The 60,948-nt window shown below is 39.1% G+C and overlaps 9 protein-coding genes and 4 long non-coding RNA genes across 21 annotated transcripts in view; 8 read left to right on the top strand and 5 right to left on the bottom strand.

Annotated features, from left to right (window-relative positions):
• Positions 1-3,783: 3,783 nt before the first annotated feature.
• On the bottom strand, positions 3,784-6,472 carry LOC135800715 (lamin Dm0-like). The gene is made up of 2 exons (XM_065314030.1): positions 4,834-6,472; positions 3,784-4,772 (listed from the first exon to the last, which is right to left on the bottom strand). Exons 1-2 carry the CDS (start codon positions 6,242-6,244, stop codon positions 4,405-4,407), a joined length of 1,779 nt encoding a protein of 592 aa, XP_065170102.1. The 5' UTR covers positions 6,245-6,472; the 3' UTR covers positions 3,784-4,404.
• Positions 6,473-7,347: 875 nt separating this feature from the next.
• AP-1-2beta (adaptor protein complex 1/2, beta subunit) lies at positions 7,348-11,937 on the top strand. The gene is given in 5 exon segments (XM_065313437.1): positions 7,348-7,597; positions 7,666-8,816; positions 10,194-10,543; positions 10,546-10,901; positions 10,957-11,937. Coding segments are annotated over 5 exon segments (2,760 nt in total). The 5' UTR covers positions 7,348-7,489; the 3' UTR covers positions 11,752-11,937.
• A 3,480-nt stretch (positions 11,938-15,417) lies between these two features.
• On the bottom strand, positions 15,418-16,114 carry RpS27 (ribosomal protein S27). The gene is made up of 2 exons (XM_065316786.1): positions 15,989-16,114; positions 15,418-15,774 (listed from the first exon to the last, which is right to left on the bottom strand). The coding sequence occupies exon 2, from the start codon at positions 15,772-15,774 to the stop codon at positions 15,520-15,522; it is 255 nt and encodes an 84-aa protein (XP_065172858.1). The 5' UTR covers positions 15,989-16,114; the 3' UTR covers positions 15,418-15,519.
• A 289-nt stretch (positions 16,115-16,403) lies between these two features.
• On the top strand, positions 16,404-22,178 carry Polr1A (RNA polymerase I subunit RpI1). The gene is given in 5 exon segments (XM_065313448.1): positions 16,404-16,714; positions 17,190-18,438; positions 18,496-19,327; positions 19,386-20,418; positions 20,421-22,178. Coding segments are annotated over 5 exon segments (4,974 nt in total). The 5' UTR covers positions 16,404-16,530; the 3' UTR covers positions 22,097-22,178.
• A 2,454-nt stretch (positions 22,179-24,632) lies between these two features.
• LOC135802496 (uncharacterized) lies at positions 24,633-26,244 on the top strand. Its single transcript, XR_010550566.1, has 4 exons — positions 24,633-24,710; positions 24,826-24,855; positions 25,805-25,909; positions 26,039-26,244. It is a non-coding gene; the product is annotated as an uncharacterized lncRNA (long non-coding RNA).
• Positions 26,245-28,671: 2,427 nt separating this feature from the next.
• On the bottom strand, positions 28,672-29,504 carry LOC135801809 (uncharacterized). Its single transcript, XR_010550449.1, has 3 exons — positions 29,192-29,504; positions 28,807-29,129; positions 28,672-28,738 (listed from the first exon to the last, which is right to left on the bottom strand). It is a non-coding gene; the product is annotated as an uncharacterized lncRNA (long non-coding RNA).
• Positions 29,505-30,250: 746 nt separating this feature from the next.
• On the top strand, positions 30,251-31,725 carry LOC135803251 (ubiquitin carboxyl-terminal hydrolase 32-like). Its single transcript, XM_065316848.1, has 2 exons — positions 30,251-31,016; positions 31,078-31,725. Exons 1-2 carry the CDS (start codon positions 30,315-30,317, stop codon positions 31,240-31,242), a joined length of 867 nt encoding a protein of 288 aa, XP_065172920.1. The 5' UTR covers positions 30,251-30,314; the 3' UTR covers positions 31,243-31,725.
• Positions 31,726-32,518: 793 nt separating this feature from the next.
• LOC135802486 (uncharacterized) lies at positions 32,519-36,310 on the top strand. 2 transcript variants are annotated; one of them, XR_010550562.1, is made up of 4 exons: positions 32,519-32,706; positions 33,586-33,698; positions 33,885-33,989; positions 34,430-36,310. It is a non-coding gene; the product is annotated as an uncharacterized lncRNA (long non-coding RNA). The 2 variants fall into 2 exon arrangements; XR_010550563.1 differs by lacking the exon at positions 32,519-32,706 and adding an exon at positions 32,996-33,339.
• LOC135802478 (uncharacterized) lies at positions 36,311-48,939 on the bottom strand. 2 transcript variants are annotated; one of them, XR_010550561.1, is made up of 6 exons: positions 48,614-48,939; positions 48,444-48,481; positions 45,384-45,424; positions 43,187-43,225; positions 37,445-37,496; positions 36,311-36,633 (listed from the first exon to the last, which is right to left on the bottom strand). It is a non-coding gene; the product is annotated as an uncharacterized lncRNA (long non-coding RNA). The 2 variants fall into 2 exon arrangements; XR_010550560.1 differs by lacking the exons at positions 48,444-48,481; positions 48,614-48,939 and adding an exon at positions 45,553-45,941.
• Positions 48,940-51,788: 2,849 nt separating this feature from the next.
• LOC135803237 (ubiquinone biosynthesis O-methyltransferase, mitochondrial-like) lies at positions 51,789-53,101 on the top strand. Its single transcript, XM_065316832.1, has 3 exons — positions 51,789-52,034; positions 52,087-52,745; positions 52,807-53,101. Exons 1-3 carry the CDS (start codon positions 51,982-51,984, stop codon positions 52,983-52,985), a joined length of 891 nt encoding a protein of 296 aa, XP_065172904.1. The 5' UTR covers positions 51,789-51,981; the 3' UTR covers positions 52,986-53,101.
• Positions 53,102-53,143: 42 nt separating this feature from the next.
• LOC135803239 (ubiquinone biosynthesis O-methyltransferase, mitochondrial-like) lies at positions 53,144-54,387 on the top strand. Its single transcript, XM_065316833.1, has 3 exons — positions 53,144-53,468; positions 53,522-53,941; positions 54,090-54,387. Exons 1-3 carry the CDS (start codon positions 53,207-53,209, stop codon positions 54,200-54,202), a joined length of 795 nt encoding a protein of 264 aa, XP_065172905.1. The 5' UTR covers positions 53,144-53,206; the 3' UTR covers positions 54,203-54,387.
• A 1,409-nt stretch (positions 54,388-55,796) lies between these two features.
• On the top strand, positions 55,797-57,427 carry LOC135799908 (keratin-associated protein 19-2-like). Of its 4 annotated transcripts, none has more exons than XM_065313150.1 (3): positions 55,797-56,080; positions 56,379-56,571; positions 56,827-57,427. In XM_065313150.1, exons 1-3 carry the CDS (start codon positions 56,069-56,071, stop codon positions 57,252-57,254), a joined length of 633 nt encoding a protein of 210 aa, XP_065169222.1. In that variant the 5' UTR covers positions 55,797-56,068; the 3' UTR covers positions 57,255-57,427. The 4 variants fall into 4 exon arrangements, with proteins under 4 accessions (XP_065169222.1, XP_065169227.1, XP_065169225.1 ...); XM_065313155.1 differs by having other exon boundaries at positions 55,799-56,080; positions 56,379-56,502; positions 56,851-57,427; XM_065313153.1 differs by having other exon boundaries at positions 55,801-56,080; positions 56,851-57,427.
• A 2,813-nt stretch (positions 57,428-60,240) lies between these two features.
• E23 (Early gene at 23) overlaps positions 60,241-60,948 on the bottom strand; it is a 12,107-nt gene continuing 11,399 nt past the window's right edge. For all 4 annotated transcript variants that reach the window (XM_065315064.1, XM_065315081.1, XM_065315065.1 and 1 more), the window contains one exon: positions 60,241-60,948. This exon is cut by the window's right edge and continues 1,764 nt beyond it. The gene's annotated coding sequence lies outside the window, so the exon portion shown is untranslated.

Raw genomic sequence — 60,948 nt, 5'->3', positions numbered from 1 at the left:
ATTTGAATAAATACAAAGACAAAACCATGAAAACTGAGAGTAAAATAATGGATTTAATTTCAAATGTGCTCACAACAACTTTATTACTTATCATATATGTTTCCAACAGTCGATGGTTACATTGCAGTTATAAAAAACTGCTATATATTTTGACAGAATTTGACAATTTCTCAGCATACAAACTCGGAAAAACTATAAAATCGCCTAATACTAATTGGGCACTAATACTTTTTCATATATTTTTTATTCCATTTTCAGTTATTGATTTATGCGATTGGTTAATTTTAGAGCAATGGAAGGAGTATGTTTATTTCATCAATGATGCTATTCACATGTATATGATATCAATGTTATTACTTCACATTAACATGCTAATAATAAACATCCAAAAACGTGTCGAGTTCTTAAACAAGTTCATTGTTCAAGATACTGTTTATGTCACCCAATTTAAATCCGTATTACGGTTTAAAATACAGACGATTTCAACACTCCATGAATACCTGGGTGACTCAATAGACAATTTCAATCATAATTATGGTTGGTGCTTAATGCTGGTGTTTGCTATAACTTTGGTAAATGGTTTACAATGGCTAACTGTACTCATTTTGAGGCAATACAAGCAATCCACAATTTCGATGATAATTTTCATTATGTGGATAGTTTATAACTTGGTAAACCCTTGATATATTTTAAAATTGAAATCAAACATTTGTATCTTATATATAATTGTTTTTTCTTTTCTGTTCAAGTTTATTGCAAACATCACCACGATTACAGCTGAAAATCTTCAACGACAAGTAAAAACAACTCAACTTTTAGTATGTAAATCGTTCAAACACCATGAACAAAGTACTGAGTTCGAAAGGTGACTGTTATGGTTACGGGAGCAGGTCAATGCGCGAGATTTAACCATCAGAGCTGGCAGCTTCTTTAATATAAATTACACATTGATTTTTACGTTTATGAACACCTATGTTACTTACCAAATCATGATATTGCAAATGAGTGCGAAAAAGCATGTAGTGATGTAATATGAAACTAAATAACTCATAGTACGAGTAAATATAAATATTTAATATTTTATTGTGCATCAATTAATATTAAATAGTAATAAACCATCTGGGATTGACTATCCATGTTAAATTAATAGAATATCAATTAATGTCAATTTCACGCCAACTAGAATTGTATAGAATGAGGGGTGTTATTTAGAAATGCTTTTATTGGGTAGGAATTTACCGAATGTGTTTTAAAGCGACACTATTTGAAGCAGTCGATAAACGTTGAGACATTAAAATTTTAAACCAGTTGAAACCAGTTTATTTTTGCCAATACAATGAAATATGAATGAAATAATATGAAATTTCCGTTTACCAACTGGTTACGACGAACAAAATCTACCCAGAGAAATGTTCTAGTTTTTAGCTAACTGCCACAATTGTCTTACAAAAAGAATTTATATATCACAATCAATGGGTGCAGCATATATAAGATGTGATTAAGATTAGCCAAAATAAACGTTTTCTGGACGGTACATGAATGGCTGTAGTTTGTATTTTAAAATAGTACAGTGGAATCCCGGTAATCTGACGATCACTTTGCAGGGCAGTGTAGGATGATCGAATTTGTCGGTTTATAGAGGACTGCCTAAGACCCCTTACAGTCCGGAATTTTTTACAAAAGAGTACCATGTAATCAGCGTTCGGATTACCGGGATTTCACTGTATTTAATATTATTCTGTGTTTTATTAATGTGTTATGTGTTAATATTTTATTAATGTGATTTACTTGTGTTCTGTATATTTCTAATAATAAACTTCCATTTCTAAACGTCCATTTATTTACCTACTATTTGTAACATCATTCCTACATATATGAGTAGTACCTACATGATTCATTAAACAAAATCAAATTGGTTGACTTTCCCTCAACGGATTTTAGAGCGAAGCTTGTTTTTTCCTGTTGTACCTATAAATTACTGAAAAAAATATGCCATTTGTTACTAATACAGTAGCACCTCGATAAGGTAAAGTTCAAGTGAAACTGTTCCAAATTTGAGTTATTGAGTTTTTAATTTATCAAGAGTGGCAGTTAGAGAGGTTACTGGAATATAATTTTTATCGTAACATGGTTCATGAATTTCGGGAACGTTAGTGAAAGAGGAATGTTGTTCGATCTGTCTGTTTATTTAAATTAAGGGGTAGTGTTCCTTAAAGCGGGCTGTAAATAATTGTTTACTAGTTCGTAGTGAGATGATGAGAAATTTATTATCAAAGAGGAAACATGGCTGATTGAATAACAAATTCTGCACAAACTGTAAACGGACTTCGCACTTGTATGGTCGATCAATTTGGCAACAGTGATACTTGGAACTTTGTAACATTTAGACGTACTCGTATTGGGAATTTCCAGAAATAAGGAATGGAACATATTTACAACAGCAGTAAAGCAATAATTGAAGATAGATTGGAAATTTTGGATTTGGGAATTTTGGAACATGTGTTTGGTTGGAGATTCCCACAAAATTAAATAAATTTTATCAATTTAAAATTAAATAAATTAAATTAAATTAAATTAAATAAACAGATTTATTTATTTACAAAAAAGTCAGTAATTTTTTTCTGTTTCATAAAAATAATTGAATAAAACTCTCTCAGTAAAAATTCTTTTTTTTATTTTTTTTTATTTTCAGTTTATGAAGTAATATGAAAGTAATAAAATTCATTTATAAGTTAAAAATGTTGCATGATATTATAACCACAACCCAAGTATTCTTATATCCTATGTAAGTCTTTAAATTGCATTGATAACTATTTTATTACAGTGAATATATCAATATGTATGAAACACAGCATTTATTCGAATATTTATATCCGTTTGATAATTTTGTGCATACTTAAGTACAAAAGGCAAAGGCATTGGCGCATTGTATGATCACGCCCGTCCGTGATTAAAATGCTACTTACGTGTCTCGAAACCTTGAAAATAGTTGCGCTTTAAAAGCGGAAGTAGAAAAAGATAGAAACATAGAAAGATTCCAGAAAATGTTTATTTAAATAATTAAATTTGAATCGGAGAGAATACGCGCTGACGTTATGAAGTTAATGAAGTTTATTACTTTCTTTGGCGAATACGTAATCCATTTTTATATTTGAAATATTTATTTATTTATAATTTTTCGTGAATATTGGATTTACAATTTATATTTGGAGTTGACATGTTTCGCCCACATATATAACAAATTCAAATTGTAATTCATATCACATATATATTTTAAATTAAATATTAATAAACACAGATTACGTATCCAACGTGTGTCCAACGAAAAAAGGTAAATAAATATGGTTTATACTTATTGAATCATACTACAGTGTACTACAGTTACTGGCAACTGTAAATGGAAAACTTTAAATTCACAACTAGATGTCGCATGAATGCCTTCTCCTAATTCAAGCAAATAAAAAAAATGGAGTTACTGCATCATCTATGAATATTTCATTGACTGTTCAATTTCAGTCAATATAAGAATAAAATTCTAATCTTGAATAAATAACAACAAATCATGCAAAGCGGGAGTATATATTTACATGTGAAAGTATGATTTCACAAGTCGGCATTCAAACTAATTTATGCGACATCTAGTTGTGAATCGAAAGTACGTCTACTGTAGTATAAGCCAGTATCGCAGGACGACTTAAAATATCGATGATTAATTTTAATCCTAACGCATACAATGAGATCATATACGCATTCCGCTGTGACAACAAACAAACCCAACGCACGTACAAAATATCTCGTCTTTTATTTCGATCCACAAATAAAAAAGAAGGAAAATTTTAATGTAAACATAGTAAACTCTAGGCAATACATAATTTGTATAAGATATATATTAAATCTAAATTCTACGATTAGTTGCTCCGCTCACGTACTTGCTTTCTGCTTTCGAAAAGGCACTTACTTCATTTAACTCGAAATTTCTAGCATTTCGTGCCACGCCCTCACGCCTTAATTACTCATAACCCTATATCGTAAATTCTAATTACGATTAAGTGATTTGAACACAAAAAGTTTCCAGTATAAATCACACAAGTGATCATTCGAGATGCTAATATAAAAGAAAAACAAATGCGGGCTAACCAAGATGGCCTCACGTTTTCGAACGCCGGAAGCAAACAGTTGGTTAAAATTCACGATTTTTTAAGGCGCTGAGCGAACGCGACATTCCATTCGATTACGTTGGAATGTCGCTTCGCTTGCGCAAATGCAAACAAATATCGACTATTAGAAAACATGTGTGAAGACGAGCTGACGACTTCACAATCAGGAGAGAATACTTAATTTTATACGATTATAAATCTATGAAAGGTCCTAAAGCTATGCGTTCGGACGTTGGGTCGAGGCCGTTCACATGATGCGGCATTTCTCGTCTCCTTGGGGATCGCCCAGTTGATGGTGAAGGTCCTCGCCGAGGTAGCCAAACTCGCGATGACGCGACGCCGAGCTAGAAACTTGCCGACGAACACGTTCCGAGGTAGCAACCTCTTCGCCATTCGAGTTGATCACAACAGTGGTCATGTTATCGGCCACCACCCAACGTATCCCCTTCATTACGAGACTGTGTGGCGGATCGTGTTCCTGACCGGCGTCCGCCGACCATACGGTTAACGTGCCACCTGGTTCAGCCTTCACGGATCGATGGAACTTGAAGACTGTTTCGGCGCCTCCAGCTCGTCGGATCAACTGCCAAGCTCCTAGTGATAGTTCTTTCTGTCCTATAAAGATAAAAACAACAATTTTAGTTGAAGAATAATATGAGAGGCTGAAAGTGGTTACCTTTGTTGTGAACCTTAACGAAACGTCCTTCGGGGCACACCTCGGCAACTTCAATATCACCCTTCGAGCTGCTGGTGATACTGAAATCACTTAGAGATGATTCCTGGCTCTCATCGAGTAGGGTACGCTTGCGTTTGCCTCCAGGGGCAAATCGCACCGGCGTACGACGCGAAGTGCTAGATCCACGTGTAGACCTCATACTGGATGAAGATATCTCAGCTGCGCCTCCAGCCGGTGTAATATTCAAACGTGCCTCTTCAGACTCCAATAATTTGCGGTAGGCGGCAATTTCCAAATCCAATGAGACTTTGATGTCCATCAAGTCTTGATACTCCTGCAGTTGCTGGGTCATTTCATCCCTCAATCGAGTCAGTTCATGCTCCAACACGGCCAAGTCTTCTGCATGACGCAGTCGCTCCTGTTCCATCGTTTGCTCCAGGTCTCTTGCGCGGTTGCCCAACGTAGCATTGGTACCCTCGAGTTCATTAACGCGCGTGGTCAGAGTATCAATTCTTGATCGTGCCGATCGCATTTCCTCAATCGCCTTAGCGGCCGCAGACGAGTTGCGCCCGGCCGCTTGTTGCAACGCCTTCATTTTGGTCTCATACAAGACCTCAATTTCCTGCCGGTTGTTGCACATCTGCGACTCGTATTGGTCCCGCAGCTCCTGTAGAGCCTCCTGCATCTTCGCTTCATACTGCTCAGCTAATCTGCCGTCAATCTCGCTGATTTCCACCTGGCGACGCGAACGAGTTTCGGTAAGCTGTTGCTGGAAGACTTGATCCTTGAAGGAGAGCTCCTCGCGAAGGCTTTGATTGTTGTTCTCGACATCGACGCGCGCAAGGGACTCCTCTTCTAGGCGCTTGCGTAACTCTTCGACTTGCTTACGGTATTTGTCGCGTTCCTTCTCGAGTTCACGTGCGTCGGTCTGAGCTTTTTTTGCGTCACCGAGCGCCTGTTGATATTTATGCGTGGCGTCATTCGCACGAGTTTCCAACGCGCGCACGGTGGCATCCGAAAGACTTAAATCCTTGGTCTTTTTTGCCAGATTGGTGCGAAGGTCTTCGTTCTCGTCCCATAAGCGCTTGGTGTCGATTTCGAGCTTAGCCTTTTCACGATGCGTCTCGTCAAGTAACTTACGCGCATCCGCTAGTTCATGATCATAGATGGATTGGATGTTGGAGACCTCCCGTGTGACAATCTCCTGAGAAGTCTGCACCTCGCGTGTTAGGCGTTGGTTCTCCTGTTCCAGGTAGCGCACCTTGTCGATATAACACGCCAGGCGGTCGTTCAGGTTGGCCAAGTCGGCCTTTTCCTGCATACGCGAGTGGCGTGTTGGGCTGAGCGGCGACTCAGGTCGCGGGACGCTTTGCGTCGCCGGCGTGCTCGATTTTTTGCTTCGCGTTGCCATAGTTCGTTCGGGGCGCACTCGCGCTTGTTTCACTCACGTTTCTCGGGCGACTGTCGGATGGCTCGCAATGTTCTCGTGGTGCTCGTCGTCCACAACGTGGGTCGTTTCTGTGCGCTGCGCACGCTTTGCGGGGGAACGCAGGCCAAAACACAACGAGGTGCGGGCTATTTTTGGACGGTGATGCAAGGCGCGACGCTGCGAGTCGCGTACCACGGTCGTACCGGCGACGAGGCGGATAACCGTTAACGCCGGCATCGCGTATACTCTAAGTGGGGCGTTGGGCACCTCCCAACGCTTCTACAGTTTTCTATCCATTCATTACTGCATCAAACTGCATTAGCATACATGGTGTATAACAAAATGTAAACAATTTTTGAACGAAATGTATGGAAATATTGTTATCAACTGACTTATTTATAATACTCGAGCATTAAAATTGTATTAACTGACTTAAATATAGCCATAATAATTTTCTGGTAATTTGTGTTAGATAAAAACAGAGAAATGTTGAACTCATGATATAAGAGTACACAAGTGTTGAATGTTTACTTGGTTTGAACATTACTCAACAGATGGTGGCGCTAGAAATTGGAACCAACTTTTGGTGCGAGTTAATGATTCTAAAAATTGTTTTTACTTTAAAATTAAAAGTCTTATCCTTAATATCATTTGGTTTATATTAAGAATAACAGTAATTCATTTTAGAGTTCTGTAAATTATGCATGAACGAATTATGTACATATGTATTTAACAAGAATTAAATCAATAACAAAGTTTTCAATACATGCACACTTATTAAATGTTTTTCTAATAAACATGGATATACGGTTATTTGCTTTGTGATAAGATAGAAATTTCTTTCTAATGAGTAGTTTATGACATGTAAACATTTTAAGGTGTAGGTGTGTTGCCATTCAGTATTTTCTTTTGAATAGAATTGTACTTTAAATGGAACATTAAATTAAACTATAAACATTTTACAAAGCTACTTGATTAAGTTAAGTCTTTTTAAGTTTCTAAAATTTATTAAAATCAATATAATTTCATCAATGTAAATATATAAAGAAATGTGAAATTAGTAGTTGATTTTGAACACTATGTAGATGTCAGCTGGAAATGTCATCTTGCAACCAGCCGTGTCAGCGGCTTGTCAGTGGGAGTTTTTGTCGATCAACGATTAAAACATTACAAGAAATTCGTTGATTTAAAATCAGTGCATAACTAGTGATTTAAGCGACGAGCACCATGACGGACTCGAAGTACTTCACAACCACGAAGAAGGGCGAAATCTTCGAGCTGAAATCCGAACTCAACAATGATAAGAAAGAAAAGAAGAAAGAGGCAGTTAAGAAGGTACTATCAACTTATATTTTAATACTATGGGAAAAATGGGATAATATCATGTATATTTTACATTGCAGGTAATTGCCAGCATGACAGTTGGCAAGGATGTCTCAGCACTATTTCCTGATGTAGTCAACTGCATGCAAACTGACAACTTGGAACTAAAGAAGTTGGTTTATCTATATCTGATGAATTATGCAAAATCCCAACCTGATATGGCCATCATGGCTGTGAATACTTTCGTGAAAGATTGTGAAGATCCCAATCCGTTGATCAGGGCACTTGCTGTTAGAACAATGGGATGCATCAGAGTTGATAAGATCACTGAATATCTCTGTGAGCCACTTCGCAAATGTCTTAAGGATGAAGACCCTTATGTTCGAAAAACTGCAGCTGTTTGTGTGGCAAAGCTGTATGACATATCATCTGGCTTGGTTGAGGATCAAGGATTCCTGGAGCAATTGAAAGACTTACTCAGTGATTCCAACCCAATGGTGGTAGCTAATGCTGTGGCAGCACTAAGTGAGATCAATGAGAACAGCCCAACAGGAGCACCTCTAGTTGAACTCAATACCAACACCATCAACAAGCTGCTGACTGCACTTAATGAATGCACTGAATGGGGCCAGGTGTTTATCCTTGACTCATTGAGCAATTACTCCCCGAAGGATGAGCGTGAAGCGCAGAGCATTTGCGAGCGTATTACTCCTAGACTTGCGCACGCCAATGCTGCTGTCGTACTTTCTGCCGTGAAGGTATTAATGAAAATGATGGAGATGCTTGCCGGCGATGCAGACTTCTGCGCCACGTTGGCAAAGAAACTCGCACCACCATTGGTGACATTGCTCAGCAGTGAACCAGAGGTACAATACGTCGCGCTGCGCAACATCAACCTCATCGTCCAGAAGCGTCCGGACATTCTCAAGCATGAGATGAAAGTATTCTTTGTCAAATACAACGATCCCATCTATGTGAAACTCGAGAAGCTAGACATTATGATTCGTCTGGCATCTCAAGCAAACATCGCGCAAGTACTCAGTGAGTTGAAGGAGTACGCCACCGAAGTCGACGTTGACTTTGTGCGCAAAGCAGTGCGTGCCATTGGTCGATGCGCCATCAAGGTGGAACCGTCAGCGGAGAGGTGCGTCTCCACGCTACTGGATCTCATCCAGACGAAGGTCAACTACGTCGTGCAGGAGGCTATCGTTGTCATCAAGGATATATTCAGGTAATATATTTGTTATTAATTTAAGTAGGCATGTGACAACGTCCCTGTCAGGTCAGTGCAATGGAAGTACCCGATGTACCGCCCGTTGTTTACTGGATTCTTTCCACGGTCGCGGCCGCGTGGGTATTTGTGCTCTACTCGATAGTACGCCGAATCCATTCTGACTGGAAAGAAATGCGCGAAGAACGTGCTGAGGAACTAGAAACGCGTCGTCTTAGACATTTCAGCCCTGAACCTTTAGCACCCGAATGGCCGCGACATCGCATTGATCGCCATCAACTTGATCCTAACACCTGCGCTGATTTAATCAAAGCTGATTTTCTAAGCCTGAGTCGTCATCCGGAAGTTACTCGTGCAGCCATTTCAGCTGTAAATCTCTACGGTGTTGGGTCATGCAGTCCGCCAGCATTTTTTGGTTCAAGCACCCCTCACCTCGAGGCCATAGATCTTCTTAAAAATGCATTCAATACCACGGCTGGGTTGCTCTATGCCTGGGGGACGTGTACAGTGAGTAGTGTCGTGGCCGCTTACGTGGACCAAGGCGATACCGTTTTTTTGCACGTGGACTCTTCTAAAGATCTACAGAGTCATCTTATGACATGTACACAATGTAAAGTATTGATTTATGAAGATATCCCCACTTTGAGTAACATGCTGGAAGAAGGAAATTATTCACGAGCGCTTTTTGTAATCGAAGGAATTTGTTCAACAACCGGTAAAATCGCTGATCTTGCTAAAATGCTGAAAATTGCGGCTGAACACAAAGCGCGGATAATACTCGATGAAACTCTTTCATTCGGTGTGCTTGGTGATAAGGGCGGAGGCGTCTTAGAATACGCTGGTTACTCGGTTGACGATGTAGATGTTATTACCGGAAATCTGGAACCCGTTTGGGGAGTAGTTGGCGGATTTAGCGTTGGCATTCCATCCGTAATCGACGCCCAACAGTTGCTAAGCAAAGCCTACATTTACACGGCAGCGCTTCCAGCATTCCTTGCTCGTGCTTTTATCACCGCTCACAATGTACGAGGTGATCGCCATCTCAAGCTGGAGATGCTGTCACTGGATTTCGATGTGTTGCTAAAGGGGTTGCCGGAGTTATGCAATATTAGTTCATCTCGATCTCCGCGTAAAGTCTTGGCGATTAGGGGTGGAGGGCGCATGCAAGTTTTTAAACACTGCCGTGACATACATCGGGTTTATTTAGATCAAAATGATCACGGGCTGGTTATTAACCTCTATTACAATCTGGAAGAGGATGAGCCAATGCGGAAACGTCTTGAAGAAGCTCTAATATCATCCGCGAAATTGTTACGCGACTAACGCTATGAAAGTCATGAAAAAGTAGTAAATTTCTGTGTATTTTTTTGGCTTTAGGAAGTACCCGAACAAGTACGAGAGTATTATTAGCACGCTGTGTGAGAACCTTGATACTTTGGATGAACCGGAAGCGAAGGCTTCCATGGTGTGGATTATTGGTGAATACGCCGAGCGTATTGATAATGCTGATGAGCTGTTGGACTCGTTCCTGGAGGGATTCACCGACGAGAATGCTCAAGTGCAGCTGCAGCTGCTCACCGCTGTGGTGAAACTTTTCCTCAAGAGGCCGACGCACACGCAGTCGCTTGTCCAACACGTGCTTAGTCTCGCAACGCAGGACTCTGATAATCCTGACCTACGTGATCGTGGTTTCATCTACTGGCGTCTCTTGAGTACAGATCCGGCTGCAGCAAAGAGGTGGTGCTTGCTGACAAACCTCTGATTTCGGAGGAGACTGATCTATTAGAACCGACGTTGTTGGATGAGCTCATTTGTCACATTGCTTCGTTGGCGAGTGTTTACCATAAGCCACCGACCGCGTTTGTAGAGGGACGCAGTGCCGGCATTCGCAAAACATTACCGGTACGTCAGGGTTCCGCGGATGATAGCAGTGCTCAAGCGGAGGCGACTGTTATTCCCAATCAAGACAGTCTTATTGGTGATTTGCTTTCGATGGATATTGGTGGTACTCCTGCCGCACCCTCTTCAGCTGCAGCACCTGCGCCCAGTAATGTAGACCTACTTGGAGGAGGGCTTGATATTTTGGTAAGGAAATTATATGAGGTTTATACGAACTTGTTTCTAATATTTTATTGTCTAGTTGGGTGGAGGTGACTTGACAGGTTCTGCCCCTGCACCAGCACCAACCAATTCCGGTCTACTTGGTGACATTTTCGGCATAACCACCGCGCCTACTATGTATACCCCACCGAAATCCTGCTGGTTGCCTGCTGAGAAGGGCAAAGGTCTTGAGATCTGGGGAACCTTTACAAGACGAGGCGGCGCACTGTATATGGATATGACACTCACCAACAAGGCGATGCAAGCTATGAGCGGCTTCGCAGTGCAATTCAACAAGAACAGCTTTGGTCTGGCACCTGCTTCGCCCATTACCGCTGGGCCACTCCCACCAGGCCAGAGTCTCGAACATGCTCTACCGTTGAATACTTCTGGACCGGTGCAGCGCATGGAACCACTCACTAATCTTCAAGTGGCGGTGAAGAACAACGTCGACGTATTCTACTATGCATGTGCCGTTCCTATTCAGATTCTTTTTGCCGACGATGGACAGCTGGATAAACGCTTTTTCCTAACCACATGGAAGGATATTCCTGCCGCCAATGAAGTGCAGTACACCTTGAACGACGTCCGCGGCACCGCTGATGTAGTTGCGGCGCGCATGACCGCCAACAATGTGTTTACCATCGCAAAACGTAACGTCGAAGGTCAAGACATGTTATATCAAAGTCTCAAGCTCACAAACAACATTTGGGTCCTACTGGAGCTCAAATTGCAGCCGGGAGTGCAGCATGCTACGCTCAGTCTCAAGACAAAGAGCACTGAGGTGTCGGCGGCCATCTTCCAGGCATACGACCAGATTATTCGCAACGCTTAGAAAGTGTAAGTCAGTGTAGGTGTCTCACATTCCCCTCGTATTGTATTTCTCTATTATCCAAGTGTATCAAAAGTTAGGTTATGCTCGTACTTGTATATGAGGAAATTATTTAAAGTGATCGTTTTGTGTATCGACACTTTCAATGTTATCGCTATATAGCTACAAATTATAAACGTATCATAATAATTTCATTGATTTTATTTATGTGCTTTCTCGTTATAATTAATATTTAAGATTATGTTGGGTTGCCTAAATTAACTATAATTCTAAAGCTTAAAATTTCATATATATAAGCTACACTTGCCACAAAATATCCTACAAGTAACAAAATAAAGCCCCCTTGAACCTTCCTTATCGACACAGGATCAAAAATGTATTTGTTTATAGACCAACGATTCATCACGAACATTTCGGACGTATACAATGTTTTATCACGGTGTCTCAATAATAAATTCTCCACAATTCCAGATTCGAATAAAGCACGCAATCCTTTTCGAATGGGCTCGAAATAGAGCGATCGAGGTACGAAAACAAACACATTATTGGTCGTTTGATACGGTTCCTTCAATAACTTAAAATCAATAAAATCGTCTTCTATCAACTCAAATCCCATAAAGTAATAATCATCATCTAAGATATCTGCATTCACACAGAGACCATTTAATGGTTTACCACTACGATTGATAATAAGGTTCCTGCCAACTTCACGCTTGTATTCATTCTCAGACGTCATAAGGAACACTTTCGTGAAGTCCGTTTCAATATGGCATGCAATTTTATTTTCGGCCATATCTTTTAGTTTCCGAATAGGTTTTGATGTCCTGGGGACGTTCTCCAGTGATGTATAACCAGCGCTGTAGTAAGTGGTGAGAAGCAAGCAGGAAATTGACCACATTAATAAAACACCACGCAGGAGATATCCATTGACACCATGTGCAGTTGAATTGATGGCCAAGAAACTCACCGATATCAAAAAATAATTGTTTAGCATCTTTCGTTCATGATACCTGGATACCGCTTTGATTAGAACCCCTATCAAGATGCAAGAAATTATGATCATGATCCAGGTAAGGTTTGACAATGCTTGAAAGACGTATGTTTCTTGGGGTAACAAATGGGCATCTGGAACCAGGTAGGTTGATCTCACCTCCATATAAGGAACAAAATCCAGCGGGTATGTAATGACTTGTGATTGCCAATGTGCTGTGATGCTCATGTCGCCGGTGCCATTATTTAAGTCTGCAAGCATTTTAGCCCATGACATTGGTGGATACTTTATATAGTCAATTGGCCAATCCTTCATTATTGATTTAATAATCTCCATCTCAATTCCGACTTGAGTAGCATTTGAAATTTCCAGAAAAGGGAGACGATCAAACATTAACACTTCTACCGATCGATGAAAGATTAACTTATAATTGATATTGTCTGTTAATTTGTTTGAATTTTCTTCATCAATTGTAATATTTTCGTTGTACCATAGGATGTCATCAATTTGTTGGTTTGCACTGATTGAAATTAATATTATATCCATACAGCGCAACAGTCCCTCGTGCATTACACCAAGTAAGTTTGTCTTTATTTGGTTGGAATAGATGAATACTATTCGTCTCTGTGGTAGAAATTTTTCGAAATTTATGTGGGCAACATCGTTTGCATCGTTCATTAAAGCGATGTATCCAGTTTCGGTGCAATTGTATTCGGTTTTATTCGTTTGGGGATTAAATGTTGAATTAGACACGATAAATAGTGGAAAACTTTGGAATAAATTGCTGAATATATTAATATTATTATCTTTGTATGTTACCACATAAATACATTGCTGGTAGTTAAATAAATCATTCAATAATTTCGTCCATTCTAATTGAATTGTTACAGCATTATTAACCATTATTAATACTAATGAAATGATGCAGTAATTCATGATTTTGGAAAAGCAAAAACAGACCTACTAAGACGATAAATCTATGCAGTTGTATAAAAAATATATATTGTTTTGAAAATAATTTACGTCAAAAGATCAATCAAATCACACAATCATAAGGGCAATTCATTGTTTTTATGTTTATAAATAAAATGTGTTTTATTTGTGTCACGCAGGTACTCGTAAGTACGTCAAATATAATAACAACGTGTAACGAACCATGTCATGTTTTTTAGTCGCAAACAACATTTGATATAAGTACATAATTTGTTATTGTTTTTATTGCTACTGATAATAATGTTGCCATATGTTCTTTATTCCTTCTTCTAAAATCAAAATGTTGGTAGGTTTTAGATATGTTACATCGTATCTGTATCTACTTTCGTTTGTATATTTTTTGTTTTGTTTCAAATTTAGGGTGCTAGGCACTTAACTCAATTGGCGTACGATGTGCATCGACGCAAAAGCGGACTCATTTTCAAACGCAGAGACGATTGGGGAAGGCTAAGGCTGATTGTTAGGGTAGGGCGTTTATTCTATTCGGCAAAGGTGGTACGAGGCCCCGGAATCTGATCCTGAGCTAAAAATATAGGCAATCTGATTGTCCTCAGATAGAAAATCGGGTCTGAATCATATACAAAATCGGGAAAATAGTCACAATGGCGACCGCTGAGCATTACTGAGCAAGACACCCCGTGGAAATATAGCATTCACGCATTCAATATTTCTGACGAGATTATCGTCACTGTCAGTAAAATTTAATTATCTCTCATCCAAGTGTGTACAAAGTTTTCATTTAAAATATAGAATTTTGAATAGAGTATATTAAATTAACGTGGTATGATTAAAATACTATTGAATCCAAATACTTTCTTGCACTTTCACCTGCATTTTTTCGTCGTCAAATTCATCTTATTATAGGGCACATTTTGACCTTGTTCCGTAGCGGTATACAAAAATAGTTGTTTTTAGCATGCATTCCATAAGATGGTGAATTAATTTCCCCTTGGTACAACATTCTTGCGACAATGTGTTTTGAATACTGTCCCATTCTAATAAAAAAAATTATAAAAATGATTATATCGCATATATTATTTTAAACATATAAGCTACAAAATAGTCCTTTTTGGTGAAACAAAACTCACAAAAAGAATTTACCGCAAAATTAATATCTTATCAGTGCTGGCCAAAAACATCCTAATTTGTATTTTAAGTATTTGTTAAATCAATTTGAACCAACAACTTAACAGTATATAATGAATCAAAGTATTTGTTTTGAGACAACATCTCATATTACTTGAAAATATTAAATAAAACTAAATATTTTATAAATGTAATATGATATCATATTTCATAATACATATTGCCAAAAATTGTAAAAATCAATTGGCTAGACAATGAGGTGAAATTAAGAAGAACATAATACAAACCAGTAGTGGTAAATTCAGGAATGGTATTTAGAATTTTCAGAATCAAAAATCGTCTATGAAATGGGTTTTACCGCGGCTTATGCCAATACATAAAAAAAATTATGCATAGTTGGGTGCTTGCAACACTTAATCATTTTAAGCCTTTTTGGGAAAAACTATAAATAATGAATAATTCGAATTAATTTCAGTATACAATCAATGCATGAAGAAATGGTAAACTATTATTGTAAAACTGCTATAGCTAAATTTTATCAACATTTCACAACATTGTGAAAGTGTGCCCTTCTTAAGAAACCAATCAATATCATAATCTTGCACATTCACATTGATGTTTTATTTAGAAAACGACGTGGATCGTACAGTTTAATTCATAATTACATTATAATAATAAACATCAGCACACATTCTTGCTTCTTAATGTTGCTTGCGCCTGAAACTGCATCCTTCAGTAAGTCGCGCCTTGCCGCCGGTGGCCGTGCACAGGATGGTTGAGCATCCCTTGCAGGGTACCGCCGACTGAGCGTGCGAGAAGATTGTAGAGATAGCGTAGCAACCGGGGCACTTCACGTCCATGAAAAAGCTGTTGGGGTGCTGCACGAGACGCTTCTTCTTGTGAGAGCGGCGTTGTTTCTCAGCACTCGGATGCAGCAGGTCGACAGCCAAAGGCATCTACAAACAAAAACAAGTGCATTTGTTTGAGAAAAAATAAGTATACAAGATGTTGTTAGGAAGTCATCGAGGATCTGTATGAGAGTTTCGGGGTTATGTTTATGCCAGCGATATGAATTTCATTGAATTTACACTTTAGGAGCGAACCAACAACGAAAAAAAGTTAGTAGGTACTTTTTAAGGGTGCACTTTAAGTCGGAGCAATCGTATTTACCTTGAATTTCGTTTAGTTAACACGTTACGTTGAATTATAACAACTACCGCACGTGGTTACAGCTCGACAGCGACCATGTAAAAGAGTGAGTTGCGGGCACAGTGCGCCGGAGTGTCACTAACGTCGCGCTAAATTCCCCTAGAATTATTAAATTACATATAAAGCCTGATTCACACACCTTTCTAATTTTGTTACCACAAAACAACAACTAGTTTACGTTCACAACAAAAATATATAAAACAAATAAAGAACAAATTGAAAATGTAAAATATAAATATCATTTATTTTACAATTTTATGTTACAAATATTTGTAATCTGTATTCAGTCTGTCATATTCCCTTAGCCTGTGACAACCTTACGATTGTAACTAAAAGCATGGTAAGTTACTAGCACGAAGCCAGCAGTGTGCACTGGTAGTGTGCGAAACATATCGGCAACCCAATTCTCATACTTTTAAAACGTCTGTTGATAAACATGTGCTTTCCCTACACGTGCTGCAACCTCAAATTAAACTTGAAATTGATTTAAAATTATAATAAACATGTCTTTTGGAGGCATGCAGCGTGTCAGCGAGAGTGTGCTTCGCACTCGACCTAAAGCAGTGCAGTTTACGCTTTTTACTAATGAAGATATCAGAAAGTTAGCGGTGTGTAAGATTATTTCATCAACCAGTTTTGATCAACTTGGACATCCACTTCCTGGAGGACTCTATGATAAACGACTGGGTATGTTATATATTGATTTAATTACAGTGCAAATGAATTATGCAATACATTCCCGTTTTTGATTTACTAGAAATTCGTGTTGACCTAGCACAGGAATAATTGAATGTTGAGGGAAATTTTAAATCAGGATCAGGCCAGTGTTTTACCATAATTCATGTTTGTTCTTTACCACATATTTGTAAATTGTTTTCGTAAATATTTTCGTGAAGTAAATAAATGCGGCTTACCGCAGTTTCTATTCAAATTATTAAAGTATATTTACCATGATCGAAACTTCAATTCAATTTTTATCCTTTATTGCATCTTTTCTTGTGATATTTTACATGATGATCTGCTGCGATAATTTGAAGATTCTCTGAAAATTTATTCAAAATCGGTTCTAGTTTTTATCTTTATTTAAATGTGTATACAGGTTGATAATGATTTATTTTTTATGATTAAAAGTTTAAAGTTAATATTAATTAATTATTTTCAGGACCTGTAACGGACCGAGCGGAACCATGCCAGACATGCCAACAACCTTATTTCTCCTGTCCCGGACATTTTGGCTATATCAGCCTTCCGCTGCCAGTGGTCCATCCACTATTTCACAAGGTCATAGCCCAGTTATTAAAATATTCTTGCTTGCAATGCTTTCACATTCAAATACCTGGTTCGGTAAAGCATGTGCTTGACGTGCACTCCAAACTTCTTGCTAGAGGTCTACTTGTCGAAGCCGAAGAACTCGGAGAGTTGATGCGTGATCTAATGGGTCGCTATGATAGCGTTATGGAATTGCCAGAACCAGACATGCTTAAAGTCAGCGTTTACGAAGCTCTCATGGAACGCCCGATTATCGACGCGGACGCCGAAACCAACAAAAATATCGAAAGTATGCGGAATAAAACTCAGTATGATGTATGGAGAGGTATCCGGGGCGGCAAGCGTTGTTTGTATTGCCAGGCGCAACCTGGAAAGATAACAGCTATCAGGCGGAAACTTATTGCCGTTGAGCGGCAAAAGCTTGACGAGACTGATGTTTTGGAGCAAACCATGATTCGCGCCATGGTTTCCAAGCCCATAACACCAGAACAATCCAGGGAGTACATTCGTAAAATATGGACGGAGGATTCGCCCACTTTGAAGAACTTATTTCCGGTTTTACAGGGGATCAAGGCAGAATATCCCACCGATGTGTTTTATATGGATGTCGTAGCGGTTCCACCGTGTAACATAAGACCATTGAGTGTGGTGAATGGAAGAGTATCCGAACACTCGCAAACTGCGATCTACAAAAGGGTGTTTCAGGATTCTTTGATGTTGAAGGCGGTTATGCTTGCGATGCGTGATGGAGAAGGTGGTGTGGAATCTCTGCCGCCGGAAACAAGAGCGGCTTACGCGGCTACGCGTGGCGCAACTCCAGTCGAGAAGTTGTCTCATGCTTGGGATCAACTCCAAGCTGACGTAGATGCGTTAGTCGACAATGACAATGGGAAGTTGAGTGGAGAGCAAGGATTGAAGCAGATCATTGAAAAGAAAGCAGGAATTATTCGCCAGCATATGATGGGCAAGAGGGTGAACTTTGCAGCGCGGTCGGTTATTACACCTGATCCGAATCTCAGCATCAGCGAAATTGGAATTCCGGAAGTGTTTGCGAAGCATTTGACTTATCCAGTGCCTGTTACTTCCTGGAATGTCGAAGAGATGCGAAAATTGATTATGAATGGACCAAAAAAGCATCCAGGGTATGTATAAATGCAAAGTTAGTAGTTTTGCTTTAATTTTTATTTTTATTATTGAAGGGCAGTGTCAGTTGAGTTTGAAAATGGTCGTGTACAACGTATCCCAGACGGTTCGACCGGAAAGGAGTCTATTTTGAAGCGACTTCTTACTCCTGACGGTCCGGAGAAAGGTTTCCGTGGATTGAAGACGGTACATCGACATTTGTGCAATGGCGATATGTTGCTTCTCAATCGTCAGCCAACTCTTCACCGGCCTTCCATTATGGCGCACACCGCACGTGTGCTTAAAGACGAGAAGACGCTTCGTCTTCATTATGCCAATTGCAAGGCTTACAATGCCGATTTTGACGGTGACGAAATGAACGCGCATTTTCCTCAAAACGAGATTGCTCGCGCTGAAGGATATCACATTGCTAACGTGGCCAATCAGTACCTGGGACCTAAAGATGGCGCACCGCTTAGTGGTCTTATTCAGGATCACATGATTGCCGGCGTGAAAATGTCCCTGCGCGGTAGATTCTTTGACCGCATGGACTATCAAGAGCTGTGTTATCAGGCGCTTGCATCCAAATTGGATAATATTATATTATTACCGCCTGCTATACGAAAACCGCGTATTCTTTGGAGTGGCAAGCAAGTATTAAGTACAGTGATAATAAATGTTATTCCACGTGGTCGCGCTGCTATAAATTTGACGGCAAGTGCGAAGATTCCAGCGAAAGCATGGCTGAATCATACACCGAGGGAATGGAAGTGTGGCACGCCATTTAAGGATGAGCGGACCATGAGCGAGGCAGAGGTGGTTATTAGAAGTGGCGAGTTGCTGGTAGGAGTCTTGGATAAAACTCACTATGGTGCTACCCCGTATGGATTGGTACATTGCATGTATGAGGTATGTATTTATAAACCACACTTCACAAGTTGTTTCTTTATTTGTTTTAATTTCCTAGTTATACGGTGGCGCATGCGCAATCAAGCTGCTCAGCGCGTTTGCGAAACTCTTCACTTGTTTCCTGCAAATGGAGGGCTTTACTCTTGGTGTTGAAGATATTCTGGTACGATCGGAGGCAGATGCAAAGCGCAGCAAGACAATCAAACAGTCGCGTAATATTGGTATGGAGACGATGCGTAAAGCTTTAAACGTCGGTGAGGATTTAACTCCTGAAGAACTTGTGGCTGAATTGGAACGCCAAGCTGTTGACAATCCAAAATTGCGAGCCTTGGTAGATCGCACTTATAAGAGTGAGCTGGATTCTTTTACCAATGACGTAAACAAAGCATGCTTACCTGCGGGCTTGGTTGCGCGCTTTCCGGCGAATAATCTCCAACTAATGGTGCAGTCGGGTGCGAAGGGTTCGACAGTCAATACCATGCAGATTTCCTGTATGTTGGGACAGATTGAATTGGAGGGTAAACGTCCACCAGTCATGATTTCCGGTAGATCTTTACCCAGTTTCCCGGCAACTGAGTTTTCACCTCGAGCTGGTGGGTATATAGATGGACGATTTATGACGGGTATCCAACCGCAAGAGTTCTTCTTCCATTGTATGGCCGGTCGTGAAGGATTGATCGATACGGCCGTCAAAACTTCGCGTAGTGGTTATCTCCAAAGATGTCTTATAAAGCACTTGGAGGGAGTTCGTGTCGGGTATGACATGACTGTTCGCGATAGTGATCAAAGCGTAATTCAGTTCTGCTATGGCGAGGATGGCATGGACATCTCCAAAGCGCAGTTTTTGAACAAAGAACAGATGCGTTTCTTAGCTGATAATGCAAAGACCATTTCTGATGGAACCGTGCTTGTGAAAATGAAGAATGATAGCGATGAATGTGAAATGAACGCGCATAGGAAGGATATTAATGAGTGGATTACCCGCAGTGGTGGTAAAGATCCACTTGAAACGAATCGTTCGCCTTTCACGTTATTCTCTGCCGCGGTAAAAGGTAAAGTAGAAAAGAATTTGCCGGACGCACATAAGGTTAGCTCAAAACTGGCCGCACTAAATTGGATCAGTTCATTGTTGATTTATGGCGGCAGGCTGGACCAGATGTCTGGTCAAAATTCACCACAATTGAACGTCACGCTCCTCCGCCAATTACAAGTCGATTTCAACCAGATGCTCATTTTGGAGCGCTGAATGAACGGTTGCAGAGCCTAGTTGATGATGGTGGATTTAGCGAGGATGTACGGGATGCACTTCGAGTGAAAGCTATGCAATCATTTGCACCTCCCGGAGATCCTGTTGGTCTTCTTGCAGCGCAGTCGATTGGAGAACCGTCGACGCAGATGACGCTCAACACCTTTCATTTTGCTGGTCGTGGTGAGATGAACGTCACTTTGGGTATACCTAGGCTAAGAGAAATTCTAATGATGGCGTCCAAGACGCCGAAAACTCCCAGCATGGAAGTACCTTTTCTTGAAGACGCTGTTGATTTTGAAGATCGTGCAGAAAAGTTATTAAGGATACTTACGCGCGTCACATTGTCTGATGTACTTGAGAAAATTATTGTCACACAGAAGTTGGTCCACGTGCCCGATAGGAAGTACAGCTACACGCTGAAGTTCCGCTTTTTACCAAGGAGGTTATATCGTCACAAGTTCAACGTCACACCGAAAAAGTGTCTGAAGTTTATGGAAAAAACATTCTTTAAGATGATGTTCCACGAGATCAAGCGGAGATCTAAAATGAAGAATGATATGGCGACTTTAACGGAAGAAACTAGAGCGAAGGCAAAGAAACGTGGTGAAGATGATGATGAAGAGGGAGCCGAAGATGAGGTTGAACGGGATGCAGATGAAATGAACGATATTTCCTCAGAAGATGAACCAGAGGATCAAGAGGATGCCAAAACAATGTCCAAGTTTCAACAGATAAATGATGATCAAGAGAATGATTCCTCTACGGAGGATCAAGCAATTAAAGAAGAAGTGCCACCTAGTGAAGATGACGATGGCTCAGAGGCGGTACGCAGTCATACTGTGCACATGCATCAGCTCGCGGAAAACTACGTTTTTGATACATCTTCTCACGAATGGTGCGAAATTGTCTTTAGTCTTCCATTGGGACAAAAGCAATTCGATCTTACTGCCTTGCTACGTGATGTGGCCGCCCGTGCCGTCATCTGGGAAACGCCAGGTGTTAAACGCGCCATTGCCTATAACGAAGGTGGACGCCGGATGTTGCGTACGGATGGAGTTAACTTCACCGCACTCAGTAAATACGCGGATTTACTGGATCTTCGTAGATTGTACTCGAATGACGTTCACCGAGTTGCGTGTACGTATGGGGTCGAGGCCGCGGCTAGGGTAGTGGTACGCGAGGTAAAAGACGTGTTTCGCGTGTATGGAATTGGAGTTGACGCTCGACATTTATCACTGATTGCGGATTACATGACATTTGGTGGTAGTTTTGAGCCGTTGAATAGGAAGGGAATGGAGTCGAGCGCGAGCCCGTTGCAGCAGATGTCATTTGAATCGTCGCTGACATTCTTGAGGGCGGCGGTATTGAGTGGAAAACGCGATGCTCTACGCAATCCTTCGGCGTGTCTCATGTTGGGCAAACCTTGTGCGATGGGTACCGGTGCTTTTGGACTTTTGCACGATATGAATGTGCATGAACGCTCAGACGCTTTGAAGTCTGAACTGAAGGTGGAGGGCTGATGAATGTTATCAACACAAATTTGCGTTGACCTATTGATATTCAGTTAATGCGAAATAAATTATTTGTTAAATTATATACCTGTTGTGTTCTTTGGTCTAAGTGTATGGCTATGTTCAAGCGTCAATGTTTAAATATGCAATGGTTGTGCAGTGAAACGAAAGGAGGTGAACCACTTTTGACAATTTTTGGTGAATACTAATTTTTGGTATACTTTTCATTAAAAATTTTATTATGGTAGAGGTCCGGTTATAATATGTGAGCATCGAAGAGGAATTGACAAACACGTCATAATAAGCGGACGTCGCTGCAAAACATTTGTGGAAATGAAAACCCTTTTGTGTAAGTATGTATATATACATACATATTAAATCAAAATCAAAATTGCAATAGTAAGCACATTATAACACATTCAAATTATATTTTTACTGCAAGTAATCTGTAATTTTGTCTGCTTTTGTTTTTCATTTAATTAATTTTCTTGTGATTTTCGAAACCTCTTCGGTTTCAAAACATTTAGATTGAACGATTGCTTAATGCGGTTCTTGTTTTTAAAAAGCATTGAGATTGTCAAATGACCCACTTAAATTCGGATTAATGGAAGTACGGAAGTCGTGGTCAGGTGCTGCTGCCCGAATGCTTATATTTATTATTTAAGCATTTGGTCTTTCCGATGGTAAATACATAAATGTAATTTGACAATCATAAAAAATGTAGCAATAAATATAAAGAAGTTCGCCACGTGTCCGAACGTCGTCGAATTATCCCAACGAACATTACCGGAGGTGTAAGAATCATGTTGGTCATTATAACCGAACACTTAATTTGTAAAAGTGGGTCATAATGGCGACGCATGTCACTGTAAGCGAAGTCGTTATATCCGACTTTTTTATACAGAATTTTATATGAAAACCAAACTTGGTAGTGTAGTTACGTCATAATAACCGGTTGGTCAATATAAGCGGAGTCATAATAAACGGATTCTACTGTATTTTGATTATAGTTTCGACAAATTCTTTGTAATTACACAAAAAACTCGAAAATGTAGTTGAACACATCGGTGCAAACATAATGGGAGGCTCAGGATTTATTGAATTATGGGGCACAGTTTACGTTACTAATTCAATTGAAAAAATGCTTCAGTGTTCGTCATTTTAGTTGCAAATTGAGGCATAGAGGAAATCAAGACAAGACATTAGTTATATCTAAAGCAATATTTGATATAGTCAACCAAAAAAATAATTTATTGGAACGAAGCACTCTTTTGCGCGTTGTGATATGAGGCTAGACGGAAAAAATTAAGACTAAAAGTTGTAACAAATGCTTTTGCTATAGTTGTAAGCCGTGCGACAGAGACAAACGTATTCGTTTATAGCCTGCGAAAGAATGAGATAGAACACAAATATGGTGTTCCCTATTATCTTCGTCTCTTCTTTGTGCGATGCTGTATTCTTTATTTCAATAAGATTTATCAGCAAGGTTGGCATTCGACACGAGAATTGTGTTTGTTTTCAACACAATTGACACTTTCCTATCGCATTCTCGTGTTTCGTCGCTGCCATCCCCTCACACCACACGTTGTCACGTCTTTTTAGTTTAGTTTTGATCGCAGGTAACGTGCCTATTGCAATTCGCGCACAAGGTCGCGTGTCATCGACGCGCGGGTTTTGCACACATCTCTTGCTTTCTTATCGTAGGCACAATAAGCGTCATTTGCTTGCTCAAACGGCAGCATATGAAAGATTTGCGACCAGTTTCGTGCCGATTTCTGGTTGATTCGAGCGTATTTCTCGCGTCGCGTATCGTTCGGACTTCTGTTTTCTAAATTTGCATTATACTCGATTAGCAAACCATTATTTAATTGTAACTGCTATAGAATTTGTTATTTAATATTTGCGGGTTTATCTATATATATAAAATTTGCGTGTCACAGTGTTTGTTTCCATACTCCTCCGAAACGGCTTTACCGATTTTTACCAAATTTTATATGCGTATTCAGTAGGTCTGAGAATCGGCTAACATCTATTTTTCCTTACCTAAGTGATAGAGTTTGTTCACCTTAACTTTTTTTAAATTTTGGACAAATTCTTTTGTTTTTATTTTTTTATAATGTGGAATTAAAAATACATACAACCCTAGAATTTTAGTTTTTATCACCAACCCTATTTCTTTATAGCCGGTTTGGTAGTTTAATCATTTTCATCCCGCTCAAAGAAAATTTACATATGCATTATTCATTGGGTCTGAAAGTCAGTAACTTCCTTATCTCTAAGTGATAAAGGGTTGTTCACCCACTTAATTTTTTTAAATTTTGGTCGAAATTTTGTTTTATTTTTAATGTGGCATTAAAATATACATACAACCCTAAATTTTTACGGTTCTTATCCACCAGCTATTTTTTATAATAAGTAAGTTACTTTTTGTCTACACTAAAATTTATCTAGAAACTAGAAATAAATTTATAGCAAGCAAAACAACGTTTTGCCCGGTTAACTAGTTGTCTTATAAATGCTGGTTAAAATTATTTTTCCGGGTGTCGAGTTGCATGTGAATCGGATCCATATCGCCCACCATGTTGATTCTATATTCAGCATTAAGATGACCCATCGTGCTGGTGTAAGTAACTTTTTAAACTGCACAAATTGTTTGTTTACCTCCGACGTGTGATTATAATGTTGTTATATTGTATGGAATGTTTTTGTTTCATCTTATATTTTTCATTTATTTACAGTGCCTGGGAATCCAGTTAGCCTCTGCATTGGTAAGTTTACAATTACATTATAGTTTCCTATCACTATATGCGTAGAATATTAGTGTGCATGTACGTATTAGAGTAGTTTCGCGTTATGTGTTTGCGTATTGCAAAAGGAGCACTGGGATAGTCGCGTGCCCTGATGATACATCTCAGAATTAACTGTTTAATGTTTCGCTGCCAACAAACGCGGCTGCTTTCGCTTTCATTTTCAAATTGACGATATTTCGGGAATCCTTTGAGATACTTTAGTTTTCTCCACGGCTTATGGTAGGGCAAGAGTCTATTTTTAAGATGCACCCCCAATCTCCCGCGAATTTCGATCGTAAAAGTTGGCTCTTTTCTTGCATTTTTCAAAACATGCGGTGGAAAACAGGTCATATATCGAGGACGAAAGCACATTGTATTTACAGTTTTTTCTATATTTTATGATAGGGCAAGAATGCATTTTCAAGATGCACCCCTGAATCACCGCGAAATACCGAAATACACCCTTCGTGATATTTTGGTTTTTTCTTTATTTTGTTATAGGGCAAGAGTGTATTTTTAAGATGCACCCCTGAACCCTCGCGAACTTTTGTCGTAACTGCCTCAAAATGGCCGCCAAAGTTTGCTCTTTTATTGCATTTTTTAAAACACAAGGTGGAAAACAAGCCATATCTCGGGAACCCTTCATGATATTTTGCTTTTTCTTTATTTTATTCATTTGAACAACTATTTTATGATAGAGGGCAAGAGACTGCATTTTAAGATGCGCCTGAAAACCCACTTGAAAAATAGGGATTTCTGTTTTTAAATTGTTGTCACTGTGGCGTTTCGAAGTCTCTTATTCAATCGCGTGCAGTTAAATCTTTGTTTAGTCTCACGCCGGAGTTTAGTTTCGATATGTATGTATTATTTGTAGATTTGAGCATGTACGTGTCTAGTAATTCTGTATTTAAAGGTAATTTAATTTTAGTTCTTGGTGAATTCTGCGCCAAATATTTGCCCAAGGATCATCTCCTGGCAGTACTGCCCGTCTTGTCCATGTGCCAGCTATCTTTATGCACTGTGAGAAAGAAAGGTAAAGTGCACATTTTCATTATTTTTATTTACAGCAATTTTTGTTTATATTCAATTTTATTTAATTCATATAATATCAAATTTGTATTCATGTCCACTTCTATTATGATTAATATTTATTTAATTTTAGAATTTGGAGCGTGCAACACCTACAGCGGTGGAAAATACCCTCGAGAATCGCCTGCCATCAATCAAAAGGACACCTTCCAGCTCTGCACCAGAGCAGCTGCGTTTCGAGGAGATGTGATACCTCTATAATTTGTCGCTTATCTTGCGCCCACACATTATTTTTTAAACCAGTACAAATAATGCGCACAGGGAAGGACACAAAAAAAACTTCCCAACTTTTAAACCACGAAGGCATTCTTTTAGTTGTCTTATAATTAGAATTGTATATATGTAGGGACCTTTGACAATTAATTTGATGAATGCTTGTGGAATAACATGCAGTGTAAACTCTTTATAACCATACTTACGAATATTTTTTGTTGATTTAAAAACTCATCCAGTCATTTGCAACAAAACCAATCTTGTAGATATTTCTAGGTCATTATGAAAACGGTTATCAAGAGTTTACATTGTACGTACTATATTAATCGCCTCGACTTTTATTGTATGATATTGTACCTGTCATGCTAATTGTTTGTTGTTGTGGTGTGTACGGATAAGGAGGTATTTGATAGTTACTTACACTGTTGTCTAAGCTTTTAACTCGCGAAGGGGGCGTCAGTAGAGATTTCAAATTAAATTCTCAGTGAGGTTGTATTAGTTTGTTGTCAGAGTGACCCCTGCAACAAAAGTAAATTCGAATTAGATTCTCAATGGGATTGTATTAGTTTGTTGCAGAAGTTGCGCCTCCATCATGTGTAAAGTCGAAAATTTGGGGGTGTAGTGGAATTTTCACTTAAAAAACAAAATTGTTAGGGTTTATTTTGGTATAGGTCGCAAAGAGGGCGGTTTAAAATTCCCATTAATTTAAAATTGCGATTGTCATTGCTTTGTTTAGGAAAGCTTCGGCTGCAGAGCGCGCAGTGGTATAATTGTATATATGACTAGTGGTGTTTTTTCTATGTACTAATGTGTTAGCTACTTGTGTTTATGTAGAATTTGTTGTAATATGTTATTTTGTTCTTGTAAGTGTATAGAGTGGCTGCTTTGTGCAACTTGTGTTGTGTGTCTTGTAGTTGTGTGTAAATTAATAAATGTCTGTTGTGTAGCATCTAGAAAGACTCCTTAGTTTGTGTATAAATAGTCTTGTGCGCGGCTTGTAAATGTAAACATGTTATTTGTTATCTGTTTGGAGTAGTTTGAATTACCTTGCAGTTGAATTGTGTTTAGGTGTGCCATAGTTGTTACTTGTTGATATGTCTATTGTATTATCCTTGCTGGTATAGGAATCTTTTAAGATATTGTTTAAAATATTTATTTATTATCCTTATTTCCCTCACCACAAGGACTGTCCCCACTAAGAAAATTGTTGATGTGCCTAAGAAACCGGGATGATCACGAAAAAACAAAACAATTTTGATTAAAGAGAAAAAAACTAATTGAGCCGCTTATTTTGAAAGTGACCTAACTCCGTTTTTCAGTTTTTTGCCGGTTACCATGGTTACATGTACAACTTCATGTTATTTATCAGGGACGCACTTCAGATTGCTTATATTCAGAGAAAATACGGTACATTTTTTACACATAGGTTTTTCGAATTAATTGAATAACTGACCCGTGTGGTTTTGAAAGTGGCTAACTCCATTTTATAGTTACATCAAAATTATTTACTATTATTAATGTCGGAAAGCAGCGATGAAGGTAATTTCAATTAGTGAGTATTTACAAGTCCACCTCATTTTTTGGGACAATTGCGTTGGTTAATTAACCTGTACGTTTTGTTGGTGTATATAAAACTTAAAATTTAATATTAGAATTATAGAAATTATTTGCAAGCATGAGGAAGAACCGAAGAGTACCACTTGGATTCAGATAGTGAAAAAGAAGTAGTAATTAATAATTTTTAAAAAGCGAATAAGAAAAGAGTTATAAAATAATATTCCTCGTCCAGGATGAAGATTCAAATAACAATGGAGAAAAGAATGATGCACCATATATCCAAAGTGCGAAAGATAAAACGGAATTCAGGAAAAGATATTGCAGTTAAACCGGAAGTATTGTTCATGAAAAAATTTCAGACAAAGATTGTGGTTGTCGGAATGCGTGCACAAAAAAATTATAATAATGAAGAAGAAAAGAAAAGGAAGATATTTTTGAGAAGTTTTTTGAGGTTTGGCAGATTTTTAACAAACAAATGTATTGCTTCACGAGAAGCTGCCTGTGAAACGAAGACGTTTTTTTTCTTAACAATTTGAAACTTATCTTAAATTGTATGTTGAATGGACTTGGGCATCTTCAAATTTTATAATGAATCAGGCTGTTAATTTTGAAAGTGGCCCAACTCCATTCTTGATAAGGAAACGCACGTTATTTACTTAATAATTGCCACTACTTTAACAGGAACAGTAAATTTAACATCCTAAGATACGCTTAAGCAGTATGACTCCTTTGTATCTTATACGTATATTTTTAAATTCATTGAAACGCAAAACTTTCAATATCTCGATTTGAAGATAAATGGAGTTAGGCCACTTTCAAAATAAGCGGCTCAATTAAATAGTGCAGGCGCTTTTACAGTCACAACTGACCGATGGAGAATTTAATGCCCCCTTCGCGAGCAATGATTAAAAAAGACGTACTACCTTGTAGGCTACCTTGTTTGGTAATATTTGTGGGACGGTGGGGGGTGGTAGAATGGGGCGGTTAAGAGCACGGCACGTACCTAAACACAATTAAAATGACAAAAACAATCGAATTTTCTAAAAATTAAACCCACTTAAAAGTACATACTACTCTGGTAACTGACACTTCAAAATAAAGCCGATCCTGTCTATATCAATCACGGCGCGAACATTCTGTGTATGCCACTTGAAACTTCAAGTCCGACCGACGGTTGCGCCACAAACACTTAATAATACCATACCGGTATTTCACGCGTTGCAACACTCAGGTTAATGTTGAAGATGATATAAATCTGCAAAATAAATTACATTATCAAGGGGAAGGGGTGTCATTATTTGTTTTATTTTAAATTGGGAGTCGACTGACGAAACGAATCAAATTCGATTTCTAATTTAGCACGTGACTGGGCCATCGGAACTCAAAGGCGATTGCTGAAACAGAGAAGAGAACGAAAGTTAGAACATTGCGTGAGCGATAGTGGAATTTACCGTACAAAATTGAATTAAAGCACATTACTAATGAACATAGGACGCAAATATTTTCTGTCCTACTCTAGCACAATATAAACTATAAAGACTTATGTGCCAATACTAATTCGTTTCAAACCAAAAAAGCAGAAAAAGTCGCCGCCATTAACCAAAAACGTCTTTTTGCTGAAAATTACATCAAATTTAACAAAATTATTATTAAAATAGTCGAAAAATGCGTTGAAATTTTATTGATAACCAATTTTGTTGACTATTTCACGCAATAAATTCAATTATTTTGCTTTAAAACAAATAATTACTAAATTTTTGGGTTTTTACGCGAACTGTCATCTGTCAAATCTGTCAAAAAAATGTTGGCTGACGTAATTGCTAGAAATTTAAACATTCTCCTTTAAAGACAAAAGTTTTTAAACTTTTTTTATGTAAAAAACGAGGCTACACTGTATTTCAATGGGGTTTACGCTTTCAATGTGTAAAATAGCTTCTTGGGTGTGTTATTCGTCTCTAGGCTCCTCCCGATGACAGAAATTCCATCTGGTAACTACAGTAGTAGTAAAATTACAATGTAAACTTTGTTACCACTTTAAAATTTTGATTATGATTACTCCCTTTGAATCATTTTATTTATTATCTTGTTTGTAATTAACGAAAGCAAGTTTTGAATGTGGCGATGATTGCAGAATGCTCGAGCGAATAGCATTGACATGACCTCGGCGGCGCGACGATTCTCGAACGGTATGCATATGCGACGACCGTTACATTCCAATATTTACACAGGTATAGAATGAGTACTTCAATAGCGCTCTCTGTAACGGTGACAAAATTCGGAGTCGTTTTCGAAACACGAGCTGAACGGGCACGCGAATTCAGGCGTTTATCGCCATTTTTATTTCTTCAATCTGAAAACTGTTTGCCAAATTCACCCCCTTCAACAAATTGTTATTAATTTACATTTTGTTTCCCTAGTGATGATTCCTTGCTATGAATTCCCATTCCTGCCCTAAAAGTAGTCCTCGAAGGCGGCCAAATCTGCGCACTCCCGCCACTGGAATACCACCCTGTCGCGGATGTCGCCCGCCATGTTCCGACGCACTCCTCTTCGACGTCTGCCGCTCCGGCCAGGCCGTAATGTGCGTCGCCATCGACTGGGATCCCACCGCACTCCACCTGCGCTACCAGTGTTCACGAGAGAAAGTCTGGCGCGAGCATGAATCCGTCTCGACCTGCCGCAAATTACACACCGAACCAATCGATCTGGATCATTGCCTCAAAGCATTCACATCCGAGGAACGCCTGGAAGCTAAATACCACTGCAGTAATTGTAAAGACAAGCTACCAGCAACCAAAAAGCTGCAGATATGGCGTCTGCCACCCATACTCATAGTCCATCTCAAACGATTTGATTATGTGAATAACAAATGGGTGAAAACTCAAAAAGTCGTCAATTTCCCATTCGGGAGTTTCGATCCAACTGGGTATCTTGCGTCTGTTCCACAAGAGACAATTCTACGCCATAAGCAGTTATTGCTGGATAAACGGAAAGAAGCTTCGATTGTCGAGGAGGATGAAGTGATTGCCGAGGGGAATTTGGTGGATATTGATGGAGAGGCGAAAACACTCGGTGAGAGTATAAAAACACAGATTGTCAAAGACAAAACTGGTGGTGGTGAAAAAGAAAAGACGATGTTAACCAAACGCCGCCAGCGACTGGAATCAACCAGTTTAATTAAAACACCAATCATCGATAAAGATCTACAGGATTTCCACAAACATAAACTTCAAGATGGCGCGGATCCCTTCGATCTGAATTATCAACTCTACGCTGTTGTGGTATCGAATAATATTTGTATTTTAACCTCAATATATTCATATTTAATATTTAACATTACAGAGTCATTCCGGGATGTTAAATGGTGGCCATTACATCAGCTACGCTTATAACCCGAATGGTAACTGGTATTGTTACAATGATTCGTCATGTCGTGAGGTTGGCAACATTGAAACGCCACCTGGTGGCGGCCCAGGTACTACCCTACCGAAAATTGACACCAGTTGAGCGTATATCCTCTTCTACGAACGTAAGGGTCTAGATTATGCGCCGTACTTTCCCGATGTGACTTGTAATGGCGGCCCGCCGCAAGTGGCGCCCACTGGTGCTGCAGCGCATGTCGATGATGAGTTCGACGACGGCGAGTCGGAGCTGCGCAAGCAATGCGTCATGCAATAATTCATGCATACCAAAAAGTCTAGGTTTAACTTTAACCGCATTACTGAGTAAATATTAGCGTGTTAGGTTGATGATAATGATAAGATTGCTTGTGATAATTTAAAGGATGTAAACGTGTTACATGTTTGCGTTTGTATTTATTATTGTATGAAATGTGTCTAAAATCTCTCACTCGTTCGCGGTGTGACGATGCGAAGTGCTTTTGTTTTTTGAAGGAAACTTGTTTTGCGCATAGGGTTAGAATTTTGTTTCCACTATGTATATGTACTTTGTATAGACGCAAAGAGTTATATTTTTATTATCGTGCAGGAGTGGTAAGTTCAAATACAATCGAAATATTTACCAGACACATGGCCAAACTCAGCACATGTTTGGTGTGGACATTGTGTAGACGGAAAGTACTCTTGTTATATTTATATTTACGTTAATGCCATTTATTATTATTATGATTATTATTATTCGTTATGCAATTTGTTAATTAGTCTGTAACGAGTGTGTGCGTGCGCAGTGAACCAAAGACGACGAAATTTCATATTCACTTGTTTCTTTCTCTTTATCTCTTAATGTCTAGATATGATGAATCGGTGTGTTGCGGACGTAACGATGCCATAACGATGTTTGAAATGATTGCAGACACTATTGCGGGACGGACACAGACAAGACACGATATGTATGAGGGGGTGTTGGCACTCGATTTTTGAAATTGTTTGTTTGGTTGCGGCCGAGTGTGGTGCGTGCATTAATATCACACATACGCAAAGTACGCAGAACATATACTGTAAAACTAACATATGTACACTATTTAGTCCAGTTTACATATTTGAATGCTGTGCAAATTATTATATAATTTAATGCGACGTTTGTGTTTTTTTGAATGTGTTTATATCGGTTGTTTTCGGGGATTGGTGTGTATCAGGTGCGATTTTGGCGCATATAGATCAATGTGATCTGTTATTTTTATTGAAAAGAGATAGATGTATGGTGTACTGTTGAGTGCGACTGAGACAAATTCGCTTGTCTCGATCAATGTGATATATATGATCCTCGGGAGTTTTGGTGTATTTTCGGCGAGCGCGGACTGTTGTGCGCCGGTACTGTTCAGTCGCGTGCCGTTCACGGTGCGGGTTGGACGTGTTTCGGGTGGGGTGCTGCACGTCGCTACGTGCACATTACCCTCAGCCATGTTTGCAAATATTTGAGTCATTTTAGTTTTGAACATCGTATTTTGTTACCTAGTTTAGTGATATCGTGAAGTGCATTAGGGAAGTGCCATCGGCAGCCATTTACAAGAAGGTAAAGATTTTAATTAATTACGTTTATGAGTGAATTGCACATAACTTTTAAATTTACTAAAATGTCCTGGCAATGCATCCTGCTCATTTCCGTGGAAGTTTAATAGAGTACAATTTTTTTATTGCAATATTGTAAATTTACATTACAATAATTATAACAACAATTTATAACATTACTCGTAAAATACAACTAGAATTGTTTTCGTTCTCTACGCTAGATACTTATCAATGATTTTTTGTTTTTTGCGTTAAGTTTGCCATCCTGCATGCGTCTTCGTTCTTGCAAATAGTGCGCATGAGTAACGGGATGCGCGCAGTCTTATCAGCCATTGCGCGGAATGCTTAATCGTAGTTTCGTGCCGGTTGTTGATCGTGTTAGACGCGTTTCGTGTCTTGTTCTTAAATTTTATTCAATAAGTGTTTTATTTTCGTTTATCGGTCACCTGTATTTACGAGTACTTGTGTTTGGCGTGTTTAGTGTTGTTAATGATTAATCGGGTGTCGAATATTAAAAATCTGTGCGTGTATAAATCGCCGTCGGCTCTTGGCGTCGTTGCATATTTGTTCTACGGGCGACCGCCATATTGTCCTTGTGAATTTTCCCAAGGAATTGCGTGGAAATCAAGAAAGAATTGTAAGTTCATAACTGCAACTTTGCTTAATTTTTCTTTATTGAAATAGATGTTTCTGCTTGCTTCATCTATTCGCGCATGCAACGTTCTAGAATTTTTATTAATACGCGTGCACGCCATGTTAGAACGACAAGAGATAAGATTTGTTGTTGTGCACATTCTTATCTATTTGCATGCGATAAATCCACCATCTCAAACCTGTGTTACCTTGTTCTGTATTGTTATATTTATATATGATTTAATTTTAGTTCTTGGTGAATTCTACGCGAAATATATACCCAAGGATCGTTTTCTAATCGACGGCATCATAATCGTATTCAGTAACGTTGCAGCTGTAGCGGCCATCATCTCCATCAAAAAGGTATAGTGCACATTTTCATTATTTTCCTTTATTGCAACTGCTGTTAACTTATTAGCTCAAATATTTTGTTGTTTTATTTATTTTATTATGATAATAATGATTGTTATTAGCTTTGAAATAAACATATTTTCCCGTGATTGTACATTTTTTGCATTTTTATTGTGATTAATTGTAATTTAATTTTAGCATTTGGAAATTTTGCGTGAAATATACGCCCGAAGATCGTTTTCTTATCGCTACCAGCTGTGATGGTTGCCACTTTTAAGATGTCGCCATTCACATTGGAAAAAGGTATAATACAATTTTTATTATTTTCCTGAAATTGTAAATTCTGTTTGTCAATTCAGTTTTATTTATACTTAACTTGACATTAACTTAGCATCACATATTTTTGACGTGATAACGTCTTTAAAATCGTTTTAGTCGGGTGACTGTTCAGAAACTGTGTCGCGAGGCCTCACGAGGCCGATCGCAGGTATACCCCCTCTCGTTATAACCTTAGGCTCGGCCGATAAAAAGTTTGTAGTGTGCGGGGAGCCTAACAGTAAAACAAAATGTGAAGTGCAAGTGAAGTGTTACAACAATTGCAACAAACAAAACTTATATCACCAATAAGACGTTATCACGTAAACATCTCGATCGTAAACCTACTTTACAAACAACCATTTTTTGTTTTAATATCAAATTTGTATATTTGACCACTGTTATCATTAAGTTTTATTTAATTTTAGTACATGAAGCGGAATATATACTCGAGGATTGTTTGCCCTTCGATCAGATCGCACATCATCCAACTTACTACTTCTTCAATGGCAGAGAAGTCTACCAGCGGGTGGAGACCTTGGAGGAGAGCAGCTGCCCTACGACGGATATCTCGGCCCGCCAAGAGGCGTTACCGACATCATTTTTTGCGCTCATTATTTAAAATCGAACAGATGACAGACACATTATTTTTTAAACCAGTGCAAATAATGCGCACAGGGAAAGACACAAAAAAAACTTCCCGACTTTTAAACCACGAACGCATTCTTTAAGTTCACTTATAATTAGAATTGTATATATTTAGGGACCTTTACCAATTAATTTGATGAATGCTAGTGGAATAACCTGCAGTGTAAACTCTTTATAACGATGATCAAAAGTCGTGCAATTAGTTTTTACTTCATTTAGTTCATTAGTTCATAAAGACGAGTTGTAAAGTTATTAAGAGTTTATATTGTAATGCAAATTTAGTCGCCTTACGACTTGAACTGAAAACTGGCAGTGTTGTCTCTGTATCGCTATTACTTGGAATCATGTAATTTATTGACTGCGCTTTATTATTTGTTAGAAGTAATGCGTAATGGATAGTATTGGGTAATTGTCGCACTGCTGTCTAGGTTTTGATCGCGAGGGGGGCGTTTTAAAATTTCACTTGCTCGTGAGGAAAGCGTCTTTGAAATAATCACCGCTACATGTGCTACATGTGCTACATGTTGCTACATGTGTAAATTCGAAAATAGGGTGGTTCAGTGGGATTTTCACTTGAACTGTGAAATTGTTTTAGTATTTTTGGTATAGCTCGCGAATGGGGCGGGACAGAATTTTCAGCGCGGTCTCTAGAGATGACGAATAGATTCTTCGCGTTATTATATTAGTTTGTTGCTGAAGTTGCATCTGCAACATATGTAAATTTAAAAATTGAGGGGTTCAGTTACATTTTTACCCAAAGGGTAAAATAGTTCGTTTTTCGGTATAGCTCGCGAAGGGGCGGTTTAGAATTTTTAGCGCGGGCTCTAGAGACATCGAATTAAATTGTCCGCGGGGTTGCTAAATTCTAAAATAAGGTGGTTCAATAGAATTTAAACCTGAAGGGTGAAATTATTGGCTTTTTTTTTGGTGTAGTTCGCGAAGCTTAGAATTCTCAGCGCGGTCTCTAGAAAAGTCTAATTAGATTCTCGGCGCGGTTGTCATTGTTTGTTATAAAAACTTCGGCAGCAGTGCGTACAGTGGTAAATTGTGTATTAGCGTGTCCTCCTGTCTTCCGCATTTCCTATCTTTTGTGCCTTTGTGTTGTCCAAGTAGAACTTGAAATCTTGTTTAATTGTGTATATGACTTGTGTATGTTGTTTTTCCTATGTACTAATGTGTAGTTATATTTGTTGTCATGTATGTTTTGTATTATTTTGTTCTTGTAAGTGTATAGAGTAGCTGCATAGTACAGTAGTTTGTGTTTTAATGTTTGCTTGCACCTTGTATTGTGTGTTTTAATGTCTTTTGTTGTTGTGTGTAAATTAATAAATGTCTATTGTGTAGCATCTAGAAGTAGTGTTAGTTTGTGTATAAATCGTAATGTCCGTGTCTCGTAAATGTGAAATGTAAACATGTTATCTGTTTAGAGTAGTCGTATGACTTGCAGTTGCTTTGTGTTTAGCTGTGCCATAGTTGTAACTTGTTGATATATTTATTGTGTTATCTCTGCAGGTATAGGAACCAGTATTGCAATAGCAATACTAGTAACACTGTGTTGCCCATGCAACACAGGTAGTATGGTATTGCTATGGCAGTACAAGTAACATGTCTTGCTGTTGCAATGCAGTATGTATAGGTATCAATAAAGAAGTCTTCTAATATATTGTTTAAAATATTTATTTATTATCCTTATTTCCCTCACCACAAGGACTGTCCCCACTAAGAATATTGTTGATGTGCCTAAGAAACCCGGGGATGAAGCGTAGAGACATCGCAGCTGTAGGTTGGGGCCGGCAATTATTCTTTCTTTAGTTAACGCACTCGAAGTGGTTAACTGTCTCATTGAACGCGTTCTCGAAGTGGTCCGCCGATAAGTTCGGAGCGCCGCAGGCGTTCGACTACAAGACCGACACGCCAAAATCCGAATGAAAAATTACGCATTTTTCATGGATATTTTGCAAGTTTGGACTTGTAAAATTAAAATCTGAAACATAAAATAAGATATTGTTAGTTTATATTTTCAAGTTGGCAATTTTACAACCAATTAATTGGTGAGATAAATATTCCGCGCTGAAAATTTATATTTGCCCCAAAGGGTAAAAATACTAAATAAATACGCTATTTACGAAGCTACGCGCGATACAGTATTTAATTAAGTTCTTCTGAATAACAAAAAATGACAACAAATTAACACGAGGGAGAAAACAACATTTAAATACCGTTTTTTCGACTCTACTCGCGTGCAAGGTGAATCCTGCAACGCATACAACCCCACGAAGAATTTAATTCTACATCCCTGGACAATGCGCACCCCGTTCGCGTTTTGCCCCAAAGGACAAAAATACCAAATACCCTATTTACGAATTTACGCGCGTTGTAGTTTCCTTAACAAACAAATATAGAAGCATATACAATTAAATTCTGTACCTTTTAAGAACGAAATATAGCAACAATTAACGCGAGGGAGATAAAAATCTATAAACAACGTTTTTTTTAATCTACACGAGGTCAAGACGCTTCCCATGCAACGCATACAACCCCATGGAGAAATTCTACATCGTTAGAGAACGCGCAAAAATTCTAAAGTGCCCCGTTCGCACACAATCACAAAAAAAAATTCCAGCAAGAAGAAAATACTACTTAAATAAGAGCTCGTTGGAGAATTTAATTCCGCAGCTAATGACGGCGCGATCAAGTTTGTATGTGACGCCCCGATCGCGTACAATGACTAAAAAGACGTACGTATTACGAGCACGTTTGGATAAGTACAAAACAAACACTGAATAATGCCATACCAGTATTTCTAATTTAGATCGTGACTCGGCCGTCGGAACCTGAAGGCGATTGCTAAAACAAAGAAGAGAACGACAATTAGAACATGGTGTACAAGTTGAGATAGTCTAAGGCAGAAACATAACACGCAATAAAACTGCTCTGCGAATTGTAGAATATGATTACTACCTTCTAATATTCTATTAAATGCGGCTAGAAAACTTGTTTATATACAAACAAGCGATAGTGGAACTCCACGAGCGAAATCGTATTAAAAACAATCGAACATCACTACGCGATTATATCTGTCCTACTCGAGCACAATATAAACATATCTATCTATCACGCTTCCACGCACAGGAGGCAACTTCTTCACCATCAAATTACGGACATGCCATAGGTATTGTCACATGGCATATTGGAACTATATGGCCACTTGCGACAGTACTAAATATATGCAAATGTATTATAATACAAAATTAAGGAAATACCATAAGTATTGTCACATGCGTCTATTGACATCATATGACCACGCGCCACAGTACGAGTACAAATTATATGCATAAAAATTATGCCAATAATAAGAAATAGACAATAAATATATGACATATATTCTCATCGTAGAATACGTAATCCATTGTGAACATTACTTTTATTTAAATTTAATGTGATTGAATCACATTTTAATTGAATTAAACATGTTTTACCGCAAAGGCAACGTCAGCAACTAACACGTTTAACTGTAATAAAATGTAATTCAATCACGTAACATTTACATAAATAAAATATGACAATTCATGTTACAAACAAAAATAACTGACAATCACTGATCTATATACAGATAGAAGTACTCGTAAACGTGCATAAATAAAAATGGATCATTTAAAATATCATAAAGGATCCCTAAGATATGGCCATTTTGCGGTAGTTACGACGGAATTTCGCGTGGGTTCAGAGATGCATCTTAAAGATGCACTCTTCTTCTATCATGACATATAGCGAATAATGACAATATCACTTCAAGGCCCCGAGATATGGCCTATACTTTCCACCGCGCCAGAAAAATGCAAGAAATGGGCAAACTTTGGCGGCCATTTTGAGGCAGTTACGACCGAATTACGCGGGGGTTCCGAGGTGCACCTTAAAGATGCACTCTTTATCTATATTATTATAACATATCGCAAACACGAAAATATCACGAAGGGTTCCCGAGATATTAGCCTGTTTTCCACCGCGTGTTTGAAAATGCAAGGAAAGGGGCAAACTTTGGCGGCCACTATGCGCCATGACCGAATTTCGCGGTTCCTGAGGTACCCAAAGATGCACTCTTTCTATCAAGGTGTTACAGCAAACACGAAAATATCACGAAGGGTTCCTGAGATATGGCCTGTTTTCCACCGCATAAGTTTTGAAAATTGCAAAGAAAAGGGCAAATTTTAGCGGCCATTTTGAGGCAAGCAGCGCTGTCTTAAATTTCAGGAAACCTGGAGAGGTGCATCTTTAAAGATGCACTCTTTTTTCTATCATAAAGCATAGCAAACACGAAAAATATCACGAAGGGTTCTCGAGATATGGCCTGTTTTCCACCGCGCGTGTTTTAAAAATGCAAGAAAGGGCAAACTTTGGCGGCCATTTTGAGGCAGTTACGCACCTTCGCGGAGTCCTGGGTATCTTTAAGATGCACTCTCTTTTTCTATCTTAAACATAGCGAACAATGAAAAATACCACGAAGGGTTCCTCGAGATATTGCCGGTTTTCCCCTCATGCGTTTTGAAAAATGCAAGAAAAGGCACACTTTGGCGCCAATCGGAGACAGTGCTTACGACCGAATTTCGTGGGCACCAGAGATGCATCTTAAAGATATTAATTTTTCTATCAAAACATATAGCGAACACAAAATATCACGAAGGGTTCCTGAGATATGGCCTGTTTTCCACCGCGTGTTTTGAAAATGTGCAAGAAAAGCGGGGCAAACTTCTTGGCGGCCATTTTGAGGCAGTTACGACCGAATTTTGCGGGGGTTTCAAGGTGCATCTTAAAGATGGACTCTTTTTCTATCATAAAGCATAGCGAACACGAAAATATCACGAAGGGTTCTCGAGATATGGCCTGCTTTCCACCGCGCGTTTTAAAAAAGCAAGAAAAGGGCAAACTTTGGCGGCCATTTTGAGGCAGTTATGACCGAATTTTGCGGAGGTCTCCAAGGTGCATCTTAAAGATGCGCCTTTTTCTATCATAAATCATAGCGCGAACACGAAAATATCACCAGAAGGGTTCCTGAGATATGGCCTGCTTCCACCGCGTGTTTTGATAAATGCAAGAAAAGGGCAACCGCGCCATTTTGAGGCAGTTACGACCGAATTTCTGCGGAAACCTGAGGCATCTTAAAGATGCACTCTTTTCTATCATAAAGCATAGCAACACGAAAACATCACGAAGGGTTCCTGAGATATGGCCTGTTTTCCACCGCGTGTTTTAAAATGCAAGAAAAGGCAAAATTTTGGCGGCCATTTTGAGGCAGTTACGACCGAATTTCAAGTGGGGTTCCGGGGTATCTTAAAGATGCACTCTTTCTATCATAAAACATAGCGAACACGCAGTGCATTCAGAAGGGTTCCCGAGATATGGCCTGTTTTCCACCGCGTGTTTTAAAATGCAAGAAAAGGCAAATTTTTGGCGGCCACTGGAGTTACGACCGAATTCCTCGCGGGGGTTCCGAGGTGCATCTTAAATATGCGCTCTTTTCTATCATAAATCATAGCTAACACATCACGAAAATATCACGAAGGGTTCCTTATATACCTGTTTTCCACCGCGTTTTGAAAAAATGCAACAGGGCAAAACTTTGGCGGCCATTTTGAGCAGGTTACGACCGAATTCCTTTTCATGGGTTCCGAGGGGCATCTTAAAGATGCGCCCTTTTTCTATCATAAATCATAGCAAACACGAAAATATCACGAAGGGTTCCCAAGATATTGCCTGTTTTCCACCGCGTGTTTTGAAAAATGCAAGAAGAAGGCAAACTTTGGCGGCCATTTTGAGACAGTTACGACCGAATTTCGTGGGCGTTCAGAGGTGCATCTTAAAGATACACTCTTTTTCTATCAAAACATATAGCGAACACAAAAATACCACGAAGGGTTCCCGAGATATTGCCGGTTTTCCCCCGCGTGTTTTGAAAAATGCAAGAAAAAGGCACACTTTGGCGGCCAATTTGAGACAGTTACGACCGAATTTCGTGGGCGTTCAGAGATGGCCCCAAAGATACATCTCCTTTTCTATCAAAACATATAGCGAAATACAAAAATATCACGAAGGGTTCCTGAGATATGGCCTGTTTTCCACCGCGTGTTTTGAAAATGCAAAGAAAAGGGCGAAACTTGGCGGCCATTTTGAGGCAGTTACGACTGAATTTTGCGGGGGTTTCCCAAGGTGCAATCTTAAAAGATGACTCCTTTTTCATCATAAAGCATAGCGAACACGAAAATATCACGAAGGGTTCTCGAGATATGGCCTGTTTTCCACCGCGTGTTTTAAAAAAAGCAAGAAAAGGGCAAACTTTGGCGGCCATTTTGAGGCAGTTATGACCGAATTTCGCGGAGGTTCCAAGGTGCATCTTAAAGATGCGCTCTTTTTCTATCATAAATCATAGCGAACACGAAAATATCACGAAGGGTTCCCGAGATATGGCCTGTTTTCCACCGCGTGTTTTGAAAAATGCAAGAAAAGGGCAACTTTGGCGGCCATTTTGAGGCAGCATGACTGAATTTCGCGGGAGATTCCGAGGCATCTTTAAAGATGCACTCTTTTTCTATCATAAAGCATAGCAAACACGAAACATCACGAAGCGGTTCCTGAGATATGGCCTGCTTTTCCACCGCGTGTTTTGAAAAATGCAAGAAAAGGGCAAATTTTGGCGGCCATTTTGAGGCAGTTACGACCGAATTTCGCGGGAGTTCTAGGGTGCATCTTAAAGATGCACTCTTTCTATCATAAAACATAGCGAAATAATGAAAATATCACGAAGGGTTCCCGAGATATGGCCTGTTTTCCACCGCGTGTTTTAAAAAATGCAAGAAAAGGGCAAATTTTGGCGGCCATTTTGAGGCAGTTACGACCGAATTTCGCGTGGGGCCCTGAGGTGCATCTTAAATATGCGCTCTTTTCTATCATAAATCATAGCACACGAAAAAATACGAAGGGTTCCGAGATATGGCCTGTTTTCCACCGCGTGTTTTGAAAATGCAAGAAAAGGGCAAACCTTGGCGGCCATTTTGAGGCAGTTACGACTGAATTTGCGTGGGGTTCTGAGGGCATCTTAAAGATGCGCCCTTTTTCTGCACGCAAATCACAGCAAAACACGAAAATATCACGAAGGGTTCCCAAGATATTGCCTGTTTTCCACCGCGTTTTGAAAATGCAAGAAGAAGGCAAACTTTGGCGGCCATTCTGAGACAGTTACGACCGAATTTCGTGGGCGTTCAGAGGTGCATCTTTAAAGATAATAATTTTTCTATCAAAACATATAGCGAACACAAAAATAGCACGAAGGGTTCCCGAGATATGGCCTGCTTCCACCGCGTGTTTTGAAAAAGAAAAGGCAACTTTGGCGCCATATTTTGAGGCAGTTATGACCGTGAATTCCGCGGGGTTCTGAGGTGCATCTTTTAAAGATGCGCTCTTTTTCTATCATAAATCATAGCGAACACGAAAAATATCACGAAGGGTTCCCGAGATATGGCCTTGTTTTCCACCGCGTGTTTTGAAAAATGCAAGAAAAGGGCAAACTTTGGCGGCCATTTTGAGGCAGTTACGACTGAATTTCGCGGGGTTCCGAGGTGCGTCCAAAGATGCACCTCTTTTCTATCATAGCAAAGCATAGCAAACACGAAAATACCGGCCGAAGGTTCCTGGAGATATGGCCTGTTTCCACCGGGCGTGTTTTAAAAATGCAAGAAAAGGCAACCTTGGCAGCCATTTTAGGCAAAGCGACCGAATTCGCGAGTCCTGGGTGCATCTTAAGATGCACTTTTCTATCATAAAACATAAAGGAACACGAAAATATCACAGCGTTCGAGATATTGCCTGTTTACCGCGTGTTTTGAAAATGCAGGAAAAGGCAAACTTTTGGGCGGCCATTTGAGGCAATTACGACCGAATTTCGTGGGCGTTCAGGAGGATGCATCTAAAGATATACCTCTTTTTCTATCAAAACATATAGCGAAATTTCCACAAAATACTACGAAGGGTTCCGAGATAGCCCGTTTTCCACCGCGTGTTTTGAAAATGCAAGAAAGGGCAAACTTTGGCGGCCATTTTGAAGCAGTTATGACCGAATTCTCATGAGGTTCCGGAGTGCATCTTGAAGCTGTACTCTTTCTACTCATAGAACATAAAGGAATCAATAGAAAATATCACAAAGCCCTGAGATATGGCCCAAACGCCTTAAAAGGCAAATTTTGCCGGCTATTTTGAAGCAGTTACGACCGAATTTCGCGGGCGTTCAGAGATGCATCTTAAAGATGCACTCTTTTCCTATCACAACATACAGCAAACACGAAAATATCACGAAGGGTTCTCGAGATATGGCCTGATTTCCACCGCATGTTTTGAAAAATGCATGAAAAAGTACAAACATTTTCATTCCTTTCGTTTTCTATATTACCCGCAAGTAAAATTGACATGGCACCCTTAATTCGCGAGCTATAGCAACACGCAAGTGAAAGGTCGTAACATGAAATAATATAATTTAATTATAAACTCACCAATTCAGCGCTCATTGGATTGCACGAGGATGGCAAGCTCTGCAATTAAAAGAAAACATAAGTTAAAACAAAACCATTTCATTCAATATAATAAAATTATATTCACACATCAGAGAAAACAAATATTATGTGCTGAGTATTGCAATGGACAGATAAACGTTACCTACTCAAGCACGAGGAATCTCCTAATGACGGGGAGCAACATGGCAGTAATATGTGTCCGATTAATCTAGCGACCGACAACGTTAACAACAATCGACAATAAAGCACCGACTTCTTGTAATTTCGAATACAAGCATAAAACGCGAGCAGAATTTAGAAAGCAGAAGTCCGAATAAACGATTTGAATCGCGAGAAATACGTCGAGATTCGCCAGTGACCGGCACGAAACCGGCTGCAATGCTTAAGCAACGATGCGACAGTTCACAGTAAGACTTGCACTTGCTGCATGAACCGCGCACGTACTCGTAAAAGCAATATAGTACATATGTGTATAGTCGGCGCGTCGATCCCACGCCACATTGTGCGCGAATTGCAATAGACACGAAACCTGCGATCAAAACTAAGCTAAGATGCAGCAACACGCGGCGTGAGGTGCTGGCAACGACGACACACGGCAATGCGCTAAGAAAGTGTATATTATGTTCAAACACAATTCTTTATTTTACAATTTTTAGTCCATGCTATTGCCACTCGTATAAGTGATATAGTAGTTTCGAAATTTACATTAGTAAAGGTAATAAAAAATTAAAATTCGATTAGCGTAATTCAGTTTTCGTATGCTGACAGATTGCCAGATTTTACATTAAATATTTAAGTGATATTTAATTTAAACATGCATCGTTTCTCGTTTACCATGTAACACATTAGTCCGTCATCATTTGTTGATAATAAAAATTATTAGAATTAATATAAAATTGTTCGTTATATTCATGAAAGAATTGAAGAATATTTGCTTAAATTTACGATGCTAATATAATAAACAGAAACGGTGTGTTTTGATTCCACGAAATAAAGATTCGATACCTCCAGGTAAACAAACTTATCTCTTGCGCGAAATCGCGTGATCGCACACGGACTCGATGTGCACTTACTACCACCAACAAGCAATATTTAATGCAAAACCGTACCTCGTAGCGCCATCTAACCTTAGAAAATATTTATCAACTTCAAAACACATTGTCAAATATGCAACAAAAATATGCAAAAAATAAATTTCAATACAGGGTGATACAGAAATAAATTTTGCATCAGGGAACATAATTTCGAATTTACTGTGACACGGCGTTCGCGTGTTATAACAAAAAAACTACAATACCTAGCGCAATGAGTACTACGGCGCACACACACAACTCTCATTATAACTCGCGTTACGGAATCTTCTGGCAATAAATTTTAATACAGGGTGATACAGAAAAAAATTCTGCATCTATCAAAACATATAGCAAACACGAAAATATCACGAAGGGTTCCCGAGATATGGCCTGTTTTCCACCGCGTGTTTTGAAAAATGCAAGAAAAGGGCAAACTTTGGCGGCCATTTTGAGGCAGTTACGACCGAATTTCGCGGAGGTTCCGGAGTGCATCTTGAAGATGTACTCTTTTTCTATCATAAAACATAGCGAACACGAAAATATCACAAAGGGTTCCCGAGATATGGCCTGTTTTCCACCGCGTGTTTTGAAAAATGCAAGAAAAAGGCAAATTTTGCCGGCTATTTTGAGGCAGTTACGACCGAATTTCGCGGGCGTTCAGAGATGCATCTTAAAGATGCACTCTTTTTCTATCCAAACATATCGCGAACATGAAGATATCACGAAGGGTTCCCGAGATATGGCCTGTTTTCCACCGCGTGTTTTGAATAATGCAAGAAAAGGGCAAACTTTGGCGGCCATTTTGAGGCAGTTATGACCGAATTTCGCGGGGGTTCCGGGCTGCATCTTAAAGTTGCACTCTTTTTCTATTATAACATATCACGAACACGAAAATATCACGAAGGGTTCCCGAGATATGGCCTGTTTTCCACCGCGTGTTTTGAAAAATGCATGAAAAAGTACAAACATTTTCGTTCGCTTCGTTTGCTATATTACTCGCAAGTAAAATTGACATGGCACCCTTAATTCGCGAACTATTGCAACACGCAGGTATGAGGTAATAAAACATGTGACGTAATAATATAATTTAATTATAAACTTACCAATTCAGCGCTCATCGGATTGCACGGGTACGGCAAGCGCACTGCAATTAAAAGAAAACATAAGTTAAAATAAAATCATTGCATACAATATAATAATATTATATTCACACATCGGAGAAAACAAACATTCTGTGCTGAGTATCGCAATGCTCAGATAAATGTAACTTACTCATGTACGAAGGGTCCTCTTAATAACGGGAAGCAACGTCGCAGCAATATATTGTCGATTTATCCGGCGACCGACAACGTCACACAATAACCGACAATAAAACCGTAGCATTCTTGTAATTTGGAATATAAATATCAAACGAGAGCAAAAAAAAACATTTATGGACACTAAACGCGCAAACAATTATTAACAGGTTACTATTGCCGCCAGTTGCTACTGGCAGAAACGCGTCTGAACGACGAACTAGAGACCGACACGAAACTGGCTGTGATTGCACATATTGAAGCCGAGCAAGCAACGACGCGACAGTTCACGATAAGACTACTCGTATGTGCCTGCTGCATGAACCCCGCTGGTAAAAGCAATACATGCGCAAAGCCATTTTGCGCAATGGCACGCGACCCTGTGCGCGACTTGCAAAAGATGCGCAAAACCGGTGCGTCGATGACACAAGACATTGTGCATGAATCGCAATAGGCACAATACATGGGATCTAATCTAAACTCGAATTATGCTGCATGAGGCGTGAGGGGATTGCAACGACGACACTCTGAAATCTCATGCGCTGCATTCCGCGCGGCGACTAAACGATAAGAAAGAGTGAATTGTGTTCAAAACAAACACAATTCACGTGCCAAATGTCTATGTTTGCTAATAAAAATAGAAATGAACAAAACAATTCTATTTTATGATGTTTAGTTCATGCTAGTGACATCTCTGAATGATGCAGATAGTAGTCCGGCAATTAGGATTATTAAAACTAATGAAACATTAAAAGTTAATTTGTGAAATTCTAATTTCATATGATGAAACATTGCCTGATTTTCTGCATCATTTTTTTCTATAATTTTCGGTAGTGAATATCTTCTAAACTAAAAAAGATAGCGGCTAGCGGAATGAATATTATAAAAGATTATAAAAGACATTATAAAAATAAGAACATAAAATAATTAAATATTGCAAGGTGAAAGGTCTAAAAACGCAACTGAAAGTGCTAAAAATTGAAATTTATCAATTCAGGACTATAAGATAAGAATCAAACATAATAAAATTTCGTAGGGTTCAATTGGGAATACAATCTCGTAAACTGTAAGCGGTAGAAAGGAACGGGTTGAAAATTATTAATTTATGAGATATTCCCTATAAGACAAAGTATTGAAATACTACATGCGGTACCTCAGCCAAACAAACAAAATCGCAACAATCCCTGATAAGACTACCTGCTGCCCGAAAGTGTAAAGTCGGCGCACAGATGGCGCGCGACTTGTGCGCGAATTGCAATAGCCATGTTACCTCCGATTTAAACTAAACTAGACTATACTACATGAGCAAGTTGGTGCAGCGTGAAGAGTCGGCGCGCGGGACACATGCGATAAAAAAGTTGTTTATACACAAATACAGATAACAACATTGTGTTTAAAACTAAACACAATTTTCGTGCCGAATGCCCACGTTTGCCGATAAATATAAGAATAAGCCGTATAACTAGATTTTTTGATACTTTAGTGCAACCTAGTGCTATCTATAAATGCTACCGATAGTAGTTACGAAATTTAGATTAATAAAATTAATAAAACAATTAACTTCAAATCATGAAATTATGATTTTTATGCTAATTTTACATCAAATATTAAAATGATATGTCATTCAAACATGTATTGTTTCTGTTCTATTTCGGTTTATATTTGAGCAAAGTACAAATCCAAAAATTTATTGTGATTTGTCAAAACGTGAATTCTAAACACAATTTTTATTAAAATAAAAGGCTCAGAAAAAGTGTTCTGCTGAAAAGTATTTTCACATTAGATCAAATTACGGGAAAACTATAAGTCTAAGAATAAAATTTTACTGAAATAAAGTGCTCAGGACGATTTTTTATAGCAACATCCAAAATAAAAAGTTTAAATTTAAAAAATTTAATTTTTCTGTGGAAAATGTGGGTTCACATTTGATCAAATTATGGGAAAACTATAAGTCTAAGAGTAAAATTTTATTAATATAAAATGCTCAGGAGCACTTTCTATAGCAACATCCTTAATAAAAATTTTAAATTCAAAAATTTAATTTTGCTGTGGAAAGTGTAAGTTCACATTTGATCAAAATGCGGAAAAATTAAAGGTCCAAGAGTAAAATTTTACTACAATAATATGCTCAGGGACATTTGTTATAGTAAATTCCAAAATAAATGCTATTAATTTACAAATATAATTTTTCTGTGGAAAATGTAAGTTCACATTTGATCAAATTGGGGAAAAATTATGAGTCCAAGAATAAAATTTTACTAGAATAAAATGCTCAGAGGGACCTGTTATAGCAACTTTCGAAATAAAAACTTTAAATTTACAAATTTAATTTTTCTGTGGAAAATGTAAGTTCACATTTGACCAAATTGCGGAAAAACTATTAGTCAAAGAGTAAAATTTTACTACAATATAATGCTCAGAGGGACCTTTTATACCAACTTCTGAACTAAAAACTTTAAATTTACAAATTTAATTTTTCTGTGGAAAATGTAAGTATATATTGTATCAAATTGCGGGAAAACTATGATCCCAAGAATAAAACTATACTACAATAAAATGCTCAAGGGGACCTTTTATAGCAATTTCCAACATAAAAACTATAAATTTACAAATTTAATTTGTCTATGGAAAATGTAACTTCACATTTATTCAAATTGCGGGAAAACTAGGAATCCTAGAGGAATATTTTACTGTGATAAAGTATTCAAAGCGATGTTTTATTGAAGCATCCGCAATAAAAAAAAGTTTGAATTTCCATTTTCAAATTCTCTGCGGAATACTTGCAAGAAATTTCCACAAAAAGATGGTTAAGTAGTTTTCTAATTTACTAATTGCTAAAATACTAAAATGATGAAAAAATGTACTTACCAGTGAATCATACACTGCAAATCAAATGCGAGTATATACTGAAATAAACAAGAAACAAAGCATTAGTTACACCTCTTCGGACAATGTTGAAATAAATCTGAGTTCCGGAGGAACCCTGAATTTGTCTTAAATATCTTATTCACCCTAATTATTTAAATAATAATATTTACCAGGTCGAACAACCGCCCGTCGAGTTTTGCTGAAGACAAAAATGGTTCGCACAAGTACAAAATATTTACAATCACACAACATGGCAGGCCGACGTCCGACGATAACCGATCACGAATACACGCGAAAATGTAATAAACCCACGAAACCGAAGATTACACCCGCGATAAATATTTAGCGAATGATTAAATACGGCAATTAGCCGTAGAATTAAATCTATTAAGTATAACGCGATATACCGAATTTACAACACGAAACACTCAAGTATCATTACTTATCGCACGAAGTAAGAGCTGCACGCCGGCATCACAACAACTGTGCACGCCAACTATCACTCGAAGGAATATTTTTTAGTTGAAATTACAATGGTGGGCATGGAGGAAAGGCGGAGCATGGGCTGGCGAAGTTGGCGCAAACACCAGCCATACGCTATACCCTCACAATATCGCCAAAACGATATTTTTACTAAACCATTGCAAGTCAAATGCAAGTAGGTATTTGTCAAGCCTGATGTGGGATAGCTATTTCGACCATTAGAGGTCTCATCAGCACACCTTACTTGCATTGACTTTGCAATGGTTTAGTAAAAATATCGTTTCAAGTGATATTGTGAGGTATATGCGTAGCTGCGGTAAGTGTTTACTTAACTTTACTTAGCTTATACTCACCCCTCGTACTCACCATTGTATTTCAATAATTATGCTTGCCTGAGCTAACTTCAGTCTCCACCGTCAGGTGGAGCTGACAATACTTCTGCGTCTTGAATTATAAGCCAGTTGTATATAAGCCATGGCAGGTCAATGCAGTATTTGCTTTTTTTTTACTACCTACGCAGTATTTGTCGCTAAAATGTGATGTTTATAAAAATTGGGATTTAATTTTTTAATGTAATTTGAAATTGTTTCGCAGCGCGTACGTTCATGAATAATTTTGATGCTAATTCGAGATTGTCGCGAGATTTTGAGTATGTTCCTGAGAATCGCGTTTTGGAAAATTTGCATTTTGGATTTAGTTGTTTTTGCAGCAAGTTCAGTTACTTGTGATCCGTACGTTAAAATTGGAAGAATGTATGATTTGTAGATTTGGGTTTCAGATGCTTTTACCTTGAATGGGTCCAAGAAGGGGGTATAATTTCTGTTTTGGTAATTTGGCTTTGCATAAGGCTGAAGAGATGTGTGTTTTTGAAAGTTAATTTTGTCAATAATTACGCCTAAATGTTTAGGTCGGGTGGTGTTTCTGGGATGTTTAAATTGTTTAAAGAAGGAGTAGATTGATGATTCTGGATTTTCTGGCTGCTTCTTCGAAGTAGGTAATTGTGGATTTTCCGGGTTTGGGAGGAGTTTCCACTTTGGTAATACATTTGGAGTTTGTTTAGGTGTTGTTGGGTGTATTTGTTAGCTTGAGTGGTTTGAGATGATGTAGTGATGATTGCGGTATCATCAGCAACAAGGCAATATCGGTATTTGATCGGTGGTGGAATGTCGTGTATAAATGTTGTAAAGTTAGAGAAAAGTACGCTGCCTTGTGGGACCCTCTGCGGTTAATTTTATGAGTTGGAAAAAAAGTGTTTTGAAGTTTTACTTGAAAAGAGTGACGGTTCGTAGTAGTTGCAAAATAGCAGATTAGATTTTTGGGATAATTTAAGGCTTATAAATTCAACGCGTCACAAATAGTGTCGAATGCTTTGTTAAGTCTATTGTGTGCTAAAGAGGTGGTTTGTTCAGATTAGTGTTAATGGTGATTTTGTTAATAATTCCCAGCTATTTGCATGTTAGTAGAATGATGTTTGTGCTTCAAATTGGGAGTCAGGTATAAGTTTAAGTAATTGGGTGTCTGTGTGCCCCCGCGCCCCTTTCACTTGTTTTTGAAATGAAAAGATTTAAACTAGCTTAAATAGTACGAGTGTCCGGTGCTAGGTGCCGTCCGGCGTTACGGGACTTCCCCCTACACTTTCAGCACGATCAAAAACTGGCCGGACAATAAACGCACAAATAGTAAATAACATTACTATAGTTGCAAGATTAATTTAATTGTCGATTGATAATCGAATACAACGCGAATTTGGAAAGTAGAAACCCGAATCAACCAAAGACCGGCACGAAACTGGCTGCAAACTGTGCAAGCAACGACACGTTCGTTTGTGATAAGAAAGCAAGAGATGCGCAAACCCTGTGCGTCGATCGCACGCGACCTTCAGTGCGAATCGCATGTAGCACGTTACCTGCGTTCAAAACTAAACTAAGATGCGCTAACATGCGGCGTGAGGGGATGGCATCAGCCGACACTCGGGTTCTCATGCGCTGCATTCCTCGCGGCAAATGCGATAAGAATGTGTATATTGTGTTCAAAACAAACACAATTCTCGTGCCGAACACGAGGTTTGCTGATAAATATAAGAATATAGAATACAATTCTATTTTATGATTTTTAGTTCATGCTAGTGCCATCTCTGAATGGTACAGAGAAAAGCATTTTAAGTTAAATTCTCATACAAATGCATTTCTTAACACTTTTTAAGGGTTTAAAAGTTGAGAGGTTTAGAGGATACTTTACCAATCATGACAACAAGGAAATATTCCCGATATAAAAATTAGTTTGCGTGGTACAGAAAGTTTGGTACGCTATGTTTTTAAAATGTTCTTAAAATTAGCTATTTTTAGTAGGTAATGTGAAGTTTTTTCTACTGTTTTAATTTTGAATACCAAACTTTTAGCGCTGGTTGCCCATTCTGTTCATGAACCTCAATGCATACCATATTTTTTCTATATGGTAGCTACGCCACTGGACCAAGTAATAAATTTGAAGCAAAGGGAGAAAAATGAAAAAGAAAGCAAAATAATTAAGTGGCAAACATAAGCGCGCCAGCAAGCAAACGGTAAACCGTAAGGGCAATTTGAAAAATTTATGTTAATGGACGCCGAATAACGGCAAACGTCGAGCCTCCTCCTCGGCTGCATGCAAAAGGTATTACTCGTTTTCTTAAATGAGATTTCGTTCACGCTGCGAGTCCTAAATTTCTTAATTAATAAAAACGAATTAAAGAACGCCCAATTTAAACAGTCAAAATTATTCATTTCGAATGCAGCAGCATAAAAAATTCAAAAATGTACGAATTAGTGCGTAAAATCCTCTCTCTAACAAAATTTCACTTCGCAAAGTATAAGTGGAATCATTATTAATGTTTATATCAAGTAAAAAACACGCAGAATACAATACAGTTTGCTTAAAATAACTCCATCACAAAGTTGATAAGTTTTTATCAGAATTGTGAAACATATTTAATTAATAAATAACCAACAACAGCCATAGTGCATTTGTTCACCACTTTGAAGTAGTTTATTCATTACGTCTCAAAAAATCCACCATTGAAATGATGTCTGTGTTGAAATTAAATAAGTTTAGACCACGAGTCTCTATATTTCGGTAAGTAAATAACTTATTATTATAAGATTTAATGTAACTTTAATTTTAATAGGTATTCATCTCGAGCGACGGCAGAAACAACTGAAATCCACGATGAAGTCCGTTTCTTTGAGGAGCGCAGTAGTGCGTGGTGGAATGAAGAAGGGATTATGCGACTATTAATTAAAATGAATCCGCTGCGTCTCGCAATCCTGCAAGAATATTTGACCAAAGCAGGGTTGGCACACTTTGCCTATTCGGAAACCAAGACACCGCTTCGAGGTCTCAAAATGTTGGATGTAGGTTGTGGTGGCGGCCTGTTGAGCGAAGCCCTTGCAAAGCTAGGCGCTGATGTCACAGGAGTAGACGCTGGAAAAGATCTCCTAGAGATTGCCAGGGCGCATATGGCTACCGATCCACAACTACAGAAACATTTACGCTATCAACTCTCATTGATAGAAAACTTCAGTGCCAATCATCGCGATTCTTTTGATGCAGTGGTTTCGTCAGAAGTCATTGAACATGTAAATAATCAGGAAATGTTTGTTAAGCATTGTGTAGAGTGTGTCAAACCAGGTGGGTCGATTATTTTCACGACAATGAATCGCACCTTACCGGGCGGTTTCTTAAACATCACGTTCAACGAGCATATTTATCGTATTATGCCGAAAGGAACACATTCCTACAATCAATTCATTCGTCCCAGAGAATTGAAGAATATGCTGCTGAAATGTAAATATATTCGTAAAATACGAGGCGTATTTAATGTCTGGAATGCCCGCTATGTTTACAGATAATTGTAAAACCGTTGGAGTCCAAGGCTTCACTCTCAATCCGTTCACAGAGACATGGTTCCGAATGCCGGTGAGTTGGTTTAATTATGCGCTGCACGCAATTAAAGATGGACCAAACGCTAATCAGGCCAGTGCTACATGCAAGTATGCTGCTTTCTCGGATCCCGGCAAAAATTAAGTCTCTCTGAATCAACAAGCGCGGAAAGTAAACATCCACATCACAAATATTTGAACTTGTTTTAGCATGTAATAACGCTATGAAGCGAAACAATAAAATAAACATTTTAATAGATACTACAATTTTCTACAACTCGGTGCATTTCTATATTTACTAGCATCTTATCAGTCAGCGCTTGCAATTAGCAACAGTTGCTGACAGACTGCTGAAATACGTTGATCATGTTGCGTGCAAAAACTCTATTAAGGCCCTTCGCGAGGAGGCTTTCAAATGTTTCCACCCAGGACCAAGAACAATTGAATCTTTTTAATAAACTGGGAGGTGCATGGTGGCACGATCCTGGTTTGGACAGTCTGCGAAATATTAACAAGGTCAGGATTCCTATGTTCAGGGATTTCGTTATGCCGATTCACGGGGACTGCAGGCATGCAGGCACACATCAATCATTGAAGGGGATCAAGATGTTGGAAGTTGGCTGTGGAGGTAAAACAAAATTATAATTTTTTTAGTATTATGCAATAATTATTTGTCTACAGGTGGATTTCTTAGTGAGGGTTTAGCTAAACTAGGCGCTGATATGACAGGCCTTGACACAGCAGCTGATGCAATTCAAGCAGCCAAAGACCACGCCACACTAGATCCAAACCTAGCAAAAAATCTAAAATACGATTCTGTCGCTGTGGAAGACTGGGCAAAAACTCATGCTGAAAAATATGATGTGGTAGTCTCCTCGGAAGTAATTGAACATGTCAACGTACCTGAATATTTCCTAAGTAATTGTCTCGCGTGTCTTCGTCCTGGTGGTTCAATGATCTTGACCACTATGTCTCAAACGTGGATAGGCGGTTTTGTCAATATCTTCGTCAGTGAGAATATCACTGGTATTATCCCGAAAGGCGCGCACGAATACTCAAAGTTTATCCATCCGAAGCAAATGCAACAATTACTACTTGCACGTAAGTACTTCTATTGGCGATAACGCCGAACAACGCCGCGTTAATGCGCTTTTTGTGTCGCCGTGCCGTTTAATAAGTTAATAAGTTAAAAATTGATAAAAAGTTATTTGCGTGCTGTAATTAGCTACCAACTTGTCTCGCGTTGCAGATAAGTGCTCGACGCTCGACGTTAAAGGCTTTTGGATCAACAGCTACACGGCGGAGTCGCAGCTATTGCCGGTAACTTGGTTTAACTATGCCATTCATGCAGTAAAACATTAAACAACAACTGCAACGATGCCAATCACACCGACGCCGCACTAGACCTCATTAGAAGAACTTTAGTTGTTGGGTTTTTTTTTCTCTGAGCGCACGCATCGAAAAAATTAATCAGTTCACAAACAATCTGAGTGTATAATGTATCAGCAGTAAACAAATATACTAGCCAGACAATCAGTTGATACTTACTTTGTGATTTAAGTTGTTTTGATCGCTTGCGTAAGCGTGATATGAGAGAAAAAATCTATCACAATAATGTCCCAATCAGCTACGATTTAAATGAGAAAAAGAGGAACGCGACTGGAACATTAATTTAATGACAAAATGAGAATATCCGCAATTATCGTTTATATAATTTGATTTAATTGGATTTTTATTAATTGTGTCAAGGCGTGTACACTGTGTGCGCGTCTCTCTTGAAATGCTCCAAACGTAAGATAATGACGAAAAACGCATTGCGAATACAGCGCGAAAGGAAGTAAACAAAAAAAACTGTTTCGTTTTAAGTGCGTACGATGTGTAAATGAGTGTTTACAGAAATCAAGCAGGTACGTATTAGTATTTAAGACTTAAGAAACATGCGATTCAATTTAAGTTACAACGCCACACCGGATGACACTGTCGCGCGCAAACAATCATAATTGATTTCAATTTATGTAACACAACTCAAGCGAAGATACCAGTACATTGTATTCGGCGTGCAATGATCAAAATTCACCTACAAGACCGAAATCGGATTAAGGCGTTTAATGTATTGACCAGTGTTCAACATAAATGTAATGTCCTTCTCAGCAATTTAACGCTGCTCGTTGGACAAAGACAGTCTTCCCATTGTTAGCGTCTGACAATTTGTTGCTATTTTTTAAAGCAAACCTCGCACAAAAAGCGCTCTTTGTCAATGCAAATCGGGTGTTAATATGAGGACAATGTTGAATTAGTTACACGCCAAATTTCTTCAGTTTGCTAACAATGTTGACTTTGGCACATCAAAAACACCACCACCACACCGCGAAAAAAAATCATCAAACACTTTGCGCGGAAAAAAATGCTCGCCAATTTTCCATAATGATCGTAAAAAATTGCGCGGACCTTTACCTTTACCCACGATGATGCCATTGTACTTGCCAGACGATGCAAGCGTAAATTACACTCGGGGAAGCAATAGACCGTAAATTTAATTCATTTCGGAAGCCAGTCTAGCATAGACGAATAAAATACTCAATGATCTTGAAGATGATACAATGCTTCAAATCTGTGACAGAAATTTTAACGATTTTGCCAGCACGCAAAACAAATGTGTTCGATTTTTAAAATGTAGCAGCTGCGCAAAATCTGAATACAGCAAATTGTGCAAACAGTAGTTTAATATGGCGATGATTTCATAATGAACGCATAATTTGATGTTTGTCGCTTGTACTGCGTTGTAAACACATAGGCTGGGCGCAAAACGCGCGTAACAATTCATTATTAAACGGTGATTTTTAATTGTGGCTGGAAAATGCAGCCCGCCTCCGGCGGGCCAATGCTGGAATCGATTCGATGTGCATGGTCGTCGCGACTCGGCGAAAATTTCGCGCGCTCGATATAATTCAATCAGAATTTTCGCCGCGCCACCGATTTTGTCGTGCGATTGCAACACACCATCGCAAACACTAGCCGCGGCGTGTCAATGTGACACCACGTAAAAACAGAGTAAAGAAGGTGAGATAAAGGTGGGACTCTCCCGGTGGGAGATTCGGCAAGGCTACAGGTGCAAATATAAAACGCACGTCCAGCCACCCGGCCGACAAGTTTTCAGTCGCGGCTTACATAAGCACTTCGTCCGACTTCTTTGCGTTTTATTACCACGAGTCATCAACCGCCAACGATATGAAGTCAATCGTGAGTATCTTACACTTTTCGCGTGTCACACGGCGAGCGGCTAATTTGTTTAGCATTGAACCGAACTTAATTGTCGAGTCATGCATGCTGATGAAATTAAAAGTTATCATTCCGAACGCGACACATACTTGTAATTGCCGATCGCACGGAACTTTGGATAGTTGTCCCATCAACTTCAATAAGTCAATATTAGAGATATTGTAATATAGAATATCGTTAATTGGACTTGAAACTTTAATTGCTCTCACGCGAGAGCAATTTTTCGCAAAATCCGTTCGAATATGATGAAACATTGCAGGTGTTGTTGGGTGTCGTAGCACTCGCTGCGTGTGTACAATCCGGAGGATACGGTCTTCTTGGCGGTGACGGCGGCTACCAGGGTGGATACGGCGGAGGATACGGAGGAGGATACGGCGGTTATGGTGGGTATGGCGGTTACTATCCGGGCGGATACAATAGGCCCTACTATCCGCCAAATTACTATCGCCCAGGTGAATCTATTTTGCGATTAAATTTGATTTAATTCTCGCTAATTAGCTTAATAACAAGGCTAACCGACGTAAACAAGCCGTCTGAAAGGGGGCATCCTTTTTGAGATGGCATACTCTCATGCCGAGAAGCCTCGCATGACGAAAATCAAATTTATTTGTGACTTACGTTTCAGAAACCTTGTAATAATCTGCGATTCAATTAATACAGAATACTAACTGAACACTAACCGAATTTCGAATGTCGTCACTGATTAGGCACTGGTACTTCAACTTCTACAGGCGGTTACAGACCAGGTTACTCCGGATATCGTCCAGGGTATGGCGGATACGGTGGATATGGTGGTAACTCCGGCGGGTATGGTGGTTACGGAGGGTATGGAGGATATGGTGGTCTCGGCGGCGGCTATGGAGGTTACGACAACATAGGCTACACCAACAAATATGGCGGTTATGGAGGATCTGGAGGGTATGGTGGTTATTCTGGCTATCGCCCTGGCGGCTATGGCAGTTCGGGATATGGCGGATACTACGGCGGTCAGTCCAGTTACAGTGGTTATCCAAATAACAACTACTACGGCAACAGCTTGTCTGGGTACAACGGCGCGGTGGGCTACGGCGGCGGGAACAACGGCTACGGCGGATACGCTGGCTATGGCGGTGCCGGTTTCTTTAACAAGAAATAACTCCAGATTGAGCAACCAATGAGCCACACCATTATTTATTAAGCATCGACCTACCCAATAAGACTCCGAATTTTATTACCATGTAAATGTTGATCATGCATTGTATATTTACCTGTATGAATAAGTACAACTTACGTATAAGACCGTCTATAATATACACCAGAAAGCGAAAACACTTGAGTTTTGTTTGGCCCGCTCCATTAAACCCATTACGCCCATTTTTGCTATTTCAGAGTTTTAAATAAACACACATAATAACTGGGTTAGAGAAACCAAAAAGATTGGCACCCACGCGCATCCTTCGGCTTGAATTTCGTTTTCGCGAATTGCGATTACGTCTTCGTCGTCGATTTTTGGCGATTGGGGTCACGCCAAACAGGTAAAAGAGTCAATAATTACGAAATCATCTGCACAGATGTATAAATAAATTTTATCACGGCGGAAATACGTTAAAAATCCAAAAAAACATTTACAGATTATAAAATAAAATCAGCAATGCGTAGAGCAAGTCGGAAAGAAACATTGTATTGACTTAAGTATTGAAAACGTAGATTATCTCAAGCCGCATCACAGTATCTTGTTACGTACAAATTAATTACGTTGGGAATTATGTCAACAAAGCGTACCCGAGGAGTATTTAATGAAACATGCTCGTAGCGATCTACTTGAGTGATTTTTAAGGGAAGTGCGAAATTGAATACGCACTTACCTTGTACAACATGCAGAGTGTGTGTAGGTATACGCGACATGTGCGAGCGGAGTAAAAACAGAGCAAGAAAGCGGCGTGTAATTCAATAAACGTTGAATGGAAATTCCGATTTGTAATATCTCTCGGTGCTGCGGCGTGGCCTATGTTGCAATCTTCATCTGCATCAGAATGCAAAGCAAAGCAAAACAAGAGACACGAATAGTTTGCGCAGATCGGCGTGTACAAACACAAGGCTTGATCTCAATAACTTAATCTGGTTATCAACGTGATTAATTTCGAGATCTTACGAGATTCGTTGGTTCGTCATTGTTTGGAATAGTTTACGATCGCCGTCTGCAGCCCCTACGCACATTAAGCGCTTATTAACCCAATAATTAAGTTTAGCCATTTGCGATCGGACTTTACTTTCGGTGGTTCAGCGCGAAATACTTGTTATGTAAGCGTCGTATTCGGCGCGAGAGGCGAGTCGCGATCTTTGAATTTCTAGACGTAATGAACATGCGCCTGTGTATGAATCCACTTTTACTCTCACTCTCTTCAGCACAACTTCTTTTGCGCCGGCCTACTACCGTTTAAGACCTTTCTTCTTTCGTGAATAATACTCGCGGGTTTGCGTTCGAGACGCGAGTACGCCGCGAAAATCCAACCGAGATTTATCTATTAATTAAATTCTGTGCAATTCTTTCATAAAGTTTAAGTTGAAAAAAAAAAACGAAAAACTACGAAATGAAACCATTGGGATTAAAAGTTCAGGTATTTGCTGGGTTTGCGTTGAAATGATGTTCTTATTCGTCGGAAAATCACCGTTTCAGTGGCAGGCGGTTCTCGTGGTGCTGTTAGTGATCTCGCTGGTGGTGGCCCAAGATTATGACGACTACGGGCGACGCAATCGAAGACGCCGACCGCAGAATCAACACTCCCCTTCGTCGGGTTCGGGGCCGTGCGGCCGTTTCTTGGGTCTGACGTACTTAAACTTCAATTACAACGTCGATTGCGGCGGGCATGGCGGTCACGGCGGAGGCGGCAGCGGCAGCATCGACGACTTTCTGGGCGGGCATGGCGGGCACGGAGGACATGGTGGTTACAGACCGCAAAAGCCCAACCGGCCGTTCGGAGGTAAACACCCTTTCCCTCGCATGACGCATATTTTTGCATGAGAAATTTCAGGATTTGGGGGCGGTGGTGGCGCCGGAGGGCAGCTCGGCGACGGTCAATCGCAAGTCGGCGGCGGTGGCGGCGGGGGGTTCTTCAACCGGCCTATTTGGGGTGCCATTGGAAACTTTGCCAGCAACATTGGTAGCACTGTGGGCAACACAGTCGGTTCTTTCACGAACGGATTCAACGACGTCGGCGGCGGCGGCGGAGGACATTTCTTCGACGGGAGCATTATTAATAGTTTCGGAAGCTTGTTCAGTAATAGTGGTGGTGGTAGTGGTAGTAGTGGTGTACCATCTCGTCCTTTAGTAAACAACAATCGTCCTGACCCTGTATCACCAAGCACACCATCAGTATCACAAACAACTGAAGGTTTTCCAAGCATTGAACCACATCCTGTAGTACCCATTGTAGATCTACGACCAGTGCATGAAGAGTACTATGACGAAGTCACAGAACCTGCCCTGTACGGCAGCACTAATAGCAAATTCCTTGACAATCGCTATGTTTCAGGCGGAGGTAATCATCATAATCATAATGGCGGCCTCTTCGACATTAACTATAATAAAGCCTTCAAGAAGATTAATCGTAACATTAATCAGGCATTCAATTACCTCTTCAGGAGATAACGGATGCGTCTTATCATCTGATCATTGAGGAGTGGCTTTGTGTTAAGTGTATTAAACGTATTAAAAATGCATCACATTCTTTTATCATTCTGTTAAACCACATTCACCTGACTTCATGCATGATATTTTTCGATAAAATTACAAAATAAAAATTTAAGCACGGATTATGTAAGGAAATAATATACGTCAATGGCGCAATAACTGTAACAGGTTTGAATATAATATCACTTTGCCCATTAGTGTCCTAATTAGCTAATGATTGCGCATGGAGACGGATAATGAAGCGACCCGTCGGATTATTCCACAAATAAGGGACAAGAGTATTGAAATAAGTGAATTATAATGATAAACCTTTCGGTGTGTCGCGTTATCGAGCGTAATGAAAATGGCGTAATCCATGCCTTTGAAAAGTTCGCGTCAAAACACGCACACACGCAGCGAGATAAAGCTAACGCTGGAAGCGGAGAACGAATAACAAGCCACTGAACGTGAACAGTTTTAATAAATTGTTTATTATTAATATAAATAATAAGAACCCTCGAATATTGCTTCTGCGTAATAAAGAGAAACCGTTTCATATTCAAGGACTAACTAAATAACATCATCATACATACAGACTTCTTTGTACATCTTTTACATTATACATATTAACTGGAAGTAACTTATATACTTTGCAGGTATTTTCGGAATAGTTGTAGTATGTAAATTGTTGTAGTTCATAAGTTTATATAGTAAAATTGCGTTATGTATTGCATGTATTACAATTCTATAAATGTTTAGAATAATGTTTGTATGATAGGTTTGTTTGTAATCAGTTATATATCTCTTCCTGCGCGCGTGCAGGCGAAAATAAAACGAGTCATTTCCATCATGCATTTTGATTTGATCTCCTCCTCCTTCGCTGCGCTCGGCCACCGTGAAAAAAGCACGAGATATGTCTCATTTTCAGTATCGTCAGTAGTCGGTTTGTTATTGGTTATTACAATATTCTTCGCCTAGGTATTTTTTGGTCCGTATAATATATAATTTTTCGTATGTCTCGTTATCATGCCACTATGTACACAAAGAAATAGAGGTATATAATATAAAAATCCAATAAGATTATGTATATGGTTATAATACATAATTATAGTAGTCGCAAATATAAGTTTATAAAATTTCGCGGGCGCTCCGCATACGTGATTCTTCGCCTCACCGCATT

Source organism: Atheta coriaria, unplaced genomic scaffold (genome assembly GCF_025399875.1).
Source record: "Atheta coriaria isolate IRGN ID8LTWV9N9 unplaced genomic scaffold, Caltech_Dcor_3.1 hic_scaffold_2_pilon, whole genome shotgun sequence".
Taxonomy (NCBI): domain Eukaryota; kingdom Metazoa; phylum Arthropoda; class Insecta; order Coleoptera; family Staphylinidae; genus Dalotia; species Dalotia coriaria.
This window is presented reverse-complemented; position numbering and strand designations above follow the sequence as displayed.

Excerpts from the sequence above, each read along its gene's own strand:
- LOC135800715 (XM_065314030.1), bottom strand. The coding sequence starts at position 6,244 with ATGGCAACGCGAAGCAAAAAATCGAGCACGCCGGCGACGCAAAGCGTC. Across the intron at positions 4,773-4,833 it reads CGTTAAGGTTCACAACAAAG|GACAGAAAGAACTATCACTA; the intron begins GTAACCACTTTC and ends TTATCTTTATAG.
- RpS27 (XM_065316786.1), bottom strand. The coding sequence starts at position 15,774 with ATGCCTTTGGCTGTCGACCTGCTGCATCCGAGTGCTGAGAAACAACGC.
- LOC135803251 (XM_065316848.1), top strand. The coding sequence starts at position 30,315 with ATGTGCGTCGCCATCGACTGGGATCCCACCGCACTCCACCTGCGCTAC. Across the intron at positions 31,017-31,077 it reads ATCAACTCTACGCTGTTGTG|AGTCATTCCGGGATGTTAAA; the intron begins GTATCGAATAAT and ends TTAACATTACAG.
- LOC135803237 (XM_065316832.1), top strand. The coding sequence starts at position 51,982 with ATGATGTCTGTGTTGAAATTAAATAAGTTTAGACCACGAGTCTCTATA. Across the intron at positions 52,035-52,086 it reads CCACGAGTCTCTATATTTCG|GTATTCATCTCGAGCGACGG; the intron begins GTAAGTAAATAA and ends TAATTTTAATAG. Across the intron at positions 52,746-52,806 it reads GAAGAATATGCTGCTGAAAT|ATAATTGTAAAACCGTTGGA; the intron begins GTAAATATATTC and ends CTATGTTTACAG.
- LOC135803239 (XM_065316833.1), top strand. The coding sequence starts at position 53,207 with ATGTTGCGTGCAAAAACTCTATTAAGGCCCTTCGCGAGGAGGCTTTCA. Across the intron at positions 53,469-53,521 it reads GTTGGAAGTTGGCTGTGGAG|GTGGATTTCTTAGTGAGGGT; the intron begins GTAAAACAAAAT and ends ATTTGTCTACAG. Across the intron at positions 53,942-54,089 it reads GCAACAATTACTACTTGCAC|ATAAGTGCTCGACGCTCGAC; the intron begins GTAAGTACTTCT and ends CTCGCGTTGCAG.
- LOC135799908 (XM_065313150.1), top strand. Across the intron at positions 56,572-56,826 it reads GCCAAATTACTATCGCCCAG|GCACTGGTACTTCAACTTCT; the intron begins GTGAATCTATTT and ends GTCACTGATTAG.